Below are 55,108 nucleotides of genomic sequence, written 5' to 3' on the forward strand. Positions count from 1 at the left end.
ACCCACTCACTCACCTACTCACCCACTCACCCACTCACTCACCCACTCACTCACTCACACACTCACTCACTCACTCACTCACTCACCCACCACTCACTCACTCACCCACTCACCCAGTCACTCACTCACCCACTCACTCACCCACTCACTCACTCACTCACCCACTCACTCACCCACTCACCCACTCACTCACCCAGTCACTCACTCACCCACTCACCCACTCACCGACTCACTCACTCACCGACTCACTCACCACTCACCCACTCACCACTCACCCTCACTCACCACCACTCACTCACCCACTCACTCACTCACACTCACCACTCACCCACTCACCCACTCACTCACCACTCACTCACTCACTCACCCACTCACTCACCCACTCACTCACTCACTCACCCACTCACTCACTCACTCACCCACTCACTCACTCACTCACTCACTCACTCACCCACTCACCCACTCACTCACCTACTCACCCACTCACTCACTCACTCACCCACCCACTCAATCACTCACTCACTCACTCACACCACTCACCCACACTCCACTCACCACTCACTCACCCACTCACTCACCCACTCACCCACCCACCCACTCACCCACTCACTCACTCACCACTCACCCACTCACTCACTCACCACTCACTCACCACCCACCACCCACTCACCCACTCACTCACCACTCACTCACTCACCCACCACTCACTCACCACTCACTCCCACTCACTCACTCACCACTCACTCACCCACCTCACTCACCCACTCACTCACCCACCACTCACTCACCCACTCACTCACTCCACCACCACTCACACACTCACTCACACACTCACCCACTCACTCACTCACTCACTCACCCACTCACTCACCTCACACTCACCTCACTCACCCACTCACTCACTCACCCACTCACCACTCACCCACTCACTCACCACTCACCACTCACTCACCCCACTCACCCACTCACCACTCACTCACACACTCACCCATCCTCCACTCACTCACTCACACACTCACCCACTCACCCACTCACTCACTCACCACTCACTCACTCACCCACCCACTCACTCACCTACTCACCCACCCACTCACTCACTCACTCACCCACTCACTCACTCACACACTCACCCACTCAATCACTCAATCACTCACTCACTCACTCACACACTCACACACTCACTCACTCACCCACCCACTCACTCACTGACTCACCTACTCACTCACCCACCCACCCACTCACTCACTCACACCCTCACTCACTCACCTACTCACTCACTAGCAGGTTACGGCATGACTCTCCTGCGGGGGTAATAACCTTTCTTCCGTGAGACGTAATACGCTGCAGGTAGAAACCGTCCAACATTTGCACAAAACGTTGGCGTGCAATTTGATTTAAATGTTAAAGTTTGATGACATTTTTACAAAAGAAAGCTGTTATTACCTGTTAATGGCTTTTCTTGGTCTTTAAACTCTCACTGTGTGGCAGCTACAGTGTATTGTATCGGGAGAGGAACACACCGGTGATGTCGTAAGACGTTAGGATCCCCGAGTAATGGCAAATTCAGTTGAGGGTAAAGAGATTAAATGACATTGCAGAGAACTGAGAAACACAACATCCAAGAAACATCGTTATCAGACAGTCCGGAGACGTTCGCCATGAGATGTGAACTGATTGATCACGATGGATCAAAATGTTCACACAGTTTAGAGCAATGTCATTTTCTGCTTTTCATTCTTTACTCTGACTGAGAGCGAAATGTTATCTTTTAAACTCTTTAGAGAAGAAAATGAAGGTGGTATTATTATTTCAGATGGTTTAATTCTACAGTCAAATAACCACTCATCATCATCATCATCATCATCATCATCATCATCATCTTCCTCAGTCAGGTCTTTACGGAAACACATAACCAGGAAATGTGCTGGCATTAACTGAACCACATAAGTGTACGGTGGTCACCATGCAGGTCATCTGAAGATTTGAACCATCGGTCTTTGAACGCATCACTGAGGAGCGCAGCTTTCTGTCCACGTAGCGGAGGATGAAGATGGCTCTCCAACGCGATATGTCATTCTCAAGTATTAGAAACTTTTCCAGCAGAGCTCGGGATTCATCATGACTTCCCCGTTCCCAGTTTAATATCAGGGCATTTCCCAGAATTCAATTGGATCTGTGTTTCATTGTCATAGACAGCAAAATTGCTATATTATTGGTTCTGTTAAAACTGCTATTCCAGTGCATTTTTTAAAGCAATATAACCGAATTAGCTGTTAAAGGACGGCTTGGAGATGGTTCTGTCTTAAAAATTGTTCAGGGAGTATAATTGTACAGCGTCAGCATGTTAAACATTTACTGCAAACGGTTCACGTATCGTCACTTGAGGCTGTTGGGCATCAGGTGACTCATTTATATGGACCTATTTATCTGTCTGACTTTTATAACATGTATACTTCCTCTGCTTGTCTGCGTGAATCACCATATAAAAGTCATAAAATCAAGCTAAACAGACTCAACGTACACCGCCTTTAAAATCCGGTCCTGCAATGTGCACTGATGTATGCAGAGATGTGACTCTATCACCCCGCAGTCTGCACATGGGCAGCAGCTGTCTTACATCAACCTGCTATAATGACACACATGTGCCTGGTTAATGTGGACCCGACGACGCGCCCTGCTGCTCTCTATCCTCCTCGTATACATTTAGATTTAAGCAGTTATTGCAAATATGATCAGAATATACTAATATTTCTCTTATTTCCAGTGCTGATAAAAGGTATGCAGTCCCCTTTTCTACAGTAACATCACTTCAGCTCCAGGGTCATAGAGATGATGTGTGATCAGATTCCTCCTGGACAAGTTAAATGTGTATTCCTCATGTCCACAAATAGGTCAGAGGTCAGGGTCAGCTACAGGAGCAGCGCCTCCTTCATTTGGAAGAGTCTTGAAAGTCTTAAACGTGACGCTCATTGACATCTGACTCTTCCTCCTCGTACCCCTCCTGCTAGAGTCGTCATCACATAGCTGCACTGGTTCAGATCCAAATGTATGGATTGTTGTCTTTCATCTCCACTCTGCATCTGCCTCGCCTTATAAATCCAATATATTGTATTCGATCATTCTTGGGGTGCTGTTGTCATCTTGAGGGTATCAGGTGCTCTGTGTGGCCCTTTCCTAATGAGCCACATGTGACCAGTTAGGAGGACCCATCTGATCTGCCCATTCGCCTCATTACCGCCCAATACATATTAATGTCCAGGGTCACATCTTATACATACAACATACATATTCATAGCACACATGCAGGGACATATATGTATCTTAATGACACGGACATGACGGGTTTACTGGTGATATTCTGTTCTTTTGGTGTCTGATTTGTTTTTATTATAGCCAGCTGTGTACTGCTCTTCTTTTGTATTTAGTTTCCTCACGTCCTGCACTTTTCACATGTTAATGCGCTGGGCGTATTCATGGCCTCTATTTGACTGAGTTGCCTTCTATTGCACGGGGTTACACTGAATTACATGACTTTGAATAAATGCAGTTGTTTTTAATCTTAATATGTTGGCTTGAAATCTCTTCAATCAAACTAGCGTCTTCTTGTGGGGAAAAAAAGCACAATTCGAGGAATAAAAAAGAATCTCTCCCCTTAATTATCTTGTGAGATTCATCTTGGAGAGGTGTTCTCTGAAGATGCAAGTGCATGTGTCGGAAGGGTGTTCTGGACAACGGCCGACGTCCACGCCTCCTAAGCCTCAACAAAGCGCTGTACGGACCTGAGGGTCAAGCAAGGTGAGAGGTCGAACCAGCTCCTTTGAATGCACCCTGGTTTTGATGTATCTTAACTACTTTGCGTGTTTGCCTGCAGCACAGCGCATGTTTAAACAGAAATGCGCGTAACAAGAAGATGGTGGAATATCTTTTGTGAAAATGCCGCCTCAGAGATTTCTATGACGAGGAGCGCCGAGACAGTCTTTCTTGTTTTAGTCATTTGCAGTTGATGGTTTACATATTTCGGTGTGAGAAACTTCATAGGAAACTTATTTTCTTTACTAAAATGTGTCCCCATCTGTAACAATCCCAGGATAAACCCTCATTAACACCGCATTAACATAAACTGATTGACTGTAGAGTAGTGAAAGACAAGCAGATGTAGAATTAGAATGAGAATGCATGGTCTCCAGTCATAGTCATCCATTACTACCTTTATCTATCTACTGTGACAGTTATGTTACTGTGAGCTCCTTCTCTCATTCCCTCTCCTTACATTTAAAACCCTGTTTGACCTTCCATTTGTCCTCTATAAGTGTTTTTTTCCTCTTTATTTTTCTCTGTTTCGCTCCCTCTCTTTGCTTTTCTGTCTGCCCCCCCTCTCTCTCCTTCGGTTTTCCATCCTCCCTCTTGCTCTGTGTCTCTCTCTGTCAGTTTTTGTTTACCAACCCTTTCATCTGGATATTACTTTATATGTAAAAACCCTTCTATTTGAATGGAATTTTATACAAAAAAAACCTGTCATTTAAATAGCTCTTTAAAAGACAGAGGAATGAAAAGCCAACAAGGACCATTCGATTGTCTTTTCTGACAGGATTCACTCACATACACACACACACACACACACACACACACACACAGACACACGCTCACACACCGCCTGGCTGTCTACATGCATGCAAGTCTATTATTATGCTAATGAGTTTCCAGTCTCCACATGTCCCCACACAATCTAACACACACACACACATACACATACACACACATGCAGACACACTTTTCGCTGAGCTCAGCAGTATAGATGCACTCGCAGGCTACTAGGAAAAATAACGAGGAGTGGACAATCTCACCATCGTAGAAATAGACCGGATAGAACTGGTATTTCCCGGCGTGTCATCGATCGGCACAGAAAGCCAATCAGTGAGAGAATCACACTGGAGCCCCGCCGACAGATCCTCTCAATATCTACCGTGTTGCTCTTGTGAACATGACACACGACTTACTTTGTTAAAGTTAGGGGGTCTTCGTTGTCATGGTTGCAGTAATTAACTCGGCTAGTGGAACGAGTAAAAAACGCTCAGTCAGTTGAAACTGTGAAAAGAAACGCCTGTCTGCCTCGTTAAAGTCCAATGTTTATTTTTTTTTACCTATCCAGACATCACTTTGTGATCATGTCACCTGACTTCCAAGTCTGCTCCCATCATGATTACAATAGTTGCTTGAGGGCTTTGTCACTACAGTGTAAACTTATGTCATTTTGGGGATGAAACCACTGATGCTGTCGTTCTTCGCCACTTGGTGTTATGGCGAGCGTTGATGGAAGCAGTGAGGCCTGACCGCACGGTGTCTGTGTGGGCCGGACAACCGAAACCATGAGCTAAAAGACACTAACATAGGTTAAAATCCGCGTTGGGTTGCAGAGTTGAATGTTAGTTCTCAGTGTGTTTGGTACTATAAAAACTCGATTTCACGGTACTCAGGGAAAACAGGGTCAACAAGAAAGGTTTAACTAAAAATCGAAATCAGAAATGTGATGCATGGTCTCATTTAGGGACATTCCTTGACTTTCTGAGCTGTTTTAGATCCTCAGACCACAGGCTCAAACATATATACTGCCTGTATCTAATTGTATACAGTCCATTTGAGACTAGACACGAAAACCCCTTCAAGGCATCAGCACATAAATAAAGCAACAATGTTAAGTGATGACCAAGGAGACCAACAGTGATAAAAGCAATGCACTCGACTACACTTGCACAGAAATAGATTCTTAAAACACAGAGACATACTCCCTGTGTCTCACTCAAACATTTATCAATGAAGTATAAAAATAGGTTAACTCCAAGGACCTTACTGAATAGAACTTACATAAACGCACACGTCACCGCATTACATCACACATCATCGTCCTGCTCGTCTGGGTGTGTGTGAATGGGGGTAGGGCTTTGAATGTGTGTGAGTGTGTGGCTGGAGAGAGAAGTCTGTCTGTTTGTTTGAGTCTGTAAACACCAGAACTGTGCATCGTCATTCTGCACCATGGCCCAGTCCTCTGACACAGAAAATAACAACTCAAAGTCCCAAATCTCTGACATTGTCGCCGTCTCTCTCTCTCTCTTTCTCTTTCTTTCTCTGTGAAAGACCATTCAGTAAAAACACCTTACATTAACTCAGCTCATTGGCCAATGCTGAGTCTGGATTTAAGCACAAAGGATCTGATTGGCCCGGGGGGGGGGGGGGGGGGGGTTTGCATACTGGGAATTCAATTGGTCGGCTGCAGTGTAAAAGCATTGACCTGTGTTCAGTGCCACAAAAAGTTGTTTTTCAGGTTGATTTGATGGTTATCGGTCCTTGAGAAAGGCTAGAATCATTAGGCGGGAGGTAGATTTATTTTAATGTCAACAAACAGCTACAGTACATCTGCATTGTCCACATTGATGTGGGTAAAACATCAAATATACAATTGTTGAGAAAATATCTTTAAAAAAGTATTAGAAATTTTAACTTTGATATATGCACATGGCCATTACTGGAGTTTATTTAACTAAAATCTTCAATTCAGTTGAGTTTAAGATTTGCTTGAAAGTCAGTTTCATGAACTCCATGATCAATCTATTCCAGATAGAGATTTTAAATTACCCTAAAGTCCATCATATAAATGCCAACAATGTAAATGGTAAAATGTAAACAACAACAAAATAAAAAATGAGTTACAATTTGTTTTCAACTTTTATATATAAACATCCTGCCTTTGAGTTTCATTGCCCGCACTTTACACCAACTCATTAAATCCCTCCCGGCCCTCACTGCTGGTCCCACAAGACGAGATGCTCTTATTTTCTTCTTCTGATGAATACAATTAAGCGCATATTTCTCTCTCTCTCTCTCTCTCTCTCTCTCTCTCTCTCTCTCTCTCTCTCTCTCTCTCTCTCTCTCTCTCTCTCTCTCTCTCTCTCTGCCTATAAAGCCGCAACAGCTGATCTCGTGCACCAGAAAGAGCCCCGCCGCTCCGCACGCGCAGAGGAGAGAGGAGGAGAGATAAAGCGGTGGAGAGGAGGAGGAGAGAGAGAGTGTAGAGAGTTCGCCACGGAGGGATGAGCTGTTCTGGTCTTCCAACTGTAGTTTTTTTTAGCAATATTTTGAAGGTGTGGTGACATTTTGACTCATTCTATTGAGAAGTCTTGTTCTCTGGACTCAGCGGGTTTTCCTTTACCGTTAGGCCACCGACACAAACCGTTCCTCTTGATTTAAGCACACCGGCACATCTAAGCTATCGGTTTGTTCTCAATTAAAATTAAAATAAAAAAAGCATCTTGAGTTGAATCACCTGCGTGGGAAATTCCCCCGGAGTGCGTCTCGCTTCTTACTGAGACCATTTTTAAAACAGCGGAAACTTTTCTCCTCTCGTGTCTCCGCGGTGCTGCGCGGACAGCGGCGGAGAACGGAGAGAGCTCCGGTCGACGGGAGCTGTCCGGTGCTGAAGCCACGAGACTGGCCAGGTGCACGCGACGAACCGGTTGACCGGAGCTGTCCGCGTGCTGAAGAACGGCGGGTTGGAAAGGAGGGAGAAACACGGTCGTGTTTTTCTTTGGGAAGCAACGGAATAAAACAAATAGTGAGAGAGAAGAGCTGCGTTTGGTCTCCGATCATTAGTCAATACAGGAACTCATTCATTATTAGTATTTTTTTTAAATTTGTGACCTTTCAGAGCTCTTCAGGTCCTCCAGTTGAGTTGTCAGAGGAAAACAGATTGTTTTAACAAGACATAACCAATCAGTCTGTTTTTGTAAGATAGGCTAAATGCAGGTATGCCAAACCATAAGAAACTGAGGAGCGCTTGGTTCGTTTGATCTTTAAAAGCCATGTCTCCTCTCCACTTTGGAGGCTGTTTGATTGGAGGGAGCGGATACAGTAGCTGAAACCAGGGAGTAGCCCGCGCTATAAATACAATCAGGCAATTCAGAGTTTTGACTACAGCTTTCTTATCTGAATTGGGTCGGAAGACAGAAGAAAGAGAAGGTGTGTTTATTGTATAAGTATCGGAACGACTGTACGGTCCCATCATGCCTCGCTCTTTCCTGGTGAAGAAAGTCAAATTGGACGATTTTTCGTCTTCGGAGCTGGAGCGCTCATATGGTTACAGTAGAAGAGAAGCACTCCGTCTGCGGTTCCATCATCATGACAAAGGTTAGTCACCCTCCCACACGCGCGCACACACACACACACACACACACACACACACACACACACACACACACACACACACACACACACATTCTGATTTCTGATGACTCAGTGGTGAAAATGAGAAATTCCTATGTAAAGGTATTAATATATTTTTATTTTGCAAAAGAAGAAGACAGCTGATGGGCAACAAGGAGCCAAGATATGATATTTATATTATGTCACAAGCATACAGGCACTGGGATTTTCTGTTATTTTGTTGCCCAGTATCTTACTGTATACTAAAATCAGGGTGTTTCCAGCAGATCGGAGTCTCCCTCCAAGATTCCAACAATATTGCGAAACCAAATAGTTCCCACGAGATTCATAATCCTGGAAACACAACACACAATACAGAGTTGGTGAGAAGTAGTAAAAAATATAGTAGAAATAGTCAAATATTGTTAAAATACTTCCAGATTTCTGAACAGATATCTGCTCTTAAGTGTTGAGGTTAGATATTCTGGTGCAACAGGAGCTCTGTGCACTTTTTATGTTAAAGCTGCATTAATCTAAAATGAAATAATAGATGACGACTCTGTGTGCTGCAAAAAGAGTTGCTTGGCGTCATAAATCAACAGAAAAGGATTGCCCATCTGTGCAGCTTTATGACGCTTTTTATCCTCTTTTAGCTCACCAGCGCTTTGAATGGGTCACTGCCTCCATCACCCCTATCCTCATCCGCAGCAGGCAGCTGTTTTCAGTAATGAGCTCTGATGAACACCAACACATATTAGACAACAGCAATTTGGGGAAAGCACTTAGACATCAAACTGAAGTGCCAGATATGTATTTTCTGAGTTAAAGGAGACTGAAACAGAGCAGACAGTAGAGTGAGTGTTGGACTCCAATGTGATGATTATTTCCCCCTGTGCCGGCAGAACGTGTAAGTATACGGCAATTGTTAGGTCACAAGTTGGCCATATCAATTTTATCAGGCAATAATTTGCTCGGGTTGTATGCCTGTCGGCTTGTTTCTGCCCCCTAGTGGCAACAAAATGTGTTAATGCAGCTTTAGAGAAAGAAAAAATAAGAGAGAAAGAGAGAAAATAAATGTACACTTTTATTTATCCCATTGGGGAAATTCTTCTGTGCATTTGACCCATTCTTAGTTCTTAAGGAGCAGCGGGCTGCAGTGAAGCGCTACAGAGGAATAATTGTGCCGGAAGTGTGAAACACCATTAGTGCAACCTGGTTTTCACATTGTCCCAAGGTCAAACGTGAGATAAGGAGATCCCAGGTGCTCCGGCGACGGGAGAACAGAGGAACAGCAGCAGCAGCAGCAGCCAGGCGACAAGCATGTTAAGACTGAAGCGGCTGTATCCCCTTGTTATAAATATAACAAGAGTTTGACTGAAGCAACTGCAGCTTGTTGCGCACACACATACACACACACGCACACACACACATATGCACATGAACACAAACACACACACACACACACACACACAAAAGACTACACGCACTGCTGTGTTTCTGTCAACTCGGCACATTTCCCAGGCAGCCTGCACAGCTGAGTGCACAGCATTACACACACACACAGACACACACACAGACACACACACAGAGGGAGAGAGAGAGGACGCAGTGAGTGACCTACAAGTGTCCAAAGCACACAAGTGTATGTCAGTTACTGCTGGTTTGGATCAAAAATTAAATTGTAGCTTGCAGCTTCCACCCCCCCCCCCTCCCCCCTCCCCCTCTCTCTCTCTCTCCCCCAGTTTCCTGTTGCCTCTCTCCATCTTTTTGCTCTCTTTCCAATTCTCTGTCTTTCAAAGACACATCCAAGAGGAATGGCTTCGGTTCAGAGTATTTTAATCTTTAATAAGCGTTTAGAAGAGCTATCAGCTCTAATGCTGCTAAAGTGCTTTGAAATTAAAACAGAGACAGCTAGACGGAGAGGGAGACGGAGAGGGAGACGGAGAGGGAGACGGAGAGGGAGACAGAGACGAACAAACAGAGACAGTACGCAGACATCGAGACGTTCGGCAATTCCGGCTCACAAAACTTTTTTTTTTAAAGCAGGAAACGGAAACCGTCATGTTGGCAGAGATAGGAAAATCATCTGTGAGTAACCAGCACTACAGAAAGTGTTCCTCTTTTACAGTTTTGCCTCCTCAGGGATGGAGGATGCTTTCTTTGCCACCTGTCAGCCACATAGGAGCAACACCGCCAGTAGCTTCACTGCAGAGTAAACACAGCTACAGGCGTGGTGGTGCTGGTGGTGCTGGTGGTGGTGGTTCCCACATTGAAGCTTATTGGATCCATCTTTTTTTCGCCACCTGAAGGTCAAGTTTTGCAAACACAACATTTCCTCTCCATGATCAATGGAATCCAACAGCTAATCCGACACACTTTCTCTTTCATTTTTTTACAGTTGCCAACAGCAGCTTCGTCCATTGGTGGATTGTACACTATTTAAGGTGCATATGTATAACTTTATGACATATGATGCTATTAAACTCACCAGTTGCCTATCAAACTTCAGCTAAACGTGTATGATTAATAATATATTATTATTTTACCTTTGCTATTTAAAGTTCATTTTGCTGATCAAACTTCTTTTGTACTTGTACTCGAGTAACATTTACAGTACAGTGCAGCTGTTCAGTCTCCCAGTACACGGCTGTTGTTCTACTGGGAGGCAACTGGAGTGATTATGAGACCGAGCTGTTCTTAGTCAGCCAACGTAATAAGGGTTCAAAATGAACACTGGTCATATTTCAAAGTTACTCATGCTCTATAAAATAAGAAACACACACACACACACACACTTTGTTCCAGAGTGCAATGATTGAATATTCATGATTTATGATTTTCTTTTCTCCACCACCTCTTTCCTCTCCTGCTTCTTGCCTCTTCCCTTGTGTCCTTCTCTATCACCCAATCTTAATTTTATTCAAAATGTTAAATTAACACGGGAGCTTTATACGGCGTTACCAAACCACCACGCTGGACGTGACACCACTCTGCTCTGCCACAACTCTTCCCCATTCCTCTCCTCCATCGCCTGCTCTCCTCTCACCACGCTTCTCCTCTCTCTACTCTCTCCCCCTCCATCTATCTGCGTCCCTCGCTCTCATCATATTATCGATCGACTTCGGAGCTTTTCTCAGAACTGCATCATGAAATTATATTACCAGCAATAGTATCTCCTCTGCTGCCCGTGTCTAAATGCTCACAGAGTGCTAATTGAAACGGAGAACTATTGATCGGCATGGATCCACAGGAGTCACGGCTGTGGAGGTATGAGCCACCAGTCTCGCCGTGTGTCTGCCTGTTGAGTGTAGATACCAATCATGGAGATAATAAAGCATCTGACATCATAACGGGGCAACACATAATTGATCAGGCTGGTCCGGAGCCGTGTAAGAAGATGCCGGTTGATTAGGAATTAAATACTCCAGGAGACTGAGAGGTCACTGTCAATACACAGTTGTCAGTGTCAAGGTGCCCTTAAGCAAAGCACTCGACTCCCGGCCGCCGTAATGGAGACGATCGCTGTACAGCAGTTGACGTTTTGACAGCTCAGAGGTGTGACTGTGTGCAGCCTGTCAGGAAGAGGCAGTGGTCGGTCGGTGAGACAGGATGCTCGTTGAACCCTGCTCTGAAAAATAAAATAAAGATTTCCACTGAGAGGAAAGTGTATCCTCCTTAGATATAAAAGCATTTTACCACCACTATAAATACCTCAACTTCTCCTGCTTCTTCCCATCTTCTTCTCTGCTTTGTACCTTTTTCAATATTTGTTTGTGTTTTTAGCCAAAACCTCTCGCAGTGTGTGTCTCCTGTGTCCACTTTTGTGTTAATGGCTTATCTTAACAAAAGTTCACCTTCAAGCATAATGCAAATGCTGTTAATGTGACCCTGTGGGGTCCACTTGATATCTATGGACCAGAAACGGCCGGATGTAATCAGTCATGTTATCAGGAGACAACAACATGAAGCGTCTTTCTGAATAATGAATGAACTTCAGTGAAGGAGTTTGATTTGTGGCCTATGTTTTTTTTAACAATTATATAAAGTATTTTTCATTGTATTGGTAGCAGTGGATACATCGAGGTTATGTCCATTGAAGTAAAGGTCGCAGCACTACTGCAGCCTCCCTGTGAAGATATTCACAGTCAAACGTACAGGTTGTTAGCTCCTGTGAACTGAAAGATACCTGCAAACAAAAGTGTTATGTAATCTGAGATTTGAGCCTGCTCACACAGAGGCAACAGCATGACATCACACATCAAACTGGTTTTGGGACGTCATGGTCCACAGGATACTGAAAAAGTAACATTGCTGAAAAGAGCAACTCCAGAGCAGAGAGTTTTTTGTTAAAGAGAGGCTTGTTACTTTTAAAATATCAAATACATGGAAAAAGGATTCTTGTTGAGGCATGCATTTTACATTTATGAGTGTTTATAGCACTTGTGTAGCTCTCCTGTAGCTTCTCTGTAAAGACTTTCCACCCAGTCAGTTTCTAATTTCCAGGTAATCGCCATGTCACGGTCAAATGATTAACCTCTTACCCTTTCTCTTCAGGCTATGTCAGCGATTATCTAAGTACATCTCCTTATGATGATGTGGTGGAAAATGACTCATCTGTCATCTCCAAAGTACCCTCCCCTGACCACCCGTCAATCATCTACGGCCGCATCGACAACACCTATGCTGGTGATATCCACGGCGATTCGGACCAGCCGGACAGCCCGCGGTCTGAGGTGTCGTCCTCGGCCGAGGGATACATCAACGGGGACGCAGCCGTGAGCGATGGATACACAGTGGACGCCTTTTTCATCATGGATGGACGGTCGCGGAGGAAATCCACAGAGAACCCCAAAGGGACCATTCAGAGGCACACCTGCAGCGAGTGCGGCAAAACCTACGCCACGTCCTCCAACCTGAGCCGGCACAAGCAGACGCACCGGAGCATAGACAGCAAGATGGCCAAGAAGTGCCCCACGTGCGGGAAGGTCTACGTCTCCATGCCGGCCATGGCCATGCACCTGCTGACCCACGACCTCAAGCACAAGTGCGACGTGTGCAGCAAAGCGTTCAGCCGGCCGTGGCTGCTGCAGGGCCACATGCGCTCGCACACGGGCGAGAAGCCGTTCGGGTGCGCGCACTGTGGCAAAGCGTTCGCCGACCGGTCGAACCTGCGCGCTCACATGCAGACGCACTCGGCCTTCAAGCACTACAAGTGTAAACGGTGTGACAAGACGTTCGCGCTCAAGAGTTACCTGAACAAGCACTACGAGTCGGCGTGCTTCAAGGGGGCGTTCTCCCCGTTGAGTTCACTGGGAGAATGATGGATTCAGATAGGTTTGTTTCTTTAAATCTGGTTTCACTGGCCTCGCTCTCTGCTTGTCCTGCTTTCCCCTCCAACAAGAAGAGCAGTATGGCCGCGCTCTGCAAAGGAGGAGGGCTTTTCTCTGCTAGGAGCACGAGGCAAATGACACACACAAAAACTGATGGAGGACATTTTCATCAAGATCCCTCCTTTGTGTTCCCCTTCCTCGTCTGGAAGAAGAGTGAAAAGTTTCCGATGCTTGATTTAAATGGCCGACCGCTTTCGATAAGATACGCAGCCTGCTGAGGCGGTTTTGATTATCTGCGAAGATAAATAAAGCACAGCATATCTAGCTCATCGTTTTTGAAGATACCTAGATCTATTTATGTCCATATCTATCTTTGTCCTTCTTTTATTTTGTACGTCATGACAAAACAACACTGAAGCACAAGTCATCTCCCATGCCCGTCTTTCTGTGACAGGAGCATCACGGGAGTTTTACGCATGAATCACACCTTCGGTTTTCTTGCAAAGAGATTTATTGAACATTCATATGAAATGTTTTTTAGAAAAAAACAAAAACAAACAAGCATTCATAATCTAAGGATACATCTGGAATCGTGTTTTTGGTGAAGCTGAGACGAATCATTAAAACAAAGAAAGCACACTGCATTGGTCCTCTGCTCGTAAACACAACACGTGTACCATTTGTCATCAACTCTCGTGACATGCTTTGCTTCCTGTATACTGTGTTGGCAGCTGACACATCCACACTGAGCTGTGAGGGCATTAGGATGCGTCCTTCCATAACGTGGCAGGTATGGGACAGTACACCGTTATCGTGGGAAATTAATTTATTTGGTGATTTTTCTTGACACCAATGTCTTAAATGGACTCAGACATACAAGCTTTTATATTTTTTAAGTTACTTTTGGCATTTGTGCTTTTGCTGACAGCAAACAGTGGAAAGTGAAAGAGACAAACTGGACTTCCAAGGCTGAACAGTCCCACAGAGCCACCGGGGTGTTCCCTAACACATGCTCTTTTCCCTGAAACCTAAATCTGAAGTTATTTATTTTTATGTCAGACAAGGACACGGACATTACAAATGTCCTGGTTTTCCTTTAAAAGGTCAAACCTTTCTCAAGTGTTATACAATTGTGTTTTTGTTGCCAGTAAGCCACACAGTATTCAGCTTTGAAGTATTTTTATGTGTCTATTTATTGCCTAATTTATTTATTTATTCTTATGTTTTGTAGCTGTATTGATTTTGCACTTTACTTTGTTATATTTTGCCTTTGTTACAAATATGCCAAAGCATTTGACACTTTCTAATTACTTAATACCTTTTTACTTTTGTCTGCCACTTTAATTATAACAACTACTGCATGCAAAAAATAACGATAGCCTAATAATGGAATCTATGCCAATTTTATGAATCTTTGGGATATTTTGCCAAACCTCTTAGATAACAGGCAAATTAAGCATATTTCTGTCTTGGGCAATATTTCATTCATATCCGATAGAGCAATAATGCATGATATTTTTGAAGAGACGTGAGTCATAACTCTTGTAACATCTTGATTTTTTCAAGTTCCACTATTCTATATAGTTATGAGAAATGGAATTTCAGGGAGTTAGCAAACCAAGTTAGTGTTAAATATGAAGGGTTGGGTTAAGAGCTCCGTATTGAGAGGGATTGTGGCCCTGTTGTGATTCTTTGAGGCTTTCTCTAGTCATCAAATCAACTTGAGCAGAGAGTCAGTTTTCTAATCTCTGCTGATTTAGTATGTAATATTAAAACGATTGCCTCCTAGTTATAATGCAATCTTGGCATCATTACCTTGTTGACAATTATGTTTGTAGAAGTATTAGGAGCTGTTGACGCTTCCAGGGATTCACACAGACGACACAACTCCTTCAGAAAGAGGACTCTGGGTTGGGTCGGGTCGGGTCGTTTTGTACATGGTTTATGCACTGCCTGCCTCGTATTATTATTCTCAAATATTGTAGAAAGTAGAGGGTACCTCCGTAGGCCTCTGGTGCTGAAACGTGGATGATAAACACACAATCCCAAAACGGGATCGATTGAGAGTTTTGATACTTGTGAGCTCCTGTTTTGAATTGTAGAAAAAGGTGAAACACAACTTTACACAACAGCTGTGGTGCTGAGCATGGGGCTCTCTGACCCTCAGGGGTCTTGAATAGAAGGTCCATCGTGAGGTTTTTTGATCAGTGATAAAGAAGCAATGTCCTCCCTTTGATTTGGTCTAAATCTCTTTGAGTCCAATCGGAAGATCCGCTGTGATCCTCGGCTCTACAAAAGAAATACATCCACAATCTCCAGAGCTCTCAACACTCATCCACCTGCACAGTTTCAGCTGGTTTTACTCTCCATCGTCTCGAGCTGTTGTGAGGTTGTTGTGGCAACTCCCAATGCAATTTATAAGGAGGGAAAGAAGAGAAGGCATTTGGTCAATATTTCAGCACCAGAGTGCATTAACAAACACTTAGATTCTACTATGAACTACTGTAGCCGACTATAGCCACAAGCTAGTTTACCTATTCGTATATAAAGCACTTCCTGTTACGAATTATATCTTACAACTTTTTTTCTTTTGTTAAAAGATAGTAGCACAATAAAAGAGTTTAGATTCAGGTAGAAAATGCCTTGTATGTAGAAATAACAACCTCTTTCTCCTTTTTCTACTATAATGAATCAAAGGTCAAAACAACAGCAACGATGCTGACATGTACTTAATTATCATGTGTAAATATGCTTTACAATGACACATGGTGTGAATGGACACTTTAATTACGTGTTGTGTCATTTTTCAACATATTTGTGTGAGAGCATCTTCACCTTTTTTAAGAGTGAATGAAAACTCAACTATTTTGTGGCAAGAGGCCTTGTTAATAAACACTGATGTGACTTTGGAGTCCGATTATTTCTACAGTTCTGTATAGGGTAACAGTGATGATGACGATGATGACGTAGATGACGATGATGATGATGTGATGATGATGATGATAATGATGATAATGATTTTTCTGGAGCTTCCTTCTTTGTTTTGAGTTCTTCCTCTGAGGTTTTTTTGGGACCTTCAGTGGCGGTTTGAAAACAATGTAAAGCACAAAGACAACACCGGGCATTTTGTTTCACTTCGTTAATAAAAACTAGTTTAAAAAAGTCACAAGATGCCTTGTTTCTTTATTGAACCCTTCACACGTAATCACCACTCATATTTTGCAATTATTAGTGGTAATGCACATCTACTTGTCTATTTGCTTTTGTTATTAATTACTAATGTTTTAGATGAACAATTTGAATTGCCAAAGATGCCAACTATGCTGGTAACCAGAGACTTACATGTAGAGATCTTTCTCTGCGTTTACATTTCCTCCGTGTCTACACTACTTTAAAGTGGAATCCTAACGATTTGATATTGCGCTAACATGGTAAACACTCTTACAGTGTTGGTGTTTAGCAGGTATAATGTTTACCATGGTCACCTCCTTAGTTTAGAGAGCTACCGGGGTAGCATTTAATAGTTAACACTAAATATAAAGTACAGTTGAGTCATTAGTTTGGCAGGTAATAAACCAGACTAATTACAATGTTGAGCTGGTGATGACATCACTATGATACCATCAGGGCTATTTTCTCAGACGAAGCTCCTCCAGAGCCACAGACAACAGTATCGTCTCCGGCTGTTGTCACTGGCTGAGTCGTCCTCTTGAGAATGAGTAAACTGACCTTTAAAATCAATGGAGGGACCCGTTCAAGAAACCATGTCCTTCAGAGGGATCTTGACCTGGTGAGTCCTTCAATGCAGAAAGCTTTGTTGTGTTATTTATCAATATTGATAAATTAGTACACTAATAATTAACCGTAAACATGCTCAAGTGGCAAGGGATAACTTATGAAGTACATTTATTTTGCACAATGTAATGGCTACTGAATAGCGACTCCATCAGTGTTTGGAATGGTTCTCTATTCGCCTCACTTTCCCTGTGCAGTTCCATCTGCCAGAGAGTACGATATCCTGGAAAGATCAAGACTTGAATTACGGCACAAAAGAAACGTCTCAACCATCGGCCAGCCAAGAATCACAGCGCTGTCCTCGCTCTGGGAGCTACTGGCTATCCCAGGTTGCGGTAATGGCGGACGGTGGAACAAGGGAGTCATTTCTGTTTTGATATTACTGTGTTGTTAATACAATTAGGGGGAAAATATTATGAAAACTCTATCAAAAGAAAAAAAACACCCAGTTGAAGGAGGAGCCAAAGAAGGAGGTAAATATAGAGTGAATCTCAGACGGGCAGTAACTCGGTGGAGAGAGTTCGAGGACTTGAGAGCGTTCCAGAGCGGCATTCAGTTGGATTTCTTTCTACTAGATCAGTAAGTAACACAACTTGACTTTGTTACAGCGGCACCAAAGAAAACACTTGGAAATGTTACTTGCCAGTTTAACAGTAGTCATGAAATACTTTTAAAAGGTTATTATCTTGTGTTTTAAGTTCGACTTTAGTTACCCTGTGATTACAATACTTGAACAGAAATGAGTTAATTAAGATGATTTGACCCCAGCATGAAAAAACTGCAACCGATTATTGTCTACAATGCTTCCCCCCCCCTCTCTCTCATTTCAACCTGTGGCGACTGTGCAGAGGTCGCAATCTGCAAGTGATCCGGTGTGTGTCTGGTTGATTTTAATTGCTTGTGGATCTCATGAACAGGAAGCTGATGTCAGGGCATAGTGTTTAACCTTGAGTCACGCTGAGTCTACGTGTAGCTATCGATATCATTATGTTAAATATTATATTTGCAGTATAATGCAGTTCTATATTTTGGGTAAAAAGTTATTGTGGTTTTTAAATATAGGCATGGAAACTAAACTACAATATGTTTAACTGCATGTATCAATATCCCACCCTGGTGCAATAAGCGTGGCATGTTGCTATGGTGATGATTCAACTCTTTCAATCAGGCCAATTAGTGATCTGAAGTAATTTATGAGACAACATGAAGGTTAATGACAACATGACATAATGCACGGCACAGAACATGTACAGTATGTACATGAATTACAACACAAATGTTGAGTTGCTGCAACCATGTGTAGACAAATTGATTAAATAACATGTTCATTATAATCAAGTGTCTGTTTCCTGAAGGGCAAGTTGAGTTTTAATCAATTAGAACGAATGAAAGAAAAGAAGAGCAGCGAAACAACAGAGACTACAGCCTTTCCCGTCATAGTGTGCCATCAATTATTGTAGCTGCTTTACAGTGAACTGAACACTAATAATTATCTGAGAGTCAACATGTGTTCAATAATATATTTTATTTAGTGCCCCCTCGGTTTTCTGTCTCACATTCGCGGGTGTTTTTCTTTCATGTGTTGTTTCATGTGTTGCTATGATTGGGGCGACTGTGGGTCAGTGGTTAGCAGGTCCGTCGTCCAATCAGAGGGTTTGCAGTTCAATCCCCGCCCTGGTCGATGTGTCCTTGAGCAAGACACTTAACCCTGAATTGCTCCCCCTAGCTGTGTCTATGGTGTATGAAATGTAACATGTTACGTGTCTTTGAGTATCTTTAAAAGTGCGATATAATTTAAATGCATTAAAAAGACAAAGAGCCAACAACCGCTGTGAGGCTAACATGCAGAAGTTCAGCAGGTAAAATGTTAAACATGTTAACCATGTTAGTTTAGTATGTTTACTCACTTTGCGTATATTGGAATCAAATCCTATATTATCTTCTACATTTATTGTGTCAGATATTTATCTTTAGATCTTAAATCCGCGATACAAACGTTACCACAGTTAACCCGCCCAGCTTCCTCTTGCGCTCACCAATGATTAGTATTGAAGAACGCTCCATAACAGGAACTAAGATCCCGACTGTAGGATCCCATTGACTGGGATCTGCCAGTACTTCACCTCTAAAGATAAATGACCCTTTATTAATAGATATCTGCTCCTCAATATCTGTAGTAGCAATAGAAGAAAACCCCCTCATACACAAAATATATTGATCTTCTTATAATGCCTTTTTTCCACTCATGATACTAATTATAATATTCACTGAACCTGAAGAAAAGGCTTCCTACATGTAATAGCCACAAGCCAATGTGTGTGTGTGTGTGTGTGTGTGTTTGTTTGTTTGTTTTACACAAACACCCATTAAATCTATACTAGCAGTATTTCACTTTGTGTTATACTCCACATCACATTACAACCGCCTGCACCCGTATGGATCCACTGCCGTTGGGTTTAATCGAAGAGGAGATGCATCGAAGACATTAGACATGTTGTGAACACAGAGCTGTGGTGTAGCTACACAGCTCGTGTTGAAATCTACAGCTCGAGAGTTCACCACATCCTTAAAGTGTAACAACCTGAAAGCTGAACGGTAGCTCGCCTGCAATGTGTGTGAAGGAGATATCCCCTCGCTCGTGATGCGGCTCCGGGTAGCTAATGTTTGTCAGTCGGCCAAATATCTCAACAACCATGTGACGGATGTCCATGACATTATGTACATTCAGCAGATATTTCTTACAAATGTCATCCTCAGGATTAAGTGTTATCACTTTGGTGATCATCATCTAGTGTACATTTTTATTGTTTTTGTACATTTTGTCTTTTTGTTACTTTCTAATTCGCAAATGTTGACATGCTGCACTCAGATGGTGAGCACAGTGAGCGATATGCATCACTGCAGTATGTGTGTGTCCAGTGTTGTTGTTGACATGTTGACATGGAACACCCTTCAACTTGTTACCTTCGCATTGAAAATGCGGAAGGTTATGTTTTGATCGCCATGTATTTATTTATTTATTTATTTATTTGTATGCGTGTTACTCGCATAACTCAAAAAGTATTAAACCGAATCGCATGACATTTAGTGAGATGATTGGTTATTATCCAGGGACCATTTGATTAGATTTTGGGATTGATCGGGTCAAAGGTCAAGGTTAAGGTCATGGAAAGGTCAAAATCTTCTTTTTACCATAGCGCGGTAAATTTTTATCCAATTGGCATGCAACTAATGCCAAAATGTTCATAATTCAATGCCAAATCTTGTGATATGCGAAGGTATGCGCTCTACCGAGTGCCCGTTCTAGTTGTTGTATGTCATGTCATTGTAAGGTACATTTCTAACAATTTAATTCTTGGAGCCCAAGAATAATATCTGTTGTACCACAATAACTAATCAGAACACAATCACAGTATTTCCACACAAAAAAATGTATAAGAAATAAAAAATAAACGTTGTTTGAATGCGTAACACAGACAGAGGAAATAATTAGAAATAGAAAGAAAAGGAGAAGAACAGCTACAGATCAAGAATATTTTATTTATTGCTCCAAGCATTTCTATATGCAAATTCAAGTTTCCCCTGATGTCTGACCTTCTAGCCTTTAGCAGGTGACAGGTATAAATAGTTCATACATTGTCCCTTATGTAGTTTTCACCTTAACTAATTCATAAAGCAGGGTTGGGAAATGCTACACAGTGAGCACGATGAGTCCTGCATATTGGACCCGTTAGAGCAAATAATCTGGAAGGAAAGGAGTTTGAGTTTTGAAAATGAGTTGAAACAAAACAGCCTGTTCAAGGTTAAAAAAACATTTCTTTATTATGAGGAACATATTCTTTCTCTTACTTTTATGATTCAATTCAATTCAATTCAGTTTCTTTTGTATAGCCCATTCCCACAAATTACAAATTTGCCTCAGATCTTCTCAGTCATGACTGTCATCATTCAGTGTTTCCTGTTTTATTTTGTAGGGTTTCTGTCCCCATGTGTCATGGCTGGTTTCACCTCTCCCTCGTTACCACTCTCCTTCCCTGTGTGTTTCGTCCATGTTGTCTTTTGTCAGTTCGTCTTCATCGCTGCTTGGTGCTTTTGTGAACTGGTTTTCCTTCCTGATTGTTACCCGCCTGCCTCTCATCTTGTCAGCCTGATTTATTATTAAAGTGTCTTCCCCAAACCTGCTTTGGAGGGATTCCTGCCGGTGCTGCTTCAGCAGCCGCAGCGCTCAGATGTTCCTTCACACCTGTGAGCTCCCCCGTGGTGTAAAACTGAAAGCTTATCAGTGGAATGGGTTTCGGATGCTCTCAGGTGATTTGTCTCTTGTCACACGCTGCGGTGTAAAGCAGTGTGGAAAGGGCATGTCCTGCGTGGTCTGCCCGGTCCGCCATGGGGACGCTTTGAGTCCAGCACCTGGGAACCCCGGACCTCTTCAGCTCTGCTTAAGCGTGTTTTTTGTGTCATCTTCAACAAATGAGGATTTCTCAGTCGATCCCGTGGATTAAATTCTCCTAAACTGGAGTTTAAAAGTAGTTTGCAGTAAGATCCACATTTATTGTGTTATTTAATAATGTGTTGTTTAATAACTTAACATCTTATAATGTTTGTTGTCAGCAACACAGAGAAAATATTGCCAAAAATGAAGGTCCCTGATGCTTGATGTTTTAAAAAGCTTATTTGAGGCTGTACTCACAAGAACAACTCTTTCCACAAGAGCAGCGGATGAAGTTGGGTGGCATTATTATAGACCTCCAAAGTGAAGAGATTAGGGTGGCTGTAAGGATTAGCAACACATGTTCCTCTTCCTGTTACTTTGTTTGTGTCTAAACATATAAACAAACTTTAAATATGTTGGTATCAGATTAAAATGTTGATTAATTTATGCAACAGAGATCTGTAACGGTTTGGGACGGCACTAACCCATGATGTCATCTTGTAGACGACTGCATCAGATCAGAAACTGCGTACAGTACATGTCCTGATGGAGGGGAATTACAAATGATGTACTGTTTTTATAAAACATGGCGAACTTGTTGGAACAGTTACCCCAGGATATTTTAAACTCTGGGTACAATTGAATTCTATATTTAATGTCCTTTTATTGTTTTGAGAAAACCATTAGTATCTAATTCAAATAGAGTATTAGGATGTACCGCAGAAGGATACCGATATATGGCTGCAGGCGTGTATTAGCATAATTTAGGATCATTAGGTAAAGCTGTGTAATTATTTGGATCAAAGTGAAGAGGTAAAAATGTGCAAATAAGTGAAAAAGTGTGGAGGTTCTTATATAAAATATATATATATTTCTGCCTGATAATATCACAGCATCGGAGTAAGTTTCAGTGCCTGTGCAATTGGCTGAATATTGATATAAGCTTAGAGAGTTATATCACGGTTCACCAGTCTGATTGGGGTCTTAGACACATACACACACACACACACACACACACAAACGCACACACACCCAAATATGCACCGTACATATGCAGACTACAATACAGTCGAATACAAATTAAATAACATTTTAAGCAGTGGAGTTATATTCACAGATACAAACACACATTTAGATATTGTTAGTGTAGTGTTTGTTAAATAGAGTACACACACACACACACACACATGGTCTACTCTAAAGGGACTGTGCTGCAACTAAATATCATTACTCATCAGAGAAAAAACTGTTCTAGTAATTACCCCAAATACTCCCACTGTTAAGTGACAACTCATACGGGCTGCAAAAAAAAAGAAAACTACACTGACTGCTGCTGTTTTTTCTGTTCTTTATTTGCTGCATTATGTAGCCAGAAACCGGTGAGATCAGTGTTCGTGTCCATTTTCTGAAACATTTTACTCATTACCAACGAAGCTTCGATAAAAGTGCTTGTGTACTGCTGTGACCACATACTGAGAGGAGGGGGAAGTGAGAGTCGGGCATGAGAGGAGAAAAGACAGACGGAGAAAGTGACGGAGATAATGAGACAGAGATGGAGAAAAGATGGGGGAAGTCAGAGAGGCGGTAAAGAGAAGAAGAAAAAAGTGTCAGGAGGGGCTGACGAAACTCAACCTGAGCTCTAAATGGCTCCGTAACAAGAGGCTGAGACAGCAAAATGAAATTATACACACACACACACACACACACACAGTACCAAGCTCTCACCCTTTATTGTCAAGTTCACGTGGACAGGCAAATTCCCCTCCGTGATACATATTGTGTTGCTTTCATACATTTGTTTATTGTTCTCATGCATGGATTACATTGTTTCAAACAGGCTTCATGCAAAAAGGTTGCACTTAACACATCCCCCCGCCGCCCCACACACACACACACACACACACACACACACACACACACACACACACACACACACACACACACACACACACACACACACACACACACACACACACAGCATTATATCTATATGGTCAAAAGGAGTTGATATGCATTGCACACACACACACGCACATGCACGTATAACCCCCCCCCCCCCCCCCCAACACACATTTAGCCTCACACACGGTGATAGGTCTTTCAAAGGGGTGTTTCACACATCATCGCATTTCAATTAGTAGGTAAGACACACACACACATACACACACACAGAGCTTGACAGTCTGTCCGTTGGGTGAAGAAGATTCATTTGGATTCTCATCTCTTCTCCTTCCACTTCCCTTCTGTATGTGCCCTTTCTTTTCTCTCTCCCTCTTTCTCTACTTATCTCCCCTCTGTATATTCACGGTGCTCTCTCTCTCTCTCTCTCTCTCTCTCTCTCTCTCTAGCTTTCTCTCTACATCACTGTGAGTGACAGTGGTTTGACCTCCGGGGTTGTCAGGGGAGGCTGTTGCACAGACGTCCTGAATAGAGGAATCTTTCCCTGGTGCGAGTCTGCTGAGGGCTGTAGGATGAAGAAATCCTGCAGCCACATTCCTTACCAGGAACTCACAATACTTTCCACAGTGAGTGTGGCTTCGCGAGATAGTTTGTCCGTCTATGAACTCAATCCATCCATCCGTTTACTTTTGTTTATCTGGGTCCGGGTCTCTGTGGCAGCAGGCTTAGTAAGGTCGACTTGACGCACCTCTCTTCCAGCTCCTCTTGAAGGATCAAAACCATGGAAATAAGCCTCAAGTTATATAATAAACCAGAATTCTCCTTCTCTGTGATGTTCATCTTCAATCTGACTTTATTAGGAAACTCCTCGGTCATCATTTATATTTTACAAAGCACTATGGGGGGGCGAACAAGCTTCCTCCAGTGTATTTATTAAAGAGTAAACAGCACAGTGACTGTGAGCTAAATCAGAGCGATGTCATATGACTGGCACACAGGTAAGAGGCAGCAGACTGAGGTCGTACAGAGGTCAAGAGGACGTTTAAGAGCTGTCTACGTGTGTTTGTGTACGTCTGTGTGTGTGTGTGTGTGTGTTTTAGAGGGGATGGACAGACAATAGTTCCCCAGTTGGAAAGGGTCCATCCCCTCTAAAACACACACACACACACACACACACACACACACACACACACACACACACACACACACACACACACACACACACACACACAGTGAAGGTGAGACAGGTGTTAAGCATGACATTGATTCCATGCACCCTCTACTCAATAGACACACCTCAAACCCTCTCGTTCTCTTTTCCACGATGTCCTTCCTCCCTTATCTCTAAGCCTCCATCCTCCTCTTCTTCCGTCTTTCTTCATCCTCCAGATCCTTCTTAACAGACTTTTTACTCTTCGGATGTGACTGACAGTGTGTCACAGCTCTTACAGGAAACTGGACAGTACATTTAAGGATTTAAAAATGTGTTTTTGCCTCAGTGCTTTACAACAAACTGAATGTCAAAAATCATAAATAAATGTATGTGACTATAACTCGTTGCATTTCCAGGGTTTCCAGGAAAGCAGATCATGTGAAAACTCGGCTCTGTTGCTTCTCACACCCACACAGATGTATTGTTTGTTTGTTTGTTTTTCTCACAGAAAAAAAAACATTTATTGGTGATAATGTTTTTTTTCTTCTTCTATAATCCCTCTCTTTCTCTAATGTGTCTTTTATTGCACAAGTACAGAACAAAGCCCCGAGGCGCTACACACACATACACTCTCTCTCTACCTCACACACATATGCTCTCTCTCTCTCTACCTCACACACACACACACACACACGGCACATACAGAAACATAGCACAGTAAAGTAAGTTTGGATTCATTTAAACAGATCACACAAGACTTGCACACTCACACGCTCAAAGATCCATTTACTCACATACACATACACACACACACACACACACACACTTTAATACACATACTGTTGATGTCATGATGTAACTGTGTCAGTAAAGCACTAATTCCTAAAACTGTAAAGCTTACAGTTGCTCACACAGAACAACACCTGGGTGAGTGTTCTCCCGGTGTTATGAGGGAGAAGCTGTTAGCCCTCGGCTACAGAGCCGGCCGACAGACCAAGGAAAAACAGAGACGGAGAGTGGAGGAGAGAGAGAAACCAGACATGGCAAACAAAGGGAGGAGAAATGTGTGTGAGTGTGTGTGTGTGTGCGTGTGTGTGTACACCCTGTTGCCAGTGCTAAAGTTGTATTGCACAGGGCTTTTAGGACATCGACCATCAGCAGAGCAACTAATAATTTTATAATTTATAAGCTTATAATTTCCTTTTAAACCTCAGTTCTTTGTGCATGGCAGGGCTCCTCCCCAGTGTGTGTGTGTGTGTGTGTGTGTGTAACAGTTGGGCTTGTTGGCCTGTACTTGTGTGAGACCTTTGTGCCATATCTTCTCACTCGCATGGACACGTGAGAAAATAACAACATCTAAAAGTTGTTCTGGTAATCTGCCTTACTTATCACCGTGGCGACGGTCAGGGGGGGGGGGGATTCTGTGTGCCGAGCTCCTCCGACAAGGAACCAGGGGTATTCTGCAACTTCTACAGGTGTAGAGAATACGGCCAGCTGCATCCCCGCCTGGAACGGCTCCATCCTGAACCGTAAGTCTTTCTAGAGCCGACTTCTACACCTCGCGGTGTCGGAGGAACGCCAAAGGGATTACCAACGAACCCCCCCCCCCCCCCGGCTCAAACTGTTCTGCCTGCTGCCGTCTGGCAGACAGTACCACAGCATCCGGTCCCGCACCACCAGGCTCAGCGACAGGTTCACCCCACAGGCCGTAAGTCAGCTGAACTCTTGAGCTCATCACTGGACACTTCACCATGTATCTACTGTCTGTCACTCATTCCTGTGTAGACTTATATTTTACACCTTAGTCCAACTTGCACGATCATGTTTTGAATTTTCTTTTTAATTTCAAGTTGTTACTCGTGTGATCTTCCTTTTTTTGTACATATTAAATAAGCATTTTTCCAATACGACTGCTTCACTGTTATTGTTTTGCATTTGATGAATAAAGAACTTGCACTTGATCGTATAGCCAAGTCACACTAATGTCACAGAGTTGAGCATGTATAGCAAATGGTCATATGGTTAGTTTTTGCAACAAAAAAACAAAAATAAGCAGCATGACTATTCTACAGTGAGAGCCAAATCTCACTGAACACAAACACCGACGTGAATTATTATTTAAATCAACAAGAGGAACGATAGAGCACATAAGGAAGCAGCACAAGGAGTTGGCAGGAGCACACCGGCAGAGTGACGGGGAGTGCTCTGCCTGAACTAATGCTATGTTTCATTAAGGCCATGCACAGAATCACAACGTTCACATCGCCCCTGAATCCCTGGTAATTGCATTTATATTGGTCGATTTACTTCAACTTCTTTCTTTTATATACTTTGACTCAGACGTCTTTGCAAATGTTACGCTTAAAAAAAAAGCTACGTTGAAATTGAAACTCTAATTGAAAAACGAAAGTGTGAAAGAGTGAAAGCCACAAAGCCATTACTTTATCAGAGAAATAAACCAAGAGGCGTTACACTTTCTCTGTCGGAACATACAGGACCACCACCACACACACGCACACACACACACACACACACACACTCCAAGATACTAAACTGGAGTGATGAAGGACATGGTGCCGCGAGGAAGGAGAAGAGGTCCTTGACTAAAAAAGAAACAGATATAAGAGTTTTTCTGTTGATACGTGTCAAATTCCACATTTCTTACGTTGTCTCGGTTCCATGAGAAAGATATTGGATTTAATTAATTAAATATGTTAACGTCCGTGTCGTCCCTCAGCGTCGCCCGTGAGGCTGGTCAGGATGGATCCTGCCGAGTCATGATGACACTGTGAGGACACGGCTCTCCTCTCAACCTTCATATGTTGGGATGGTTTGACAGATAAAGACAGTCCTGACCTCACACGCTACACTTGTGAATGAACTCACAAAGCTGTAAGACCAAACACATTGACCAGTTATGGCTACAGCGACTGCGTAGTTTGCCCAAGTCATGGTGCGCAGGAGAACATTTAATTTAACTCATGGCTGCTAAAATAAAAGAGGATCAGAAACAACATTTTCATTCACACTTTCTGGCCGACGAGTGCTAAATGTGGTGAACAAAGTAAGATATTTGGGTCTAATCATCAATGATATATGTGATGATGACGATGCTGAGGGCCAGTGTGGCACACTGTGTCTAGTTCATATGGGAAAAGGCACTCTTTGGAGCCTGATGTACGACGTCCTATGTTTGTCTCTGCATGTTGACATCTTTCACGTGTGCTTGGTGAACTTCTACTTCTACAAAGTGACACAGGTTCTCTGGTTTTTTGGAAACATGAACAGATGTATGTGTATTAATCACTGTAGACTTTCGAACTGCAATAATTATATCTCCGAGGTTATTTTCTTCGTTTTTTTCTTCGGTATTTATAATCTTTATTGGATTGATGTGTCTGAAACAACGTTAAATCAAGTAAACTGAATATCAACCAAGCAGATCTTGTCTATTCTCAAAAGAAGCCACAAACAAGTGAGTTTTTTTATCATCCATTCTCTATACATGTCCAGTATAAACACTTTAATACTACTTTACTCTACGCGGCTGTCCACAAGAACACAAGCAAATCACTCAAGGTGACTCTTCCCAAAACCAAGCGTACCAATGCTTTGTCTGCGAGATAAAGGCAATGACAAAAAAGAGGAAGAAGAGGGGAGGGAAAGAGAGGAATAGGGAGATTAAGAGAGGAAGACAGAGAGAACAGGGGGAGGGGCGGGGGTGGGAATGTGCATGCGGCAAACAGAAAAGGACAGACTGAAGTCATTCAAGCTTTTCTTCCCCCTGAATAATCCCAGTTTTGTCCAAATTTAGTTGGAGGAGCTCGTGGAACAGCCAGTCCTCGACTTCAGCCAGAAAGTCGTGGAACAGCACCAACTGGATTTCTCTCCCTCTTTCTTTCTCTGTCACTCTATTTTCTTCTTTCACAATTTCTTTCACTCCTCCCCTCCACAGTGAATACATATTTTGTAAATGTGTCACTGGTAGAGCTAGGATTGTCAGGAAGGGGGTCAAATTGACCTATTAGGACTTTTCTTTGGGGTCGTTGCTTCAGTACTGACAATCTTTACCCGATGAGTATTAAGAAAGACGTGTATTTTGGTGTACGAGTTAGAGGACTACGGTGGCCGATGCAAAAACACGAAAAAACGTAAAATATGAGAAACACAACGATTCTTATTTTCAGGGGATTATACTAAAGAGGCTTAAACGAGCCTGTCCTTGGTTTTACGGGGGACAATTGGGCACAGGGAGGGTGCAGGACAATTTACTGTTATTGTTGCTATGGTGCACTCGGGATCAACCCGGTGTCTGCAGGTGTAACACAGCATCCTCCTCACAGAACATTAAACACTTCTAAGTTAAAGAAATCTCTGGAGTGATGCACAAGGAAATGTATTTCATTATTTTATGTCTCGGCCCTGCACAGGGCGCTGTTCAGGAGCGTTAGTCTCAGTCTTGCACTCAACTCTAAATCTAAATAAAGACAACTGCTGACCAAAAGTCTTCTTCCTTTACAGTTAGCGTGCCACTGTTTCATATACTTATTGCATACACATGGTCTGCATATGCAATCATGCCAATTCCACTGTGCTCTTTGTCCACCGGTTGCTCTCTGGACTGCGACATTCACACTCGTTGACATTGAAAGCACCACATATCCAGGGGAGGACAGGAGGGGCATTACAATGAAGGGTTTTAAGTCATGAATCCCTTTTTTTGGCTTCACATTTTATTATTAAAGTTATAAATTATACAGAGACATTGTTACCCTATTGAAAGATAATTCGTGAATTACATTTGAGAGCCATCATCTTATAATGATCCGACTGAAAAATATCTATATATTTTTTTACTTTCCAATATCATTCTCTGGTCCATCTATCTATGGTGTCTTGAATTCAATCTGAAAGTGTCTAGAATCTAATATTTTATATTATTGTGCCAATGCTTCTAAATGATGATCATTATTATAAACCGATGATACGCTATAATACAATTGTTGAAAATGTGATTAGAATAAATCAACTAGTTAAGTTTATACCAGTGCTATACGTATAATACGTAGTTCAATGTGTTAAATGTTTAACATGTTGATGATATCCTCACACAAATAAACTACAATATAGTGCCACACACACCTCTTATGACTTCCATGCACACAGCATCATATACATTCTTCAGATGGCCTCCAAGTTGCTGAAGACCTTTAGTCTGACACACGACTCCAATTCCTCCATGCACATCAACACGACTGCAAAAGGTCAAACAGAAACAGTAACTGTGTAACTTCCCTTTTTATCTTATTACTTTTATATATTTACAACATTGCATTATTTAAAACATGTAGAAAATCAAACCAGCAATGTTCCCGTCCCTATCCTACCTACCACTCTGTTACTCTTAGTTCCCTCCCAGCTGCTCTTTCCCTTCCCCATGTCGTGGAGCGCTGTGCTGCTGGCGGCGCTCCGATGCTCTGGCATCGGCGCAACACGCCTCCACTGGCTGGTCTCGAGCCTGCAGCGCTCTGCAGAGCCGAGTCGCGCGTGCCCACCATAACCTCCCGTGGCACAGAGCAGCGGCAGGAGGACATGGGTGCCACCTCGTGCCAGGTGTGTGTGCTCAGGTCAAACTTGCGCACTGCTCCGCCGTGTCAAAGCCATCAAAACAGCAGACGTTCCCATTGAGGACTCCTGGTTGTATGTCTCGTTGTCCAGTCGTCAGTGTGGATATCGTATGCCTCGATGGCGTTGGTTGGGTCACCGCCACTCGAGCCTCCGATAGCCAACATGATGGCATTAGCACCTTTAGGTTGCGCTGGGCTTTCCTCAGCTCATCCCCTCTCCAGAGACCTGAAGCAGCTTTCTTCAACTCCTGTGCGGGTCCACACACATCCCAGTCCGTTGACTCGGCAGTCCCAGAGCCGTGTTAGCCTCGACCTGCCGAGGGGAAGGGCAGTGGCGCGCTCGTGCGTAGTATTAGCGATGGTGTCCACAGCTTCCTCAGCAGCTGATGGCGGCGGCACGACCACAACCACAAAGAGACTGCTCTCGGAAGATCCTCTCGGTCATTTACCAGCGCGAGCTCATCCGTTCTATTTAAAGACCTCTCATGCTCCCCGTTATGATGACTGATTCGAGGGTTTGTATCTCTCTCGTTTAGCCCTCCGCACACACCCGATCAACAAAATCATGCTCCTCCAGCTTCGGCCTGCAGGCGCGATCAGCTGAGCACGGAGTAGGCAGCGGTCCCCGTCATTTTTTGCTGTGGCAGGCAAGGACGAGCGAGAGTGTTGCAGATGTGGTGGGGGATGCTCCACAGACAATTGTAGGGTTGTGAGTGCAGCCCTCAGTTTGGCTCCGCCCCCAACATATTCCCTAATCAATGCCAGTTAATGCAAGGCACCTGTTGGCTTGGCCTCATTCCTTTTGGGCCCCTGTACTGGCCCTGTGGTGCCTCGTAGTGGTTTTCGTGTCACAGGTGTGTATGTGACCATTTAGCATGCCAACTATTATGAAATACAGATTATTTACCTTTAATACATTTTATATTTTATAAATGTCATCATTGTCCTGCCAGAGTTCCCCATTTTTGAGCTGTTAAGTAGTCACAACCTTAAATTGTATTATTTTGCAGCACTGTGCGTCCTTTTAATCCCTGTTTATCATTTCTAGGTTCACTTGCGTCTATTTTGGCCTGTTTTGTTTATGGTTTGCATGTTTTGGCCGGTTTTTTTGTTTGTTGATTCCTTCTAATAAAACATTGATTTCATTATTCCGAAACACGTCTCTGTCTCTATCAGTAATGAATCTGTGTGCCGTAACAATTCTATAAAAACACAAATTAAAGTTGTGAAGCTTGCGTTTTCTGGGGTGTAATTCCCCAGGTGGCGTTGGTTGTTTCCTCTTGTTCCCCCCCGAAGGCCCCGCCACACAGAGATCAAACACACAGTCTGTTGGTCCTGATGCGGTTAGTGGTTTCGATGGCCTCCCTGACCATGGGGCTGGCACTCCGGGTTATTCCCCCACTCATTGGACATCAAATTGCTCCTCATGTGGTCCATACTCGTAGAGGCCAGTCAAACCCACACAGAGAAAACAGGGCAGAATATTTTCATTGAACTTGATGCACTGCACTTGAGTCCAGTGAGACTTGAGACGTCTGTTGCTTTTTATAACCATTTATGTGCCAGCCTGTCTCTCGATACTATCTCAGCCAGACTGTGGCACCAAGCTACTGAAGACATAAATCTTTAATAACAGGACATGGATGAATGCTTTCAAAAGATTCTGAGCTATATCTGGCTTTGGATGCACCGACAGTATTTGACAGTAGGATTAACGTATTGTTAGTTTTGGTCTTTCATTGACAGTATAAGCGCAGAATAGAGTAAGACTAAACTCCATTACCATTATCATGTATTGTTTTAACATTTGAAGGGGCAGGAACAATGTTGATTGGCTGTCTACTGTCCTCTGTGTCTCCTCTGTCTTGATTGTTCATCCCCTTCACCTGCCCTCAGCCACTCCTCTGTCTCCTTGATTGGTTAATTCTCTTCACCTGCCCTCAGCCACTCTTGCCTCGTTAGTGTCTCATGCCGTACACCTGTGTTTCCCCCTATATATTGTGCCAGTATTTCCCTTGTCTCCTGTTGGATTGTTGTCTTTAGTTCTGTCTTCCTTGTGCCCTGTGGATTCCTGACCTGCCTGCCCTGACCTCCGATTCTCTGCCTGCCCCCTTTTGGTAGTGATGGTGAGATGAAGCCTCATGAGGCATCGAACCACTTCAGCCAATTGGTTCGAGAAAGGGTTCATTTCTCGAAGCTTCATGTGCTCACGAAACCCCCTACTGGCCAAGTGTATAATCACAGGCATCTGTATCTGAACCACATAATGTGATGCATTGAATTTGTGTGTCTGTTATGGCTGTTGGGAATGACTATGAATTACAAAAATGTATGACTAAATCATTTCTGTACATAAATTATCACATATGTGCATAATAAAATATTTTTTGAATGTATTCTGTGTGTGTAAATGTTCTCAAAATGGTAGTATCATATGATATGGCAGGTTGTGTAATAATGTTATTATGTCACTTTAGGAAAATGGCATGGGCTTAAGCAGGCAGAGGAGAGTGAACGTGTGTGTGTAACTAGGAAGAGGGGACTGAATATGCGTGTGTAACTTGGACAGTGATGTACAGGACAGGGGACATTTTATTCATTTTTATTCTGAAATAACAGTTTCTCAACAGTTCCATCTTATCACCTATCCTTCTCTCCTCACTCTCCTAACTCTCCAAACTATCTCTCTCTCTAAACTCTCCAAACTCTCAACCAACAACCCACATGTTGAATGGAGCCTGAGGGGTTTATATTGCTGTCAAACCTCCCGGCAAAATCTGAACCACTTCCCGAAGCAGTCACGTGGTACAGCCGGGCAGCGAGGCTTCGGATGTCATCATGTTTGGCTCCTCCCCTAAATGAAGCAAGCCTCGATACGCGCTTCGAGGAAACGCCCCCTCCATGACTCGACACACGCTTCGAAGCGTCGGCACATCTCGTAACACTACCTTTTGGACTTTTTGATTTTTGGAACTTTTTGCCTCATTAAAGAGAGTTTTTTGTTATTCATATTGAGTGACAAACCCATGACAGATTCTCTGGAATCTCATTTCCCCATGCTGGTCCATGTAGCGCTCATGATACAGGATGTCTGTCCATATGACTTCAAGTTTACATCTGTGTTTGTAAAAATCAGTTTGAACACAAACTTAATGAAAGCACTCTCAAACTGGACTTGCCTTCATCGACTGTCCATCAGCCAAATGCTGAAGACGTCTAAACAATCGATTGAGACGAGATTACACCATGTGTGCTTTTCGTTCTTTGGGTACGTGGGCGATCCAGCGAAGGACGGCCTCGTACGCAGAGCTCTGTTTTCTCACCTTGAGGTCGTCTCTTTCGAGGATGTCGGCGAGTTGCGGCGCAGAGAGCTGCAGGAACTCTTCAGAGACAACAACCTCCTCACAGTGATCAACGATGTAGCTGGTAGGCCTTGTGCTGCAGTTCGGAGGAGAAGCAGATGTTGGGGAACTGAAAGATGCCGATGCAGTTCTTTGGGCAGGGCTGCTCCCCCAGGAAGTCGCGGCGAGTTTGCACAATGTCCATTACGTCGAGCTGATCGGCGACCGGCGGCAGCGACCGGCAGCAGCTCCTGCAGCTTTCCTTCGTCACAGAAACAGAGTTGGTGTCTGCAAACTCAACGAGGAGCCGCATCATGTCCAAGACCTTTTAGTTGACCAACGTCGGCAGAGGATTGGAAACTGACTTCCGATTCTTCTTCTCATCTTCGCATTGATAACCATGATCATGTTTAAGTACACTCAAAGAAATGACTCATTGGATGAACTCAATTAAATTGTTGGCAGGTTTTCCATCCAATAATTATATACAACTCCAACTCAAATTTAGCACATAAGTGCAATACAATGTAATTAAGTTAGTCCAACTCATTTGTATCAAATACATCTAAAATAAAATAACGATATTCATTAAATTAAATTAATTTGTGTTTGTCCAACTCAAAATATAAACTAACTAACTAACTAAGAAAATATGCAAACTCCACACAGGAGAGCCCCGACTGGGAATTGAACCCACAGACCTTTGGCTATGAGGCGACAGTGCTAGCCACTACACCACCGTACAACCCTGACAGTGTCTTCACCTTGTAAACAACTGATTTTCAGCTGGCGCATGCGCAAAGGGTAGTCCTCAATGAAACACATTTATTTTGAGTTGATATGCACACCATCTAACCTAAATAAATCTAATAAATGAAAGAACTCATACATTTTGTGTTCCACCCATTAAATATAAATATCTATTTTTGTAATTGATTTATTTAAATGTATCAAACAATATTTAAATGTGTCACCTCGAAGAAGGGCTTGAATCGTTTTTGTGAGTGTAACCTAAATAAATCTAATAAATGAAAGTATTCATACATTTTGTGTTACACCCATTCAAAATAAATATCTTCATTTTGTAATTGATTTATTTAAATGTATCAAACAATATTTAAATGTGTCACCTCTAAGAAGGGCTTGAATCGTTTTTTTGAGTGTAAGCATACTTGTGTAACTAGCATTAAGAATATCACTGCCTCATAAATGTCACAAATATATCATATTCAATTTTGCATATAGTTTTTTTCTTATTACATCCCTGATAAACTGGCAATATCCACAAGCTATGGGACGTAAGATTGACAGGCATAACGTTATGCTTTATTAGTTGCTTCTTATGTGTTTCACATGAGCCACATTAGTGTTGGTGATGTGTCACCAAAGGGACAGAAGACATAAATGTTGCTATGTTTTGCATATGATCCAAACTGTAATTTTGTTTTTGACAGAAGCTATTTCATCATCTCTCACTTTTATTACAGATGTCCACCAGTAATATAAGCAACTCAGTCATTGTACTGCTAGTTTACACTCCCTGGTCACTGTGTTAGCGACTATATATCCACTGACACAGATCTACCAGATGTGAATGTTTTTGTTTTTGTTCAAATTACATTCGTGCCGATTCAACTACATGTTTATTACCGAGGTTGAGATTTGCAGTGCTATGCATCCATGCAGGAAGCCATTCATGCACACATCGACACACACTTACAGAGTCAAAGACATATTCATTGCCCAAAAATCTGCAGTAACTCCCTGGTATTAAACCTCTGCCTTCCTCAAGGGCAAACACAGCAGGTAGTCTGAGATCTAATTAGCAAGTTAGCCTTTGGTTGACTGAGTAAAGTCCCCATCCAAGAGAAATCCGAGCTCAGTTCACCACATTGTACTGTGATAAAGAGGGAATGTGTGCAGCAGTAAACAGTAGGAGGGAGCATTGTGTTGACAAATGGCTGCTAAATACAGCGGCTTCCGATTAAACAGTATCCGGGGAGGTGTTCATAAAACAAAGAGGCAGTGGAGAAAGATGACTGCAATCAAACAGATTTCATCAAAGTGCTTGAACTTATTCAACGGGGTCATTGTGCTTGTTTTTCAAATCACTGGGCCACTAATCTGTCTTGAAGGCAAACAACTCAGGAGTGAGATGTAAAAACATTCAGACACACAGCGTGAGCTCAATATATTTACAGGGGGAACACGTTTCCAAAGCCCCAAAAGCAGAACAACTGGAACTATAAATCATTGAAATAGGCTGATAGAGTCATTCATCAATAACAATGATGATTGAGAATTGAAAACAATGCCTATTTGCATTTTGAATTGCTGGAAAATCAATTAGGGAGCAACTTGTGTGTGACTAAATGTAAAACTATTAATATACTTACATATTAGTATTTTGCAGCATGAAACCTATTTACCTTTAGTATCTCTTGAAAGCTGCCTTTCTCATGTATTATCTATGAATATGTTAGTTAGATTATTTGAAATGATTTAAACCTTGTTTCCCATGTTTAGTTAATTATACAATTTGTTTTTATGGGTTTAATAGTTTACCATTCTTAAATCTGTTTTCTAAGAGTTTTCTGTTAGAAATTTTATTCTAAAAGGGAATTTTGGATAATTGGATTTATTTGTGGATCCTTCTGCACATTTTCTACATTCATGATTCCCAGATGATGAATTCTTCTGACTGGATATCGCCTGACTTTTTCTTTAGTGCCAATAAACAGGTGGACATATGTGGTTAGGAGTGAACAACCTTTACAGATATTGGATAGATTGTCATGAAATATGATTTATTTGTTTTAAGTTAAATATCTCATCAATGATTGGAGGAATTTGAACATTATGAGTTACTTATTCCTCTTAATAGCAGTGTTTTTTGTGGCTATTTTAGCACTGAGGTATTCTTGTGTCTTTTGAAGTCTTATTATAATGTTTGGACTTTATGATTGCATTCACTCTGGATAATTATTCGGTGGTGGAAGGTGCTTGAAATATCCAAATGTAGATTGAATGTGGACTCCAGCAATAAAGTTAATGGTGTTACACAAAAAAGAAAAAAACACTTTTACATTATATTTAACAACATTATATTTTATAAACCTGAGCTATTGACCTTCAAACTCAGCATCAGTCAGGAAAAATTGTTTCCATAAATTGTACTCATTGCAATAAAATGGTAATTCAGTATTATTTATCATTTCTTGCATCTCTCTCTCTGCAGAATGTTCCCGGTGTGAGGTTATGCAAGCATAACCATGATTAACTGGAAATATGACTAAACAATCCTCTGAGCGCCTCTCAGTCATTATGCCCAAATATGACAAAGTGTTTATAATACGAGAAACAAAGAAACGGGAGCCACAAAGTGTGAGCAGAGCAGATATATGACTGGACACTAATGAAGATGTATGTTGCCAATACACCTCACTGTGTGTGTGTGTGTGTGTGTGTGTGTGTGTGTGTGTGTGTGTGTCTGCTTAGGAAGAATGGACTTCATTGGGATCTAAATAGCCTCTAAAAGAGCTTGATGAATGCAAGTAGGAGAAAAAATGACACTTGTCAGTTACAATTTATTCTAATAGTAAAACGTCTATTGCTCTATCATCCTTGTCATGTCTGTGAATCTATCTGCCATTACCACATCCGACTGATTCATAAATTATCCCCCCTGACTTTTTTTTCTTATCACCTTGTTGCTGTAGTTTGAAAGTGTGTGTGTGTGTGTGTGTGTGTAGATATGTATCAAATAGTCCACCACATTTGTATGGCTTGTGCAGCGACCTCTGACCTTAGCTGAGCCTACAGCTGCAGGACTTGACTCTGAGGCTGTCAGTCGGACTTAAATAGAAATAGTTTTGTATGTTGTTGCTTGAGAATTTAAGCGTCAAAACCAGAAAGCGCAGCAGCAGAAAGTCTTCCATGAAAGGATGAACACAGCCGCTCTATCACGCTAGTTGTGTGCCGTTAAACCTTTAAAAAAGAAGAGGGTGCTCTGAGATTATGTCATCACAATACCTACAACAAACAAAAACTGATAATGGGATAAAAATATTGCTGAAATATTATATATTTTTGCTTGCTACATGCATCAATTTGATGTCAAGCAACAGTCTTCTCATCGCTCCACACAGACGATCTGGATGTAAACTCGTTTTATAACATTCGTGCAGCGAGCGAGGAAAAAAGTGAAAAGGCAGGATTGAGGAATAAAAGAATATTTCTGAAGCACTTTGGTTGTAGTTTGTATAACTTCTCCAAAGCCGCTACAGACTGCAAATAAAAACAACTCAGAAGTTCAGATGGGTCTGTCAACAGTCAACAGTCAAGTTGCATTGTGGGTGATGTAGGTGTCATGTACTGACAATACTGACGATTGTGTGGATTTAATACTCGTGCTCTCTCTGTGCGATGCTCTTTCCAAAGGTTCAGAAGGAACTTTTCTCAGTTTGCAAAAAATGTAAAAAAAAGAAAGCCTGCCATGTATTTCCATCGACTTCCATCGTGTCTCTATCTCCAGGATGAAAACCACCGGGGTCACATGTAGTTTTCCTGAGGCCTCGATATGATCAGTGCCATATACACATGATCAGTCACAATAAACTGAATTGAATCACTGTGAGCGGGCTTTTTGAGATCAATGACTAAAACACAAACTGATACTCTGTTTGCGCGAACATGTTATATGTTGGATTATTTTTTGAATTGTCTCAGCAGTGGCGTCTAGCCAATAGAGGGCCACGGGGCCTGGCCCCACCCACCATGAGCCACAAACAAAGAAAAAATACATTTACAAGAATTATAATAATTATATTTATTAATCATACAAGTTGTCATTATTTGTGTTTTGGAGATATGGAATATACCCATTAATATTTGTAAGATAGGATATCAAATAGCTTCATATGGGCACCTTATTATATACACGTTATATTATTTATATATATATATATATTTATATTTGATTTATATCATGCAATATGCATATTTTATGATAATATATTTATGATATGTCTATTGTATATTTTACATGAGATGGTATTTATATATCATATTATACAGAATATTATCATATGATATATATATATATATTAATATACTGACTTGTATGAATAAGATGTCCTTATTATGTCAGTGTTGGAATAAATGTTAACTATTTAACTACAAAGTAGTTTGATACCTGTTCACTGTTTTTTCTTTCAAATCAAGGAGAGTGGATGGAGAGAGAGATAGAGAGGAATGGTTAGAAGGCAAAAGAGGACAAGAAGAGGAGAAAGAAGCTGGAATGGGTTCTTTAGGAAGCAATGGAGAGAAGTAAGAAACTGCTGCAATATCCCTGAGAGCCTTCACACACACACACACACACACACACACACCTGTGTGAACACACCACATGTACACACTGCTGATTCTGCACATGACACCACACACACATTATCTCTCTCTCACTCTCACACACTCACACACACACACACACACACACACCTCTGCCTCTCCGACTCTTTCATTTTAACCTTGCACAAATCCAGATCCAAATCAGTGAAGGACATTAAAACGTTTCTTTGCTTGGTTTTTATTCCCTTCAGCTAAATTGGCCCGCTGGTCGACTCTGTTACACTTCAAAAAGAAACACGGAACGGTAATAATGAAAAATACCTGTGTGTGTTTGAGTACAATTCATTACAATGATATTGATCTGCTCAGAGGAAAACGCTCTGCGGCTACTTCTGCCACTGTTTCCTCTGGAGGCCACGACAACATTGTGATTTATGATGAGTCAGCAGGAATTTGTTTAACTATGATCTTCAGAAAAGTACAATAGGCTCTTTGTTTTGTACGTTGACGATGCATCTCTGTAAAGTTGAGTAAAATATGGATGTTAGTCACGTATTATCGCACATAGCCGTAACATTTATGCCATTTTGACTTAAAATATTTACCTTCACTCCAGACACCAGCGAGCCAATGTTGTAAAAATGATGAGGCGGAAAAGCGACGTCAACGTTACGTGGATAAAGTCACATAATGAAAACAGACACTATATTGTACGACAACGTGGACGCTCCATAGGCCGAACCGAGAGGGCATGTGGTCGACCACCGTTATCGTTAACTTTATACGTAACGTGCAAATACAGACAGGCATAGCAACAGTAACTAAGGGGAGGCCCCAAACAGCTTTTTTTATGCAGTTCTTCAAGAAATGCAGACACTTACTAATTACCTTCGCATTGAAAATGCGGAAGGTTATGTTTTGATCGCCGTGTATTTATTTATTTAATTTATTTATTTATTTATTTGTATGCGTGTTATTCGCATAACAAAAAAAGTTTTAAACCGAATCGCATGAAATTTGGTGGAATGATTGGTTATTATCCGGGGACCATTTGATTAGATTTTGGGATCGATCGGGTGAAAAGTCAAGGTCAAGGTCATGAAAATGTCAACATCTTCTTGAATTGCATGCCATTTGGTGGGATGATTGGTTATTATCCGGGGACCATTTGATTAGATTTTGGGATCAATCGAGTCAAAGGTCAAGGTCAAGGTCATGGATAGGTCAAAATCTTCTTTTTACCATAGCACGGTCAATTTATATCTAATTGGCATGCAACTAATGCCAAAATGTTCATAATTCAATGCCCAATGTTGTGATATGCGAAGGTATGCGCTCTACCGAGTGCCCATTCTAGTTAAACTCTGTACAAAGCAGTAGAAATCACAGGCGAACCCCTTGATGGCCTCAATAATTGATTTTATAACTTTAAGGGTTGGAACTCCTCACATATCCTGGTGTGAGGGCGATGTATGGGGGCTTTCCGTATCTTAAAATAAAAACGAGAGCTGCAATTCATCTGGTAAAGTCAGCAGATTCATCCTCAACTGGTCTTGTATGTTTTAGACATCAAAAGATTGAACGAAATAAATGAATATTTCTGGAAATAAGTATGAGGTTTTCTTCTACTGAGGCTCACCTTTGTGAAGGTGTGTGTGTGTGAAGAGAAAGTAATGAAAATAGCACATTGGCTCAACCAGCTTAACCCAGACAAGTAAAGGTTAATGAAAAACGAGCCCCGAAACTAAACGTGTAATTTCTCTGAGAGGCTGTAGAGCGTGTGTGTGTAGTACTGTAAAGACACACCTTGCCTGTGTGTGTGTGTGTGTGTGTGTATGTGTGTGGTATGCTAACCACTCACACAGCCACAGGAAAACCCTGTAAAGTAACTGTATAATTATGCAAAAGAAACTGACTGCACACGCTCTTAAAAACACGTGATTCTTCAATGTGAATCAACAGTTGTAGAGAGTTCTCAGTAAAATTTCTGTTAATAAGAATATGGATCAGAGTAGAACTTTTTCTGTCCCGTCAGCTTTTTTCTACCGAGGAGCATTGCAGCACCACGGACCTACTTCTCGTCTCCTCCGTCTGTATCGCTGCACATTGCACCGACTTCAAACACTCGAAGCAAAGAACAAAGACAAGATAGATAAACTTGGTCCAGGTCTATAATACAAACACATTAAAATATTGATTAAGGAATCAGGAGACTGATCCTAAAAAGCCTACAAATGACTAATGTTGTAATTAAAGCAGTAAGTAAAGAATGACAAAATCTAAACCAAAAATTATTTGTTCCGTTAACCGATATCCTGTGTAATGATTTTTCAGGAAGTCCTCGTCCCCGAGCTCGATAACATACTGTTCCCAAGCCAACGAAGAAACTGTAACTCTGGCTTAACAGGCACAAAACAGCTGACACGACGACACCCACCCACACACACACACACACACACACACACACACACACACACACACACACACACACACACACACACACACACAGGTATATTACCGGTCCACCAGGGAACTAAACTGCTTACAGGACACACTGGTAGGAGTCCTTAATGACCTACGGTGTGTGTGTGTGTGTGTGTTTGATGAAAATGTGTGGACACAAACAACTTTTGTATCTGCATTTCCACGTGTCTCACACAGCTTGCGTGTGTGTGTGTGTGTGTGTGTGTGTGTGTCTTTCTGTGCTCCTGAGCATAACTTTGTTGCATGCAGGGTTTTTTTCTTCCTCTGAGTGTGTGCTTGTGCGTGTGTGTGTGTGTGTGTGTGTGTGTGCGTGTGTGTTTGTGGCTGTGTGTGGATCAATAAAGCTATAGCTGTAATAAGCCAGCTAAGCTGCTGTGACAGTATTGCATCTATCCCCGGAGAACAAATATGAGAAACTGTTGTCTAATTTACCTGAACAGCACATTTCAGAAGTGCTTCATTTCCTAAAATCGTATACATGCACGCACACACGCACACGCACAGACACACACACTGTTGTGCGGGTAATGGATAGAATACATTAGCACCATAAGGTTGTTGACATAAGGATGTAGAGGTTCCTTGAACACACTGTATTGCCACATTAAAGATGTTGAGTTAACTTCCTTTAGCTTCATCTCACCGCTTCACATGTTCACGGTTCAAGATTTTTATTTGCCATTTGTGGATAGACCAACAGTCCAGACACATTGGAGTGGTTGTGCAGGGACAACAGAGGTAAAAACACACTCTAATAAGAAAAATATAAAATCACACTATATGTAAGGTAATATGTACACGGTGAAATACAGTTTTAAAAACAAGTTCTCAACATAAAAAGGAGAGGGCAAATGTTAATAAAAGGCTAGTCCTGAGTGCTGCTCCTAGCTTGTGAAAAGAAAAGAGCAAAAAGATCAAACACCGCATTGACTTTAAGATCCTCCTCCATGCATTCAAGGCCATCCACAACCTCGCCCCTCCATATCTGTCTCACCTCCTCCAAATCAACATCCCCACCCGGTCTCTCAGGTCTGCCTCCTCCGTCAACCTGACTGTCCCCCCAGCTCGTCTGTCCACCATGGGGTCAAGAGCCTTCAGCCACTCCGCCCCTCCCCTCTGACATCAGAAACATGGACTCAATCTTTTTATTCAAAACCCACCTCAAAACTCACCTTTTAGGCAGGCCTATGCCTGACTTGTTCCCCGTCATGGTTGCTCTGCTGCAGACGGTTCTGCTTTTTAACTGTTCTGCTTTTTCAATTGTGTCCACCCTTGAACTGTTTTTAATGTGTTGTACGGCGACCTCTCCACCACCTCCTACAGGGACAGAGGAGTACTTTCTCCAGACGTCTCCTCACGCTCCGCTGCCACAAGGACAGATACAGGAGAACATTCCTGCCGACGGCTATGAGGCTCTATAACAGATCACCTCTTGCCAGATCATAGTGCAATAACTACAATAATAACTTCATATTTACACTATGTTGATCTGCACTTCACACATTTCATTTATTTACACTACACACATACACACACATTTCATTTACACTACACACATACACACACTTTGCATTTTGCACACTGTCTATATTTAATATTTTTATATTTAATTTAATTTGTCAGTATTGTGTATGCATATATGTTGTATATATACATATATTTTTTATTTTATATTTTACTTTGTATACTTCTATATCTTTCATCCCTGTTTTTTATATTTTATATTTTATTTTTTATTCTTGTGTGTTTAGTTTATTGGTGCTGCTACTGTTACGACAAATTTCCCCTTGGGGATTAATAAAGTATATATCTATCTATTTATCTATCTTGTAAGGCGCCTTATAAAATAAATGTATTATTAAAAGCAAGTCAATCCCTGCCCAAAATAATCTGAGCACAAGAGAAAAGAAAACTGGAGGAATCCTCTTCTCCATCTTTCCATGAAGTGTTCGTCAGCTAAGTTTTAAGGTGAGAAAATGATTCTTGAAAAATCAAGTTTACAATAAAAGAACCTTGCATCTTTATGTGATTTACTTTGTATTGAACCTTATGCAAGGTCAGGCATCGATACTGTGTGTGTGAGAGGGTTTTGTTGTGTCACCTTGTAAAGCAACATTCAGGGAGAAACCGTGTAATCATTTCAAACTGTTTTCGATTTAAATAAATGTTTTTTGGAAGCTTTTTCGCCTCCAGCCTCTAATTAAATGGTTATTTTCCCTTCGTCGTCCACAGTTATTTCTCGTCTTCATTGATAATTAATAACATGGAAACCATTAGCCTGTAGATAACATCACAGCAAGCTACAGTGCATGTAAGAGAGGTAAAGAAAAAATAAAAATAAAACCAAAAGGTTACTGTAAACAAACTGACAACTGTTCTAATCGATTGAATTGAATGCTTCAATGCCAGCAACTGTTTATTTGTGATTGGGCTAAATAAACTTTATTATATATTTTCCTATCAGTATGTTTGTACACACAAGCACTAACACTGAGTTTAACCGTGTCACACAACTTGAAAAGAAAGGTGAAACGTTTTTAACCAAAGTGTAACACACACACACACACACACACACATTCACACACACACACACACACAGTTTATTTGTATAGCAATTTTTCAAAAATTAATTTGTTGTCTCGGTGCTTTATCTGTCTGTAACATAGACATTCCCCCCAAAACCTCACATCGGACCAGGAAAACTCCCAAATACCCCTTCAGGGGAAAAGAAAGAAAAAAAGGAGGAGAGAGGAGGAGGAGGAGGATCCCAGATGGAGGATGATAGATGTCATGTCATGAGACAGACAGGACAGATTTAAAAAATAAATTCAATCAATGTGTATGAGATAGTAGTAGTAAGTCAGATTCCATATCCATTCCACGAGACATCACATGACTCAGATGGGGGGGGGGAGGAGGAGGAGGAGGAGGAGTCAGAACAGTGCAGTGTCAGGCAGGGGAAGGCCCACACCCAGACCTCAATGATCCATCAGGCAGATAGGATCTATGTCGTCTCATCCGGGTCGATGACCCCCCAACGAGACGTCAAAAAGGGGAGAAAGCAAAGAAGCAAAGTTAGTATTGAGTGATTGAAATTCATCCTATCAGAGAGAAAAGAAGAGGAAGAGTACTCAAGTGCCCCCTCTAACCCCGCAGCTATAAGCCTATAGCAGCATATATCAAGGCTGCAACCCTGCAACCTGATTCAGCCCCTATAACTAAAAACTAAGGCTCTGAAGGTCTTAAGTCTACTCTAAGGTAGGTGTGTGGTGACTGTGTCCGGACTGACTGTGGTAAAGCTGGAAGAGATAAAGAAAGGCTAAAGGCTCTGTTTCTACATGTTCATGAGTGTCTGTCTGTGGTCATTCATAGAGATAAAGAGCATAAGTGCAACACCTGCAACTGATATTGTTCACAGAAATAACAACAAATACATAACAATGTTTCACATGTTTCCTCTCCAGGACTGATGGGATCGAAAGAGACCACCTACTGCCATGATCCAGAGTTTTTGTGTCTTATTTCCTGTCTTATTTTAAAGTCCCCGTCTCTTGTGTCCTCTGTTTCCCTGAACTTCCTGTCCCTGTGATTGTCTGCCCTGTCCCTGATTGTTTCCACCTGTGCATTTCCCTAGTGTCTCTTGATTGTTCTTTCCCTTCACCTGGCCTCAGCCACTCTTGTCTCGTTACTGTCTCATGCCGTACACCTGTGTTTTCCCCCATATATATATTGTGCCTGGTTTTACCTTGTCTCCTGTTGGATTGCTGTCTCCCTCAGGCCACATTTACACATAGCTGGGTATTTACAGAAACGAATATTTCTGCCCCTCCGTTTTCAAAAATAACGTAGTACACACAAGGTCGTTTTCAAAAAATTTCTGTTTATATGAACCCGCATAAATACGCCCCCGGGCGCCATCATAACTATGCCAAACCTGTAGTCGGCAGTGTAACGAGAAGGATAAAGACATGCAAACCAATCAGAATTCTCAAAACCAACAACAACTACGAAAAACACGACCAACTTCCTTTTCCTTTCGAGTAAATATGGCGCGAGATTCATTTGTATGGACAGACAGCGAAGTGGAGCTGCTGCTTCGAGTCGCCTTAGATTATAAAGCAAATAAAGCACTCGATAATGTGGATTGGGAATCATGCCAAACTAAATATAGGGATGTGTTGGCATTGTTCTTAGAACAGTACCTGTCCGAGACCTCCGAGGAGTATCCTCATGTCAAGGAGGAAATAACTCGGGCGCACCTGACAACGAAAATGAAGGCAGTCAGAGGAAAGCACCGGAATGCAGTCGACACTGGACGTAGGCGCGGCCAAACTAACTGTAAACATAGGACGCTCACATGATGTGAAGCATTTTTAGTCGCATACTGTGACGTTTGACAACCTAAAACTCCGTTTGACCTAGTTCACACGCAAACACAAAAACAGAGTTTTCAGAAATCTCCACTTTGGCCGGAGTTTTTAGAAATGATCGTTTTCCGTGATAAAACCTCAGTTTTTGTGTAAATGAAAGGCCAAAACGCATGAAAATATATGCGTTTTCCCATCGTGTAAACGGGGTCTCAGTCTTCTTCTCCCTGTCGTAATTAATGTCTTTGAACCTTTTTGCAAAGTAAAAGAGAGCTCTGTGTTATTTACCTGGAGTTCTGTCTTGTTCCTCTGTGTCTCACCCAATCCGTGACACCTACGAAATAATGACGGGGTGTTGGAGAAGAGAGTACGTGTTGTATGACAAATAGGTGTGTCTTTCCCATGAGGGAAAAACAATCACATAAAAGTGCTTACTCACACATGCTTGCATGAAGGAATATGATAACATGTGAGTTAAAAAGTAACCCTCATACAACTCCCTGGACAGGACTGATGAATGATGCAAGTATGTGAAATAACAGCTAAGGGTTGCTGATGGTCTGTCCACTCTCTCCTCTCCTCTTAGTCATGGCTGTCTGTTTGCATGTGAAGACGAATCATCCAAGAGTGGTACAGTGGTTTATTAAAGGAAAACCATTAGTCTTATGTTTGCCTCCATGCGCGCTCTCTCTCTCTCTCTCACACACACACACAGGTACACGCACACACACAGTCACCCCAATTGGCCTATTGTTCCTCCCCTTTGATTTTATCTCTAATAGAATATACATATACCACCATTACTGGAGTGGAAGAGTAGAAGTAACAGAAAATAAATCCTCATCTGATGGCTCAGTGTTATTAGCTCATTTTCTAGAGGATGTGTGTGTGTGTGTGTGTCTGTGTGTGTGTAGGTGTGTGTATTTGTGTATGTGTGTGTGTGCTTGCATTCATATATATGTTTGGGTATATTATGCATGTATGTACTGTACAGGTGTTTTGTGATTTTTTCTATGCAATATATTTAGTATTTTTCTGTTGTAAAGCACTTTGTAACATTTTTTTAAAGCTGCTATATAAATATAGTTTTAATTTATTGTTAAAAGATTGGCTGTCATAAAAATTTGACATACCTGTGTATCTTCATTTGCGTCACTTTTTTCTAGGAATAGACAACGTTTTAAAAGTCTATGGTGACTGCAAAATGTTTAATTTTGCTTTGATTTGGCACAAAAACAACCTATTAAGAAAAAGATATATTTAACGAGAAAAACTGAATGAGGGGATCATAAAGAAAGTGTGATCACAAAAAAGTAATACCTGTTGAAGTGTATATTCTTTGCGACATTCAGTTTTCCAGTTTAAACCCTTCAGTGTGCACGGTGCTGGTTCACGCGTCTCTGCCTCGACACTAAAACCACCTACAACATGTTAATAATGATGTATAATTATAGTTATACTGAGTTATTAAGCATTTGGATGATAAATGCCAAACAGTTAATGTGCATATTGTCTCAAGAGAATACATCTAAACATGACATGTAAATCAAAAATGTATATTAATATAATTACATAATGAAATGCTGTATTGTTTTCAAACAGCTGTATCTAGTGTTGCATAGTGATGTATGTGTTGATGGACTTGATCATTTTGGCTGCACGCACTCGCGCACACACACACACACACACACACACACACATGCACAGACACAGTGGTGGTGTGTGTTCGGTGCAGAGCACACTCTGTTGCACAAGCTGCTGCTGCATGGCAGGCAAAGTGGGTCAATACCCTTACACACACACACACACACACACTAGGGACATTGGTAGACGTGCATTTATATGTTCTCCCTTAGCGTCTCTCTCTCTCTCTCTTTCTTTAACTATCTTGTTTGCAGACACACTCAGAAACGCCCCAATAAGAGCATTTTGCTTGCGTTTGGCAATATTTCCTCCAGCTGTTCCAGCACTCAGAGCCTGTGGTGATGAAGACTATGTGAGAGGGGAGCAGACATAAGATTGCACTGCGAAGAAACAATAGCAGAGATGATGAAAAGGAAAGGAGAAGAGAAAAAAAGAAAGGAATAAAGAGGATATGAAAGGAAGGAAAAGGAAAAAACTAAATGTGAGGAGAGGGAGAAAAAAAAGAAGGGTCAGGAAAGGAAAGGAAAGGAAATGAGAAGAGAGGAGAGATGCAAAGGGGAGAGGAAAAAGTATAGGAAAGGCAAGGAGAAAAAAGAAAATGACAGAAGAGGAGAGAAGAAAGGAAAGGAAATTTGAGGGGAGAGGGAAGGAGTTGAGACAAGAGGAGAGGGGAAAAATTTAAATGAAAGGAAATGAAAAAGAAAAGAGAGAAGGGGAGAGGAGAAAATGTAACAGTAGGATAAAAGAATAACAACAGAGGGGAAAATGAGACAAATAAAACCGATTCTATTTCCACAGTCTTCTCTTGTTCAAAGGCAAACACTGATTATTTGCCAAATGAGCCTCTTGATTAACTTACCGTTGTATAACAAAAGGGCTGATGGCATTCTCAGTTCTGTGTGTCCAGTATTTAATTAGATCACAAAGATGCCTGCTAAAGCTTTAGCACCCTAAGAGTGTTTATCGGACCATAAAAACTAGTGTTGCATCATATCAGAAAAACTAAACAAACGCACAAAGTCTTGTGTGGTGATCAAAGTGCGTGCGCCGGGTCGCTGCACGTCTCTGAGGAGACGACGTAACAACCAATACATCAAGCTCCCTCACGAGAGACGTACAGCACTGGAGGACGAACACATGTGCAGGCCGGTGTGATGACACCGCGCACACGTACACAGACACACACAAACACACGCAAACACACCATATGAGTCGTGTCTCGCACTCGCATGTACATAAACATCTGGACACACATGATCCTATACCGTCGCTCTCATGTGCCTCTCACGTTCTAACACACACACACACACACATTTTTTGGCAGCACCATTTAGTTCTGAATTAGAAATTACTCAAAAAACGATAAGAATGAAACTCTGTGATTTCTTATTTAGACCAAGAGAAAGTTCCCATTGAAAACAGCACTGATGAAATGCTTGGAAACTCTTTGATGTTTTATAGCGCTTGTATTTAGTCTGTGATATACAACTTGTATCCACTGGATCTCCTCAGGCTGCACAGCGACTCACAGACACTCTTGTAATGTACCTTCACATTGAAAATGCGGAAGGTTATGTTTTGATCGCCGTGTATTTATTTATTTATTTATTACCTTCGCATTGAAAATGCGGAAGGTTATGTTTTGATCGCCGTGTATTTATTTATTTATTTATTTGTATGCGTGTTATTCGCATAACAAAAAAAGTTTTAAACCGAATCGCATGAAATTTGGTGGGATGATTGTTTATTATCCAGGGACCATTTGATTAAATTGTGGGATTCGATCGGGTCAAAGGTCAAGGTCATGAAAAGGTCAACATCTTCTTGAATCGCATGAAATTTGGTGGGATGATTGGTTATTATCCGGGAACCATTTGATTAGATTTTGGGATCAATCGGGTCAAAGGTCAAGGTCAATGTCATAGAAAGGTCAAAATCTTCTTTTTACCATAGCACGGTCAATTTTTATCCAATTGGCATGCAACTAATGCCAAAATGTTCATAATTCAATGCCCAATCTTGTGATATGCGAAGGTATGCACTCTACCAAGTGCCCATTCTAGTTCATTTATTTATTTGTATGCTTGTTATTCGCATAACAAAAAAAGTTTTAAACCGAATCGCATGAAATTTGGTGGGATGATTGGTTATTATCCAGGGACCATTTGATTAGATTTTGGGATCGATCGGGTCAAAGGTCAAGGTCAAGGTCATGAAAAGGTCAACATCTTCTTGAATCGCATGAAATTTGGTGGGATGATTGGTTATTATCCGGGGACCATTTGTTTAGATTTTGGGATCAATCGGGTCAAAGGTCAAGGTCAAGGTCATGGATAGGTCAAAATCTTCTTTTTACCATAGCATGGTCAATTTTTATCCAATTGGCATGCAACTAATGCCAAAATGTTCATAATTCAATGCCCAATCTTGTGATATACGAAGGTATGCGCTCTACTGAGTGCCCATTCGAGTTTATCATGGATTCAGTGTCAGAGTTTTTTGAAATGCAGGTCATGCATGTTCACTTTAAATAATGGAGAGACTTCGAGCAATGGCCAAAAAGGCTTTTTTTCATGCGTTTTCTGTGCCCCTCAGTGTAAAAAAATATATAAATAAAAAATATAAAGAGCACAAATTAAACACACTATTTTGTGTTTGTATTTTGACTTTAAGAGGAAGTATTTTCTCAAAAAAGTCTTCTCCGTAATAAATGTTGACAGAATTGTGCAATAAGATCATGAACTATACCTTGACTCATTTTCACATGTTTACTTCAAATATCTTAAGTATTTCTTTTGCGGTAAGTTGTCATTGGTGAAATATCTCTGTGTTTTCCAAACTTTCTTTCAAAAATATGTCAATTATTATTAGTCCCTGCAGCTGTTAAAGAGCACAAGACACCGGCAGCTTGTTTGAGTCTGAGAGGGAAGACTTGACCAGGCTGCTGTTAAGAATGACATTTTCACCATCTCTCATTCCCATCATGTCTGCAGAGGCGATGGAGTCGCACTGTGACCTCCTGTCTGGAGTCTGTGAGAGAGACGGACAATTAAAAACACCCAGTCCTCTATTTCTTTGTCTTTGTTATTTTATCGTCTCTTCCACTCAACTTCATTCATCATTCTATCACTTCTTCACATATCCTCTCTGCTTCTCTTCCTTTCTATTCCCTTCATCCCACTTGCTCACATTTCATATTCTCTATCTGTCCGTCCTACTCTCTCTTTACATTTTTCTGTCTTACTCTCTGCCTGTCTCTCTCTTTCACCCCGTCACCAACTCTCTGCATCGCCCGAACCAAATTAACTCTGTTTACTTTGAGTTTAATTTTATGTAAATGTGTAATATTTATTATGCTTGCTACTTTTATATGTTTTGTTGATGTAGTCTTAATATTTTAAGGCTACGTCAGTAGAATGAATGGCTTTAGTTCCATCGTATCGTCACGGTGATGAATCATGCCATTAATCATCATATCGCTGGGGTGACGGATCATGGTATTAATCAGGATTTTCTTTCTGGGCTAAAGCAGCATGTTAAAGAAAGCAAACCCACACATTGGTGATTAGCAATTAACACAACCTCACACTCACACACACACACACACCGGGGGCACCCCGCAGAGTTGGAGCATAGCCAGGCAGAAGAGTGACTTCATCGCTGTTGGCTTAATCAAACTGTCACTAGTAAGATAAGAGTATACAAGCATGCACGGAAGTCCATGCTTTTCTCTCTCTCCCTCTCTCTCACACACACACACACACACACACACACAAAGTGACGGAGAGAGTGTCACTGAAAAGTCCAAGCAAACACTGAGAAATGAACAAAAAGCAGGAAATGAATGTCATACCTGTGTGATGTTGGTCGTTACTCTTACTTGTCATATCAGCATTTTACATTTGTAAATCTAACGTCCTTCATGGCAACGCTTCCCAGAATGTTCTTTCCTTTCAAATCGCACACTTCCCTTAAAGGGTTTTGCAATCTGTACAACAAATTACACCGCCTACCTTTAGGAAGTGCTCGTCCACAATGGATGGTCATGACTTCACCACAAGGCCAAGAGCTGCTATTGTCACAATACAGTCTCCCAGTTGTCGTGACGATGGTTTTTATGGACACGATAGAGAATTTTCAGCCATGTCAGAGTTTATTCTTAGAATAATCCAACCACATGGTGCTTTAATGTTCTAAAGATCTGAATTTATCACACACTAGATCTATAATAATAGTTATTTTCTACTTTTTTCCAACATTTTGTTTATGCTGATGAAACGCTGAAACGGCCTCAACGCTAACAACGTCTATTTGTGCACTTCACAAATAAACGTTTCCACTTATTGAAAGGTCAGAAGAAAAGAAGTACAACTATGATCCTTTTCGAGACTTAAATAGACATAGATATTATATAATACTGATGTACAAATGCTGCCATGTCGATTACGGTGTCTTTTGAATCTATTTAACGTCCAGGTGAGGTTTATATATTAAAACTATAGATGTTCAAAGTGGTTTGATGAACGTTGTTCGTCCGGGCTGGAGAGGTACAGTATACCTCACGGGACTCGTCCGAGTGACGGCTCATTAGATGGCTTATTTGGTCGACCCGGACTAGTTTTATGAATTTACATGTCAGCAGAGTATTTTAGGATTGTTCTTGCCCTCCTGCTGAGAGAAGGTTGACACTCTACACTGTAATTACCCCGACTACATCTGGGATGTCTTCGTATAGTTAGAAGACATGTTGCACATTTTCATCAAGCGGCCTTCCACTGCGACCGCGAGAACAAGCTGAGTCGTCACTCTGATTGAGGTCAACAAGCAAATTAGGTCGGACAATGAGTGGCGGAATCATGTCTCTCGGGTCCGTGGATTAACAAGCTTTTCTCAGGTGAAATCACCAACGAGAGCTGACCTGAACATTCAGGGTGGTGGCTGAATAAATTCCACTTGACTGTCCATCTCTCAGCGTTCTCTGCATGGGAATAAAAGCAGGAATCTAAAAGCTAACTGAAATCAAAACAACGTTTTACAAATACACACACACACACACAGGCTTTCTTTCCCTCAATGATCTCAGAAGAATTTCATCTGAGATCATTGCTTCATTAGTGAAGCTCTAGTTGTTCAGATTGATTTAATTATCAAATCATCTATGCACTCTCTCTGTGTGTGTGTGAGTGTGATTGTGTGTGTGTGTGTGTGTAACAGAGATTATGCGGTGATCTTGGCTGACATTGATCAGCCTCGTCTAATTGGGAGCATCTAGCCGTGTAATTGATTCTGCTACACTTCACAACTAGATGAGCTTAGCAACATCAACAACAGTGATTCACACTGATGAACAGAACCACGCTGAACCAAGCCGAGCCGGACCAAACCGAACTGACCCGAGCTGAATTGAGCTCACCTGAAGGACAGATGTACGGCATATATTAATGACGTATGCGCTCTGACAGAGAGCTCTCTGGCCAAAGACAGACAAGCAGAAGCTCAAGGAACAATAAGAAGTGACTAACTGGTCAAATTAAGACAAAGAAACAGATGTTTCTGTGATTGTCTGGGAGGGCCCACGGACCGCTATTACCAGCAGCAGGTTGCTCTCTTGCTACCTGCTCTTCCTCTTTGTTCCACTCTTGTTGAAAGAGCCTTTTTAATGAAAGATACTCTTTTTTAATTGAACAGTGTCTGGCAAAAAGCTGTCACGCCTCCATTCACCAGCCAACAGGGGGAGAAAAGATGATACGGCGGCCTGCCTGCCCGCCGAGAGAGCTCAAGATACCACTGTAGTAAACTCATGAAATATAATTGAATGGTGCACTCAAATGTTTGCTTAATCTTCCAGATTTATAATGCTGCTCCTCCTCCCCTGTGCAATTCTGTAACACTTAGCTCAGAAATAACACAAGGCAGCTGGTCGGCCACTCGGGGGAAGACTTCCAGAACGCAAGACCTGCCTTGGAAATCATCTCTCTTTTTTATGGCCATGAAACAAAGGAACAATGGCCATCTAATAACTTCAATTTTTAAACTTTCTCCCGGTTGACAACACATTGGATACTCACACAACACACTGGGACTTCGGGGAGGAAAGAAGCAATTTGTGAAAAAAACCTGCTACATAGGCGTCTGTGCTTGTTTCATATAAGGTTAATGTTCTGTGTGCAGTGCACGGTGAAATAAAGAAACACAACATATCATGACACCTTATTAAGAATTACAATATGTTGTTATATGGCCATGGTTCATATTGTTCATTGTGGATTATTTAGGAATGTACTATACTCCCTAAATACTCCATTCAAAATCCGACAGAGTTCTTTTTGACCATTTTGCAGCCTTGTTTAAAGAAGCCTTGAACGTCACTGTATGGGGGTGGGAGGTATAGGTTGTGTATATTGTGCATGGCTTTTCTGACTGCGCCCCCACAATGCAGTATAAAGATGACTCAGGTTTTATGCAAACTTTTTTTCCTATATAGCCCTGAGCTTATTTCTGACACAATATCTATTATGTCAGCAATATGATGACAGGCTGGTAATTAGGGAATTACTAACTGCTCTGATCTTTAGCATTTCACGAATGATGGAATATTTCAAAGTGCCGATGTTCACGTCTGCTTTTCACGTTTGGATAAAATGCTGGCATTGCATCCCGGGGATGGGCAGGGAGGACCGAAAACTGCCTTTTCAAGAGGCTGCCATCTTTCTGCACCTGGTCAATTTGAATGAAAAATTACCTGGGCACGAGCTACGTACACTGGCAGGTCAGCACAACGCCGGGAAAATGTTGTTTATGCGAATGCCAACTCCTTCGGTGTGTGTGTTTGTGTGTGTTAATCTGTGTGTGTGTGTCCTGAGGATTAGTCATGCTCTTTTGCCTCTGCAGCCTTCTTCCTGCTTCTCTCACTCTCACTCACTCACTCACTCACACACAGACACACACACACACACACACACACACATCTACACACACACGCACACACCTGCATCCATCTGGCCAGTCCCCTCTGATAGCAGAGGTGTGAAACAGAGAAAATCAGTCGACTGAGAGAAACAGAGAGGGAAAGAAAGAGGAGCAGAGGGACGGAGGGGTAGAAGGAAGTAGGAAGAAAGAGTGGATATTAAAGAGAGATGGAGAGGAGGGTAAATGGACGGGGAGGTGGAAGTAAGGGTGAGAGCGACAGCAAAGGTGGGGGAGAGAAAGAGTGGGAGAGTGATATTAAACACCAGGGAGCTAACTGAGCAAATTCACCTGCCTACTCCTTCTTTTTCGGTGACTATCTCTCCCCCTTTTCCCCCATTCCCCCACCCCTTATCTTTCCTTTTCTCTTTCTCCCTCTCTCATCTGTTTCTTCTCTCGCCTCCTACTCCCCTAATTAGCTCCAAATCCTCTTACATCTCATCCTCGTCCTCTTCCTCACAGTCTCTCCCCACTCTCACCAAAAAACCAGGTTGACCTTAATGAACAGATGAAGAGAGGAGGGGAGCG

General features: G+C 41.9%; 1 protein-coding gene across 1 annotated transcript; it reads left to right on the plus strand.

Annotated features, from left to right (window-relative positions):
• Window positions 1-8,054: 8,054 nt before the first annotated feature.
• LOC130196808 (transcriptional repressor scratch 1-like) lies at window positions 8,055-13,514 on the plus strand. Its single transcript, XM_056419183.1, has 2 exons — window positions 8,055-8,178; window positions 12,748-13,514. The coding sequence occupies exons 1-2, from the start codon at window positions 8,055-8,057 to the stop codon at window positions 13,512-13,514; spliced, it is 891 nt and encodes a 296-aa protein (XP_056275158.1).
• Window positions 13,515-55,108: the final 41,594 nt, after the last annotated feature.

Source organism: Pseudoliparis swirei, chromosome 1 (assembly GCF_029220125.1).
Source record: "Pseudoliparis swirei isolate HS2019 ecotype Mariana Trench chromosome 1, NWPU_hadal_v1, whole genome shotgun sequence".
NCBI lineage: Eukaryota > Metazoa > Chordata > Actinopteri > Perciformes > Liparidae > Pseudoliparis > Pseudoliparis swirei.

Bases quoted from the DNA above. Each gene is read 5' to 3' on its own strand.
- LOC130196808 (XM_056419183.1), top strand. From the start codon at position 8,055: ATGCCTCGCTCTTTCCTGGTGAAGAAAGTCAAATTGGACGATTTTTCG. The intron at 8,179-12,747 runs GTTAGTCACCCT...CTTTCTCTTCAG, and splicing joins GTTCCATCATCATGACAAAG to GCTATGTCAGCGATTATCTA.